The following is a 72,089-nucleotide window of genomic DNA, read 5'->3' as shown; positions in this document are numbered from 1 at the left end:
AAACGTTGCACCTCTGATTCCTATTAAATCTTTCCTCTCTCACTGTGATACAATTTTGCACTTTCATTTAGTCTCATAGCAGTGGCAGCCCATGTCTTACTGCACCGAGGACCTGGGTTCAATCCTGACCTTATGTGTTGTCTACATGGAATTTGCGACTGCATGGGATTCCTCTGGGAGCTCCATCTTCCTCCAACATCCCAAAGGCATGGAGGTTGGTAGATTGAATGGCCTCCTTAAATTGCTTCAAGTGAGCAGTAGAATCTTATGGGAGTCCATTAGAAAGTGACGAGAATTTTTTTTGATTAATATAGGATTGGTGCAGATTAGTTTGTTTTTGAGACTCGGTATGGAAACAGGCCATTCGATCCACTGAGTCTTGGTTCTTGGTTCTTGGTTCTTAGTCCTCCAAAATATTCCAAATGGAATTTAAACAGGAGGTGAGTCCATGCTGACCACACTGAATCACCCATTCATTCTAGTTCTATATTAACCCACTTTCTCATCCACTTCCTACACACCAAGGGAAATTTCACAGAGGCCAATAAACCTACAAACCCGCAAGTCTTTAGGATGTGGGAGGAAACCAGAGCACCCAGAGGAAACCCACGAGGTGACAGGGATAATGTATATAATCAGCCACTGAAAGTATTTTAATTTTGTTTATTTATGGATTGCAGCTGAAACATAACCATGGAGGGTAAAGTCAGTGGTAACTGTCCCAATGGCTCATCAAAGTGAATTCAGCTTCCTCTACCTTGTGTCATAATCCAATTTAGGATCCTTGTTCTTGCTCAGGGGCAGACCAGCTGCTACCCGAGTGAGGTCTACACAACCGAACTACAAATGCTTAAAGCATGAACACATTAGTGACACATCTGAAAAATGTAGCGACAGAAAATACAATGGAATAATTATTAATCAAGAACTGTAATTCAGTCATTGAATTCACCATAGATAATATCAAATGTTCTGGTCACAGATAAGAATTGTTACACTCTCCCTATCTAAGTGATAATCTTTTCAGCTTCTGTAGAATTAATTAGAAATTGTATCTTTGCGGAGATACTGATTTAGAGGAGGGTTCTTTACTCGACTTTGTGCGGTCGGGCTATTAATATTTGTTCAGCTTACTCACGTTTGGAAATGGTCTCTTTATTGTAGCTTTCCTTGGGGAATTGAAGGGGTAAAACTCCATTAAGTGCTTGTTATGGCTTTTAATTGATGAACCACAGTTTTCCTACATTAAATAAATGATGTGCTAGACTCATGGTGCAGTTTCAAGTGAGATCAAGGGATTTTTTTTTCTGTCCTACCAAAGGTCCATTTTTCAAATAATGCCAGTGAGCAAGCACAAAGCTGTTTATTTGTGAGATTTTGCTGTGCACAAATTGAATATTGCACTTCTTACGTTTTATCAGCAGCTACAATTCAAAAGTACCACCTTGTCAGTGCAGTAGTTTGAGGAATCAGTTTGAAGGAGCTTCAACAATGTGGTTGATTCCAGGATTTTGGCAAGATAGTATGGGAGAATATTATTTTATGCATGATATTATTTGCTATTATTTTATACATTAGACATTGTTACGGCATTATTTTATACATTGTTGTTTAAGGTTTGTAACTGCTTAGGCATTAGGCGCCTCTCTGTAACTAATTAAGGCACTCTAGACATTCCGTACCCTTGACACATCTCTGTAACACTCCTTTGTATAACACTCCTTTGCAGCTTGTACCTTTGCTTTAGCCTTGATGATAAGGGTAGCAGAATCCGAAGGGATGCGGACATTCATCAATGAGTAGGATTTAATGGTGGCAAGAGAAGAGATAAGGAAAAACATAGGCCTTGGGGGGATGGATGGATGTGAGGGATGAACTAGCAGGAAATAAGGGAGGCGAAATATGAAGGGATGTGAGCATTGAGATAAGGGTATATTACTAAATGGGATTTAATGGTGGCGGGACAAACAGGTACTACAAAGCAATGAAGGACTGAAGAAAGGGAGTGTGGGAGAAAGGGAGTGTGGGTATGAGGTAATGCAAAGGAGATAAGGTTTAGAATAACCCTATAAAAATAGGCTGCCCGGTGTACTAAGTGGGCAGTCAGATGGTTGACATCCTGATTGTTTCAGCCGTTGTTTGCAAATAAAGGCTTTTAACTTCTTGAAGAATTCTCCGTGTCATCTGCTTCATTTTGAACACCGGTAACCACGACAAAATCAATAAACAGTGGAGACACAAGGCCTGGATAGAGTGGATGTGGAGAACGTACAAACTTTGTACAGACAAGCACCCGTAGCCAGGATTGAACCCGGGTCTCTGGCGCTGTAAGCGCTGTAGGGCAGCAACTCTACCGCTGCGCCACTATGCCGTACCGTGGAGGGAGAATATATTGAGGGTCTGTATATGGAAACACTATGCTCAAATGCATTAGAAGTAGAGGGATAATGTACTGAGAGGTTGAAGATGGGTGCAAAATGCGTAAATTTATCAGAGAAAGATAACATGCTGAAGGATTTGGGACACTCCAAATTGAATATGCCTAATTTTCCCCCATCACTAACCTATTAATCTTTCTGTCTCTCATTGGGTCTAATTCTTCCTCTCTAATCTCTCAATGTATATTCTTAACCTGTTAATTAATTCTGTGATTTCAATCCTCCAATATATTATCTTCCCATTTCCGAATGTTAAATATTACTCCTTTCTCTCACTCTTTAATCTGTTTGTTTTTCCTCTCTAATTTATTTAATTCTCAGTTTCTCTACTTCATTTTGATATTCTGCGTCTCCCTCTGAACCGTCACTATTTTCTGTTCCCGGTCTCCTGTGTTCATTCATACTGTTTGGATTCCCTCTTTCATGATGCCTGCTCATCTGTCTTTGTTCCCTTCCTGTGGCACATCTTCAGATACAATCCTTCATCATCCCTTTCTTCAATGTTTTACCCTGCTGTATTTAAAATTATTACGGAGCACACACATAGCTCCAAGCAATGTCCAGTGCAATATTCCATCTAAATGTATTATTGATGTTTGTATATACAAAAGGTTGTACAACTGGTACATAACTTCTACTTCACTCTTCCAAAGTGATGAAAGCCTTTGAATTTCTACTGAAATGTCGACAGAAATTTCAGAACAGAGATGAAGAAAGTCAGGCAATATGTTTTCTGCCTGAAGAAGGGTTCTGACCAAAGATACTAGAGAAGCAAGATAGACCACTCGACCCTAAAAACCGTAGTATGTCATGGCGCCATTTTAGTAGGCAGAAACTTGCAGAAACATTTTAAAAGAAAACTTACAAAAATCTGTGAATTGATAGATGAGATATATTCTGCATTTTAATGGTATCATCATACTGTTCCCCCAAAAAACTGATTACACTGCGAGAGGCATAGCAAACAGCGGGTTTTGCCTACTAAAATGGCGGACGTTACGCTCCTTTGCGTACTACACTTCAGTATAGGCGATTTCAACGGAGTGGTCCATCTTGTTCCTCTAGTATCTTTGGTTCTGACCATTCTTGATTAGTACGGGTGTCAGAGGTTGTGGGGAGAAGGCAGGAGAATGAGGTTAGGAGGGAGAGATAGATCAGCTATGATTGAACCATGCCATTAGTTAAAGGGAACATGCCTGAACATGCCATGGACTATAGAAATTCAGAGGTTGTCAGAGGTTGTGGGGAGAAGGCAGGAGAATGGGGTTAGGAGGGAAAGATAGATCAGCTATGATTGAATGGCGGAGTAGACTTGATCGGTCCAAATGGCCTTATTCTATGACCTTGTGTTCCTTATGACCTATGACCCAAAACAGTGTCTGTCGATTCCCTCCGCAGATGCCAACTGACCTGCAGAGTTCCTCCTGCACTTTATGTTTTGTTCATGGTTCCAGCATCTGCAGTTTCTTGTGTGTCCAATATGTTTTCTGTGTTCTGATGTTCTGTGTGCATGCCATTTTACTGGAAATCCTGTAATTTCCTGCACACATTGGCAGGTTTGGCATCCTTGCAATTAACCCCACCAGACATACATCTGGGATGGGTGGGAGGTTTTGCTTCCAAATAGGCACGACAAGTTAGGGCACTATAACTGGAGCTGCTCGACAGCGAGCAGTCAGCTGTTGGTCTCAACACAGCTGTTGGTCTCTTTGCATCTTTCTCACTTTTTCCCTAAAAAAGCAAGGATCAAAATAGTCAGTCAGCTTATCTAGATCAGAATCCTGATCAATATAATTGGAAATAAAATCCTCAAGATACACAGTGGTGCAGCGGTAGAGTTGCTGCCTTACAGCATCAGAGACCCGTGTTTGATTCTGACTATGGGTGCTATCTGTGTGGAGTTTGTATGTTCCCCCTCTGACTGCATGGGCTTTCTCCCGGTGCTCCGGTTTCCTCCTACATTCCAAAGACGTGCAGGTTTGCAGGTTAATTGGCTTCTGTAAATTGTCCCTCGTGTGTACGACGAATGTATGGGTGATCATTGGTCAGTGTAGACTTGGTGGGCTGAAGGGCCTGTTTCCATGCTGTATCTCTGAAACGAAAAACTAAAAGACACATCAAATGGGCATTATATAGAGGGCTCAAGTGTTTATTTGAGCATCCACCACTTCAAGCTTCTGTTACGGATGAGATCCAATATAAAGAAAAGGTCTTCCAAGCTTTAAATATTGAATATCCAATCTGCATTGGATATTCCTTCATGCAGAGACCTAGTGCAGAAGAAGACAGAGGACAGTCTGGTTTGCAGACTGCAGGAGAGGAGTTATTACATGTCCATTGATGGGGTGCCTCATGGTTGTGATGCAGAATTGGGAGTTGCTGCAATAAGATAAATGGTGGGTTGGTTGACCTTGTGATTAGGTCATGGTGGTGGGAGAGTGTGAAGCCAACACTAGGGGCACATTCTAAGATAGAGGGATTTAAACACAATTTCTATAGTCCATGGCATGTTCAGGCATGTTCCCTTTAACTAATGGCATGGTACAAATACCTGCTTCCACAGGAGTGTCTCACATGGTCTCAGAGCTATGCATGCACCAATGAAAATCATTAAAATGGTGTACCAAGCTTGTAAAGCACTGAACACTGTAGAATTTGCAGTCTATATGTTAAGTCCGAGGTTTGCATTTTTCCCACTGAAATTCAGTCATCTAACACCCATAATCGTTATGTTGCGCAATAGAATTTCAATTTTTTAAATTGGAATGAATATGTGGAACTGACTTGAAGCAACTACTGCTTTGACCATTAACTCCTTTAATATATCGGATATCTACAGATCTACAATCCAGAATGTATTACGAATCCACAGTCGTGTGATTATCACAGGAAAAGTGCATAGACTGTAAAATATGTAGGACATTGTAGAAATGTATTTTGTAGCTTATAATACGTAAAATATGTTAATAGTCTAACGTGTATGTACCATATCTACAAGAATCAGACTTTACTTCCTGTCACATTTCACATGATGCACTTTACACAACACACTTATCATATTATTCACAAAATGCTGGAGTAACTCAGCAGGTCAGGCAGCATCTCGGGAGAGAAGGAATGGGTGACGTTTCGGGTCGAGACCCTTCTTCACACTTATCATATTGTCCAATTCATGGTGAGTAATGCCTTGGGCCATCTGCTTGTAATATATACCTACATTCTTTCTTGTAGTAGTTGCTTTTATAATTTTGTCGCAAGATATTGTGGAGCATTTCTTGTGATAATGATATGTCTTCTCGACTATTGAGAAGAATAGGGTCAGGAAATGCCTGAATGGACTAGATGCATCAAGGACGATGGAGCACATTATCGGTCCTGATAAATTTCTGGTCGCCAGAGTTGTTTGTGTCATTGGCCAGGCTGTTCCAGTGCAATTATATACTGGCATTCTCTCATAAATGTGCTAAATTGTTCACATCTAATCTGTCTAATTACAGTTCCACCAATGTGGGTGCTGTACTTGTATGTTCTCCCTGTGACCTGCGTGAGTTTTCTTTGGGTGTTGCGATTTCCTGCCACACTCTGAAGATGTAAAGGTTTGTAGGTTAATTAGCTTTGGTAAAATTATAAATTGCCCCTACTATGTGTAGGATAGTGTTAGTGTGTGGGGATCGCTGGTCAGCACGGACTCAGTGGGCCGAAGGGTCTGATTCCATGCTGCGTCTCTAAACTAAACCAAAATATATTGTCAATCATCATCATGATGGAAGTTGTTACTGACAGGGTTATCAGGTGGCACTTGGTCACCTGTAACCCACTCACTGAAACACAGTCAGGCTTTCACCAAAACTACTCATCTCCTCACCTCTCTACAACCTTGGTCTAAAAATAAGCTCCAAAGGCAAGGCAACCTTTCACCAAGTGAGGAATCAATGATACAGTAACATTTAAATCAATGGGAAATGAAGAGGAAATTGTTCTTTGTCTAAACTTCTTTCATACACAACGGAAGATGAATGTGGCTGTCAGGGGTTAATCATCCCAGCCCCAATTTTCATTGTGGGAGTTCGTCGAGTCATACAGCATGGAAACATTTATCAGCCCAATGTGTCCATGCTGCCCAAGATACCCATCTCACCTTTCCCCCTCTTCTGAATGCTTGTTTCCTCCCCCGAGTCCCATATTTCCTTTTTATCCCCCCCACTTACTCTATCCTTGACTGTGTCCACCTATCACTTGCCATGCTTTGCCCCGCCTTTACATCTATTTTCTAGCTATCTGTCATCTCCTCCCACCCCATCAGTCTGAAGAAAAGTCCTGACACAAAATGTTGTTGTCCTTCCACAGATCCTGTCTGACTCACTGATTTTCTGTTTTTTTTTGTTGCCTCACTGCCTTTTGTTTTTTTTGCTCATGATTCCAACATCTCCACTTTCTTTTCACCCTACAAACAGCTTACAATGGCCTGTTTCCTTTCTTATCGTTACTTTTTTGCATATCTTTCATTCATTGTTCTTTATCTCTCCACATCACCTCCATTAATGATTAATTATCTCTCCATATCTCTCATTTCCCGTATCCCTAACCAGTCTGAAGAAACGTTACCCATTCCTTCTCTCCAGAGATGCTGCCTGTCCCTCTGAGTTAATCCAGCTTTTTGTGACCACCATTTACAAGTTCTGTTCTGCACTGTGGAAACAAGGAACCACAGATGCCAGTTAATACATAAAAGGACACAAAGTGCTGGAATAACCCAGCAGGTTTCGGGTCGAGACCCTTCTTCAGACTGAGGAAGAGTTTCGACCCGAAACGTCACCTATCTATGTTCTCCAGATATGTTGCCTAACCTTCTGAGTTACTCCAGCTTTACATGTCCTTTTCTGTTCTACACTACTGACGTACAGATACATCACTCCATTGAATTTGGTCGAAATCCTGAAATATTCTGCTCAATAGCCCTTTGAAGTATCTTCACTAGAGGGACTGCATCAGTTCAACAAGCTGGCTTTTCCATTAAATTTCTGAAGAGTGTTAGCAGGCCAAAGGGAAATTAAAGTTAGAACAAGTGAATTGCTTGTTCAGAATTCATGAAAGCGAATTAATACTCAGAATGTTTGGAATTGGGGAATATAAATCATTGAGTTCTGAAAAGGCACAGAATGTTCAAGTATTGTATGCAGTGTCCCCAGAATGCAGTGTCCATGGAATGTGAACTTTGATGAGTAGGCAGGGATTTCATTTAAAACATTCTTTTTACTTAGCTTATTCTGTTACATTGCCCAAAGTTTGTAGCTTTAATTCGCAATGGGCAATGAGTAGTACAATGAAGTGTGGCATTAGACTGCCAGTTAATTATATATCTAGCTTGCGCGGCCTGCAACCACAACAACCTGACCGCGGGAGAGGACAGCAGAAGAAGGGAAAGACATTGTGGCCTTCCATCACAGTGAGGAGAGGACTGGAGGAGACTCACTGTGATGGATGTTTCTTTGATGGATGTTTCTTTTTTTGTGTGTTTTTGGGGTTGTGTAATTTTAATGCCTATTTAATGCTTTTATTGTTGGACTGTGGGTGACTGAATTTCATCCAATTTGGATGACAATAAAGCTATCTTGAATCTTGAGTCTTGAATTTGATTAATTGAAGTCAGCTGATAGAAAGAATGGGATGAGGGAATATGTCTTGACTCATCCAAGGGCTAGAATAATTGAGAACTGCAAGTCATGGTTGTTGACTTTTTGGCAAAATGTGGATACTGATGAGGAAAGAGAAAGGGCAAAGGTACAGATTTCTGTCTCTGAACTTTACTTAACTAAATTAATTAAGTTAAGAAAATCAAATTTCAATAATCGTGTAGAGGCGATTTCATGGAATATATCAGAGGTGGTTTTCTAGATCAGTTTGTTGATGAACTAATGAGGGAACAGATTTAGATCTAATATCAAGGAATTATAAGGATATCCAAGTCTCTCTGAACCACCAACACCTTTTAATCTTTTCACATGAACTATATTATCCTATTAAGTTACTGAACATGCTGTTTTCATAATTTTTCTTCGTTTCTTATTTAATTTTGTATGAATATTTGTACTTTTTAAAACATCTATTTGTGGAAACAAAATTCTTGCATTTTGAATTGTTTTACACCATTTGTTTTACACCATTAAAATTCGGTCTGCTTAAGCCTAGTTTTGAGGCTCAAAGGCAATCACAAAAAACTGGCGTAACACAGCAGGTCAGGCGGCATCTCTGGAGAAAATTAATAGGTGATGTTTCAGGTCGAGACCCTTCATCAGACCTCAGACTTGAGGGTCAATGTTCTGTAACATTGCGGTGCAAAACCACTTCTAAGAATAAATGGATTGGCACCTGATGTAGGATCTGGACTGGTTCTCCACTACTCATGATGATATGATCCAACAATTGGCAGTCATCAAAAAGAAAATCATCTCTTTAAGTTAAGGTGATATTGGGTGTAACCAGGGTTCTTGTCTCCCTTCAACATCATTCTTGTCAACATATGTTAGTTGTGTTAAAACTCCCCCTCCACATAGAACGGTACAGCTGAAGAACAGGCCATTTGGCCCGTAAAGTCTGGGCCGGATTAATGCCAAGACTATCACTACCTACATGCCTATAATGCCCAAGACTATCCACCTGCACATAACCTATATCCTCCCATTCCCTGCATATCTAGATGCCTATCTAAACGTATTTTAAATGCCACTAATGTACTTGCTTCAACCAGCACCCCAGGCATTCACCACAGTGTGTGTAAAAAAAATTGCCTCAGACATGTCCTTTAAACTTTGCCCATCTCACCGTCAAGATATGCACACTGGTATTTGATGTTTCCATCTGGGGAAAATATGTTGACTGTCTACCCTATCTGTGCCTCTACTTGCCTCTACTTGCCAGTGCTTTAGTGCTGTATTTTTGTTCCAATAAGCCCCATGGACGTAAGTCAAAGGAGCTCCGGGTTTGGTCTTTTGGCCGCAGGCCTTGATAATTCTGGCAGAAATTAATTTCTAATCCTTAATCATTTTCTGCTCACAATAAAATAAATCTGTCCTTTCTTATTTTTTTTAGCTGGGCAGTTGTAAATCACTTGCCTGATAATGGCTTGTGACGATTTATTTGTCATACCTTAATCTTCTGAGATCTACTTCCTTAAAACTCTCTTAAAAATAATAACCTAATTTTTGGAAGCTGCTTTTGAATTATGTAATTAAAATTTGCTGCATCTTGCTGCCAATCCCTTTTCCTGTCCATATGGGAATTCTAATCCTATGCTTTGGAACATCTTTTTTTGTGATTGCATTGTCCATAGTTTCTTAATTCAATAAAATAGACCCAGAATTCCCAATCATGACCTAATCGCTGGTAAGCTTTGTCCTTTGTCTTAAAACTTTGAATAATGTCATCATCCTTACAGAATGTTACGTCGTCTGCTTAATCATGAATAAGGAGCTAATTCCTCATGTGTTATGTTTTCCAAAATGTCTGTCATAGATAAGCTATCACACTGGCAAGTATTGAGACACACTTCAAAGACAATTTTATACTGGAATATTATTCTAACCTCTGACCTGAGGATTTTTATGAGAGTCGTACCATTAAACATAGATCTGGTGAATCAAAAGTGGCATTTGTTTTATAGCCACAGGATGTAAATTTATAGGGAGCTCTTTCAGAGCAGAATAAATGATCAGACATCACGTGGTATTTTGACCCTAACCTTACAAAACCGTGTACCCATGACTTATTATGAATAATGACATGAGAAATCTTCAACTTCTAAAAATATTTGTGCAACCCACTGCCTAAAAAGGGCCTTTCACTTAAGGTCAGGGAGATGGATGGACATATGCATGTTTCCAGCTCTGGGTACCACAGATCAGGGAGAATGTGTAGCTTGGGTGAGTAGAGTTGAGATTCAGATGGTTGAAGATAGACACAAAATGCTGGAGTAACTCAGCGGGACAGGCAGCATCTCTGGATAGAAGGAATGGGTGACGTTTCGGGTCGAGACCCTTCGAAGAAGATTCTCAACCCGAAACGTCACCCATTCCTTCTCTCCAGAGATGTTGCCTGTCCCACTGAGTTACTCCAGCATTTTGTGTCTGCCTTTGATTTAAACCAGCATCTGCAGTTCCTTCCTACACATTCAGACAGTTGAACATGTTTGTCTTCCAGTCTGCTAAGTAATCAAATAAAAAAGTTTCAGACTTGATAAAGAAAATAAATTTAAAAATCTGCCGGTGCATGAAGAATTTAAATAAAGAGAAGCCCATTTAGGGAGAGTTTTTATTTTATCACGTCTCTGTAGAGAATGTACAATTCTCCAACAAAAAATATTGTGGATGAAACTTTCAAGGCTGAGACTAGTAATTTTCATTGGGGCAAGATTATCAAAAAATATGGTGCAGGGACAAGCAAATAATGTCGATGTTTTGATCAGCCATGAACTAAATGAAAGATAGAACTGGCTTGAGCCTGCACCGCCATTCAATATGATCATGGCTGATCATCCAACTCAGTATCCTGTACCTGCCTTCTCTCCATACCCCCTCATCCCTTTAGCCACAAGGGCCTCATCTAACTCCCTCTTAAATATAACCAATGAACTGGCCTCGACTACCCTCTGTTGCAGAGAATTCCACAGATTCACCACTCTCTGTGTGAAAAAAAACTTTCTCATCTCGGTCCTAAAAGACTTCCCCCTTATCCTTAAACTGTGACCCCTTGTTCTGGAACTGTGACCCCTTGTTCTGGAGTTTCCCCCCTGGGATAAATAAAGCTCTATCGTATCGTAACGTATCGTATCGTACGTGAATGTTGCATTTCCTGCATTACAACAGTAACTACATTTCAAAAGTGCTTCATTGGCTGTGAACTGCTTTGAAACATCAAGTCTTGAGACGCTTTATATACATGGAAGTCCTTTTTTTTTCATCCTTATTCTATGTTTCAAGACTCATCAGTGAAAGGCAATTGCAGTGCAATGGAAATGTCTGCTTTGACTAACATGTGGTTTATAGAAGTAGACAGAGCTGATTCCAAGCAGGATATTTAATGGCTCTCCTTACTTCTGGGGAGAGAACTAAAGATATGTGAAAGAGATGTAATGCACATTATAAAACATTCAATTATATCCATGTTTTGTGTGCTGTCTGCTGGCCCTGATAACGTTTCACTGAAAGAGAATTTGGGCTGATTTTTTTCCTATCCGGGCCCAGGAGTATTGAAGTGCATTGCAGTATACCTTAACAATGCCCGAGCCACATTTGAGTGATTAAGGACAAAACTCGTATTGATGTTGTGCATTTTCTGGTCAGAATGGTTCCAAGATATAATGGGCCACATATTTTATCAGCTGGAGCCTTAAGCACCGTTTTCAACTTTTACTTGATGTTGTGACCCATTTTCATGCCAATTCCGATCCCAGCGAGGAAGGACTTTAGTTGTGTAGACAGTCTAGAGAACTCCATTTATACCAGTAGAAATAGATTTGCTTTTACCCTTACAGAAGGTGCGGAAGACATTTGATGGGGAACTGTTCAAAATCTTGGTTTATGTAAATTAAATGGAGGGAAATATTTTCAATATAAAGGTGCTGCCCTGGTTTGATTTCTCAAAATACAACATCTCGCACTTTTCCGAATTTAACTCCATTCGCCATTCCTAAGCCCATCTGCCCAATTGATCAAGATCCTGCTGTGATCTTGATAACCATCTTTACTGTCTACAAAACCACCTGTTTTAGTGTCATCTGCAACTTACTAATCATGCCTTGTACATTCTCATCCAAATAATTGGTATAGATGACAAATGATGGCTATGGGCCCAGCATTGATATGTGAAGTACACCATTGGTTAGGGATCTCCAGTCTGATGCAATAGTCTTCCTATAATGAAGCCAATCCTGTATCCAGTTAGCTAACTCTCCCCAGATCCCTTGCAATCTAACCTTCCAGCGCAGCCTACCATGCAGAACCTTATCAAAGACCTTGCTGAAGTCCATGTAAACTATATCAAAGGCCCTGCCCTTGCCAACATTAGTTACTTCTTCAAAAAACGTAACCAAATTTGTGAGAAATGATCTGCCACACTTAAAAACCATACTCACTATCCCCATTCAACCTTCACCTTTCAAAATGCATCTATATCTTATCCTCTGCAGTACCCTTCCTGCCACAGATGTTAGGTTAATTGGCTTATAATTTCCAGGATTTTCTTTGCAGCCTTCTTATATAAAGGCACAACATTATCATCCAGTGTCTAACTCATGTTCGTCGATGATCCAATATCTCAGCTAGGACTCCTGTAATTTCTTCTCCAGCTTCTCACAGTGTCCTTGAATATCGACTATAATATTTCCTCAAGACGTTGTCATTAACTATTCCAAGTTGACTCTTTTCCCAGGTGTGCCTAAGCTTCCACCAAAATGGCCACCCCTGAATGGCCGCCTCACTAGCACCTGTCTTCCTTTAATAAGCCATTAGCAGCGACCAATCCTGGACACTAACGGTGTTTTAAATCTCCTGCGCTGTCCTTCCTCCCAGCTACTCGCTCGCTTTTGAAATTCAAATCTGATGACAGAAACACATGGATGAATTTATTTATATATGGAGGAAAGTCCAAAAAACAAGCCATTTGCCAAAACAAAATCTGCTCCTGCTGTATTGTTTATAGACCTCGGATAAGATTGTTTAGTCACCTGGGAAATTGAAGTGAAAGCAAGTCCTCTCGAACCAAAGCGGCTGCCCAAGAGGAGGGAGTGGAAACAGATTCACTCAGGCTTTCTGAAAGGAATTGTGTAAGCAATTGAAGAAAAGAGATGCAGAGGCATGGTGGCGCAACGGTACATCTACTGCCTTAGAGCACCAGAGACCTGAGTTCGATCTTGACTACAGGTACTTGTCTGTATGGAGTTTGTACGTTCTCCCTGTGACCTGCGTGGGTTTTCCCTGAGATCTTCGGTTTCCTCCCACACTCCAAAGTCGTACAGGTTTGTAGTTTAATTGGCTTGGTATAAATGTAAATTGTCCCTAGTGTATGTAGGATAGTGTTGGTTTGTGGGGATCGCTGGTCGTTGAGGACTTGGTGGGCCGAAGGGCCTGTTTCCATGCTGTATCTCAAAACTAAGTTAGTGCGGAAGGTTCCTCCAAACGGCATTAAATGGATTGCTCTTTCATTTTGCCAAAGTAGGTTTATAAATATTGTTTGTGCTTGACAATGACTAACTGATTAGACGAGGCCAATTCCCTTTGCGTATAAAACATGTGGTGCAAGGCAGTCACTGCATCCCACGGGAGAGTTATGACAAGGCCAGTCTTGCGATCACCTTTACCAAGAACACATTGTACATTCTGTACAGAGAGAGCCATTAATCTGCATTCAGGATTTAACGCATTGCAGTACACTGGTGGGGGCTGGTGGATGAGTAATACAGTAAGGAAATTATTGCTAATTAAATCAAGAGGTAGGGTCAAAAAGCCTCATCCAGAAATGAATGACACAGCAGATATTAGTAGCGACTGCACTACTTAGTCAATAATGGCATGCTAGGAGTTTTTTGGCACCATTTTCATTCATAAAATGGACAATGTCTAGCCGTATTAAAATTCTGATTAAATGAGGTTAGCTTGCATAGCCAGGCTGCTTGGTAATGTGAGGCAATAAATATAAAAGCCTTTTAACTGATTAAGTTGATGTTCTTGAATCATGTCATGGGGTTTGGGTAAACAATATTACTTTATCCTTGGTCAAATTGCAAGAGCTTGTAGCTTGGCACTGACACACTCAATATTAATAATGTGATTGCATAAAAATATTAAACTGCCACTAAGAATGATGTCATATGTTCTCAGAAGAGGAGATTTCTTTTTATAGGGGTGACTCTGAACTTAGAATGTCCTTTAATGCATTCTACTTGATATACCGGGATTTACCTGCACTCGCTCTGACAGTGACCAGGCAAAGGCCTTTAGGCTAGGCCAAGGATTTATTTAATGATTCCACCATTCTCAAATTGTATTTTTTTCTTTGTTAAATGTGATAATGATTTTACTATTGGAAGGGTCTCGACCCGAAACGTCACCCATTCCTTCTATCCAGAGATGCTGCCTGTCCCGCTGAGTTACTCCAGCATTTTGTGTCTATCTTCGGTGTAAACCAGCCTTCTTACACATCGCAATTTTACCAATCGCCAATCTATTTAAATATATGTTTTTGAAAACAGGTAGAGTTTTTGCAACATAGACGCAGTTCCTTTGATGCACCCTATCTATGCTGACCCATTCGTTGCTGAATCTACACTGAATCTCTATTAATCTACCACTTGCCAACATGCTAGGGGCAATATACAGGGACCCACATATCTTTGGGAAGGAAATTAGGGGGCACCCAGAGGAAACCTATAAGTCGTTCAAAACAGAAAATGCTGGAGTCACCTAGCAAGTTATGAGGCATCTTTGGAGGACCTAAATTGGGAACGTTTTGGTTTAGGACACTTCATTAGGTTGATCATCATCATATCATATCATATATATACAGCCGGAAACAGGCCTTTTCGGCCCTCCAAGTCCGTGCCGCCCAGTGATCCCCGTACATTAACACTATCCTACACCCACTAGGGACAATTTTTACATTTACCCAGTCAATTAACCTGCATACCTGTACGTCTTTGGAGTGAGGGAGAGAAAGCTGGAAAAGTGTGAGTTGCTGGGGAAAAATGTGCAAGCTCCACACGGAGAGTGCTTAGGATTGAACCCAGGTCTCTAGCACGGTGAGACAACAGCTCCACTAGCTCCCCATACATTAAGGCATCCAATTGCTGGTCAGTGAGATCTGAAACCAATATCCTGGTAGCTGAACACAGAGGAAAACCAAAGACCACATGCTAAAAGAATACAAGGCAATAGTTCTTGTGCTGATATTTTTCCTCCGAGCACACAATTCATTCTTCTCATTGTTATTTGCAGGGTCTTGCTGTGTGCAGAATGAGAACTGTTGTGTACATAATAGCTGCCACGGTGCATCGAGCTATTTCAGTGTGTATGAAGTTGGTTGGAATAATTCAAAGGAATGTGATCGGGTGTTATGAAACATAAGTCGTTCCGTCTTGCATACACTGTTCCACATGTTTATTCAACAGGAGCAATTCAAACCTTGGAACAAATCACCATTCATCAAAAAAAAAGCATATAAAACACACAAAAATGAATTATAAAAACTTGAAAAGAGTAAAAATTGCAAGAACGTGCTACAGAATTTTGAAAACTGCATTGGAACAATCTAATTCTTTCCAACCAGAAATTTGAGATTAAAAGAATGTGATTTAGCATGAAATGCAGCTAATCGTGCATGAGCAACAGAATCTATTCAATCATGATCCACGCTGCACATAATAAGTTATGTTATCTTCCCCAAATGCTTAAAAGATTTTCAACTGTTAGATCTGGTTCCAATGGCCTTTCCTTGAAAGAACAGAGAGACGCAGAGTCTTGTGAATGACCCAATTCACTGAAGTCGCCATGAATGAACTGCACATAAATCAATGATAAAATGACTGCTGCCATTAGGATCACTGGTGGGAACCTGGTCAAAGATAAAGTTAATTGGACTATTAGAATCCGTCGCAGTTTCTTCTGCTATTCAACAGTACATCAGATCATGCTCTCACTAACAGGCCTAACTCTATCATGTAAATAGGAAGAGGATAACAATAGCTCACATATGTAGCTGAGAGGACTGTAATGAGAACAGCAATGTTTTACACTCAATCAGGGCTATTGAAATGTTACTGATAGGGAATGCTCTGTGCTATATGGAGAAATACTGTATGGCTTATGTGCACTTAATTAAGTGGTGATCTTGGCATCATGCCCAGTGGGCCGAAGGGCCTGTTCTTGCGCTGTATTGCTCTAAGTTCTATACAAAACTGTTCCTGTGCATATGTTGAATTATACATTTTTTGAAACATATAATGTGTGGAGGAGGAGCTTTTGTTCGAGGAGTCAAGCTGGTTGATAACAGGAAAAAAAAGTCTTCTGGGAGAATGGGCTGAAAGAGGAATCAGCTGGGTGAGGAAATTGGAGGTGGTTGAGTTAGGACAGTGATCAGGTGATGGAAAGGGCAGTCAGTGAGGGCACTTAGCTTTATCTTTCGAGCTAAAGGTGAGTGGGTTGTAGGATAGCTGGATAACTATGTATTTTATATGGACCCTTCCTAAGTGAGATTCCCAACAGCAGCTAACCCTTTTGGGTGATGAACAAGGAGATATCAAAAGCACGGATGGAGTATCACAGATGTAATAAATGTTAACTGTTTCTCTTTCCACAGATGCTGCCTGACTTGCTTAGTTTTCTCAGAATGTTCTGTTTTTTGTTGCAAATCTATTTTCGACTGTCATGAGTAAAACCTAGGGCACTGGCACCCAGAATTAGGTTTCACGTCATTGGACACCATGTGCCTTGTCCTCCCTGGTAGGATCCTAATTGTCAAAAGATTTAGTATTTCATGAAAAAAAGTAGGATAACATCACAGACAAAAACAAAGCACAAGTCAATAAAGTTTCCATTCACTCTACTGTGTTATTGCAGGAAAGTGCACTTACATAACGATCATTAGAGTCCTAATGGGCATGCAATTGTTTTAATGGCTCTCGCATTAATATAGACTTCAATTACATTGATGGAACCAAATGTTAGGAGATGGGTAGAACTAGCGTCCAATACACTTTAGCTTGCTTAGCGCAAGCAAATAAAGAAGGATTTCTCCTCCAGAATCTTTGATGCATCTTTGCATCCAATATCAGGTAGCGAGGCTTTCCTTATGTGAAAATTAGGACAAGGAAACGGGTGTTCATTGTTGAATGATGCCACATTGCATTCCACAAAATAGTTTAGTTGGTTTAGTTTATTATTCTCACATGTACCGAGATACAGAGTAAAGACTGTACATGATTACAATCCACAGTGTAGACAATAGACAATAGGTGCAGGAGTAGGCCATTCGGCCCTTCGAGCTCATTCGGCCCTTTGAGCTCAATGCTCACCGCCATTCACCGATCATGGCTGATCATCCACAATCAGTACCCCGTTCCTGCCTTCTCCCCATATCCCCTGACTCCGCTATCATCAAGAGCTTTATCTAACTCTTTCTTGAAAGCATCCAGGGAATTGGCCTCCACTGCCTTCTGAGGCAGAGTTCCACAGTTTCACAACTACAGATACAGGACAAAGGGTGTGACATTTAGTGCAAGGTAAAGTCCAATTAAAGGTGGTTCAAAGGTCTCCAATGAGATGGATGGGAGGTCAGGACCACTCTAGTTTATGAGAGGATGGTTCAGTTGCCTGATAACAGATGGGAAGAAACTGTCCCTGAATCTGGAAGTATTGTGTTTATACAAGCAGGTTATTTTACTGCTATTGCCACAAATCATTTGATTCAATATACTGAAGTGCAGTGTGCAATTAATAGTGATTGACTACAACTGAACACATTGGTGGACAATGAGGAATTATTAAACAAAGGGAGCAATAATTGCCATCCATCATTACAATTGCCAATATTCAATACCATCTTAAACTACTAATTAAAGATCAATATCAGCTCCTTCAGCAGAACTATGAGCTCGTAAACTGGCAGGCTAAATATGTTTTAGTTATAAAAGACGTTACTGGTGGGCCCCAATTTGAATGAAAACTATATTGCATTAAACATTTGAAAAAAAGAATGCAATTATTATTGTCCAAGATTATTATTTCTATATTATTAGAATGAACACATGACACATTGCTAAACCTCTGAAGCAAAAATAAAATCACTGCCACAGTTTACTCATCCCTCCATTATTATTCTTGCTTCAGTTTGCTTTCACCTGACGCTACTTGCAACAAAAACAAACGTAATATTTGCATTTCATCCTGGTGCTTTACTGTCTGCATTTACCCTCTCCATTCGGCCCCCTAGCCCAGGTGATCGATTTGATAATAGCTTTTAGGTGAGAAACCCCAGGGGCTTACTCGTTCAACTATCCTACAACCCGCTCACCTTTAGTTCGAAAGATAAAGCTAAGTGTGGGGATAAATGGGTCCCTTTCGGAATGGCAGGCAGTGACCAGTGGGGTACCGCAAGGTTCGGTGCTGGGACCCCAGCTATTCACGATATACATTAATGACTTAGACGAAGGGATTAAAAGTACCATTAGCAAATTTGCAGATGATACTAAGTTGGGGGGTAGTGTGAATTGTGAGGAAGATGCAATAAGGCTGCAGGGTGACTTGGACAGGTTGTGTGAGTGGGCGGATACATGGCAGATGCAGTTTAATGTAGATAAGTGTGAGGTTATTCACTTTGGAAGTAAGAATAGAAAGGCAGATTATTATCTGAATGGTGTCAAGTTAGGAGGAGGGGGAGTTCAACGAGATCTGGGTGTCCTAGTGCATCAGTCAATGAAAGGAAGCATGCAGGTTCAGCAGGCAGTGAAGAAAGCCAATGGAATGTTGGCCTTCGTAACAAGAGGAGTTGAGTATGGGAGCAAAGAGGTCCTTCTACAGTTGTACCGGGCCCTGGTGAGACCGCACCTGGAGTACTGTGTGCAGTTTTGGTCTCCAAATTTGAGGAAGGATATTCTTGCTATGGAGGGCGTGCAGCGTAGGTTCACTAGGTTAATTCCCGGAATGGCGGGACTGTCGTATGTTGAAAGGCTGGAGCGATTGGGCTTGTATACACTGGAATTTAGAAGGATGAGGGGGGATCTTATTGAAACATATAAGATAATTAGGGGATTGGACACATTAGAGGCAGATAACATGTTCCCAATGTTGGGGGAGTCCAGAACAAGGGGCCACAGTTTGAGAATAAGGGGTAGGCCATTTAGAACGGAGATGAGGAAGAACTTTTTCAGTCAGAGGGTGGTGAAGGTGTGGAATTCTCTGCCTCAGAAGGCAGTGGAGGCCAGTTCGTTGGATGCTTTCAAGAGAGAGCTGGATAGAGCTCTTAAGGATAGCGGAGTGAGGGGGTATGGGGAGAAGGCAGGAACGGGGTACTGATTGAGAGTGATCAGCCATGATCGCATTGAATGGCGGTGCTGGCTCGAAGGGCTGAATGGCCTACTCCTGCACCTATTGTCTATTGTCTATTGTCTATTGTCTATAAGTGCCCACATTTTTCCATCTCCTTCATCCCAACCACCGAATGGCCGTTCCATCGTTGATCACAGTCTTGACTCAATCACCTCATGCAAAACCTCATAATATGCACTATTAGGCTTTGAATGAGACAATAAATTGAGATATCATCAGCCCATTGAGTCCTACTCTGCCCACTCTGCTTCAGGTGCCAGATGAAGTCAATTCTCCGGGCATTCTGGAGAGTCATGAAGTCATAGAGTCGTACAGCAGGGAAACTGGCCCTTCTGATCAACTCGTCCATACCAAACAAGTTCCTTAACCAAGAGCTAATCAAACTTGCATCCGCCCGGTCCATAATCCTTCAATCCTTCAATCCTATCCTTATCCATTCACCTGTACAAATATCTTTTAAATGTCAAAATTCTATCCACTTCTACCATTTCCTCCTTCCATGTACTCACCGCCCTCTGTAGGTTATTTCCATCCGGCGAAAGCAATATGTTCGGTCAAAAGGTTTGTCAATTTATAGAAATAAGGAAAATGGATTGAAATTTACTGATGTGATTTTGTAATTCTAATTGATGTATAATAATGTTCCCACTAGAACAGACAACTGTGATCTTGATGTGATCCACTCTCAAGAATTGATCGCTTTGATGGAGGAGAAAGATGAGGGGGGGAGAATGGTGAAGAGAGAAAGGGGATGGGCTTAAGTCTGTGCAGATTCATCACCCTCTGACTAAAGAAATTCCTCCTCATCTCTTTCCTAAAGGAATGTCCTTTAATTCTGAGGCTGTGACCTCTGGTCCTTGACTCTCCCACTAGTGGAAACATCCTCTCCACATCCACTCTACCCAGGCCTTTCACTATTCGGTAAGTATTCGGTAACTCCTAGTCAGTGGGTCAGGCAGAATCTCTGGAGAAAAGATATAGGTGACGTTTCGGGTTGAGACCCTTCTTCAGACTGAAAGACTTTGAACTGACCCTTCTTTCAACCCGAAATGTCACCTATTCCTTTTCTCCAGAGATGCTGCTTGACGCGTTTATTTACTCCAGCTTTTTGCAACAATCTGTTCGTATTGGTTAACTGGGAGAAAAAAAAAGAAAATGTTGAAAATACTTACCTGGTCAGGCAGCATCTACGGAGAGAGGAACAGATTTAACATTTTAAGTTAAGAAGTCTTTCTTCGGAACTGGGAACACATGATATGCAGCGATATGCTGCATGATACACAGTGGGAGTGCAGCGTGGGTTCACCAGGTTTATTCCCAGGATGGTGGGGCTCACATATGATGAAAGAATGTATCGGCTGGGCTTATATTCACTGAAATTTAGGTTGAGAGGGGATCTTATAGAAACATATAAAATTCCAAATGGATTGGACAGGCTAGATGCAGGAAAAATGTTCCCCATGTTGGGGGAGTCGGGGGTCACAGTTTAAGAATAAGGGGGGAGGATATTTTGGACTGAGATGAGAAAAAAACATTTTCACCCAGAGAGTTATGAATCTGTGGAATTCTCTGCCACAGAAGGCAGTGGAGGCCAATTCACTGGATATTTTCAAGAGAGAGTTAGATGTAGATCTTAGGGCAAACGGAATCAAGGGAGATAGGGAGAAAGCAGGAATGGGGTACTGATTTTGGCAGTACCTCCCTGGTGCCCCGAGCAGCTGTGGCTTGCCTGCAGTCCATTTGTCTTTTGTGTTTTTTTATTGTTTTTTGTCTTAATTGTAGTGTTTAGATTCACAGAGCCCGCGGACCGGACTTACCATCTGCGGAGCTGGCTGCCTTCGGAGGCTGTGGTGGCGCTGCGGGAGCGGCTGCGACTCGTCTTCAGAGGCTTCTTCGGCCGCGGGCCGACATCGGGAGCTCCGGCAGCGGCAGCGTCTTCGCCCGCCCCGGATCGCGGGGCTTGGGTCAGCCCGCCACGGACCTTTCACCGTCCGGCACGGCCTGGAATAGGCAGCGGGATTTTCTTTGCCCGGCGGGGGCTTCAATGTCGGGAGCCCCGACCGCCCCGACGTGGCAAGTTCAACAGCCTGACCGCGGGAGAAGACGGCAGGGGAAGAGAAAAGACATTCTGGCCTTCCATCACAGTGAGGAGGTGACAGGAGGAGACTCACTGTGATGGATGTTTCTTTTTGTTTGGTGTTGGTTTATGATTGTGTGTGTTATTGCTTATTTTTATTGGTCTTCTTGTTGACCTGTGGGTAATCTTTCATTTCACTGCACATTTATGTGTACGTGACAAATAAATTGACTATTTATTTATTTACTGGGCGGCACGGTAGCGCAGTGGTAGAGTTGCTGCTTTACAGCGAATGCAGCGCCGGAGACTTAGGTTCGATCCTGACTACGGGTGCTGCACTGTAAGGAGTTTGTACGTTCTCCCCGTGACCTGCGAAGGTTTTCTCCGAGATCTTCGGTTTCCTCCCACATTCCAAAGACGTACAGGTATGTAGGTTAATTGGCTGGGTAAATGTAAAAATTGTCCCTAGTGGGTGTAGGATAGTGTTAATGTGCGGGGATCGCTGGGCGGCACGGACTTGGAGGGCCGAAAAGGCCTGTTTCCGGCTGTATACATATGATATGATATGATATGATATTGACTATTGATCCGCCATGATCATATTGAATGGCAGTGCTGGCTCGAAGGGCCGAATGGCCTACTCCTCCACCAATTTTCTATGTTGCTATATTGACAGAATATTATTTAATGTGCCTCAGACCCCGACAGAAGAAATGATTCAATGCTCCCCTGAGTGCTTGTGCAGTTAGTCAGTCAGCCACTTGGCTTGATTGTCCTCTCAGTAGCTCTGGCTTCTTTCTCAACACCATTATTATCTCTAACAAGCAGAGTTATTGAGCAGTCGATATTTGGAAAGACAGAAAAAGCAGAGGTGGTCCTTGACCTGTCGGACTATCTGCACCATTTTGTTGTAAGTGTCACGCTACAAAATGTGAATTCCCCTCTGCATCCCCCTCCCTGCTTTGTTTCATCAATGCCTCGTTCAATGCTTTACAGTTCATTGAATTTTTAAGAGTAACGTTGACAAGAACAGAATGTTTCAAACACTGAAAACAATGGATGTGATGTGAATCACCTCCCTTCGAAAGGAACAACACTGAATATTCATCGTGCTGACTGTGTTCTGAGGAAATTAGAAACTGCAGCTTAACACTGCCTCTTACACAGCATGTGTAGGAAGTCACATTTTGTCTGCTCCACTGCGAAATCTCGTCAAGGTATGCCTCCTTCCAAGAAGTTCTCCTCCTCTCTTCGACGAGAGTTCTGCAACACCCTCTCTCACTGATCCCCCTCTGTGATTCCTCTTGCTTTCCAGCTCTACGACCACGTTTTAACCCAGACGCACGTAACTTTCATTTATTTGGTCTATGCACCTTTTCATATATCTCGTTTCCCTCTCGGCTGACTCACTGTCCGAAAAAGGGCCTCGACCCGAAACATCACCTATTCCTTTTCTCCAGAGATGCTGCCTGACCCGCTGAGTTACTCCAGCTTTTGGTGCCTATTACATAGTTGTTTGAGTTCTCTTTACACATGCACCCATTATGGCTCACTGTAACAGCATGTTAGTTTGAAGAACTTGACCATCATCTTCAAATCTCTGCCCCACCCTATCTCATTGATCTCTGCTTTTCTCAATTATAGGACTTTGGTTTAACATCCATTCAGTCGGTCCCTGAGTTTTTACTCGAGACCATTCTTCAGACGCTAACTGAAGAGGGTCCCAACCTGAAACATCACCCATTCCTTTTCTCCAGAGATGCTGTCTGACCCGCTGAGTTACTCCAGCTTTTTGATACTATCTTCAGTTTAACTCCTGAATATCCATTTTCAGCAATATCCAAACGTCTATTTGTTTCGCCTGTGCGTTCGGTGTGGCCTCTGCCTGGGTAAACAAGGCAGACACATCTTTGGCACACAAGAAACACGGAGGTATAAGTTCCTTTCCTTCCACAACCCAATACAACAACTGTACAGGAAGTCCTGGTGTTCCTGTGTTTAGTTTAGTTTAGAGATACAGTGTGGAAACAGGCCTTTCGGCCCACCAGGTCCATGCCGACCAACAATCGCCCTGTACACTAGCTCTATCCTGCACTCTGGGGACAATTTACAGAAGCCAGTTAACCTACAAACTCGTACGCCTTTGGAATGTGTGAAAGTGCAAACTCCATATACACAGCACCCGTAATTAGGATTGAGCTTGGGTGTCTGGAGCTGTAAGGCAGCAACTCTACCGCTGAGCCACTGTGCTGCCCACAAACCTGTGCATCTGTGGGGTAGTAGGAGTGACCTAGCCCAGAGCCTATGTAACAATGAATTCAAAGATACTACAAAGCTGCTTCCACCACAATGCACGAAAGCCATTGGAATGACTCAAAGGCACCAGAAGAGGCAAGATTAACAAATATATAAATGGGGTAACTTTAAGAATCTGTGGAATTCTCTGCCTCAGAAGGCAGTGGAGGCCAATTCTCTGAATGCATTCAAGAGAGAGCTAGATAGAGCTCTTAAGGATAGTGGAGTCAGGGGGTATGGGGAGAAGGCAGGAACGGGGTACTGATTGAGAATGATCAGCCATGATCACATTGAATGGCGGTGCTGGCTCGAAGGGCCGAATGGCCTACTCCTGCACCTATTGTCTATTGTCTATTGTCTAAAACATCAGCCAAAACATTAAATGTAAAAAGCACATGATTAAACTACAACTACAAATAGTGCTTTCTATTTTAATTTCAGATTTCCAGCATTTGCAGTATTTTTTAACTTTCAAGCTGCAACTGGAACTTGTTTTGAGAATTAGGTTCAGGCTGCTGAAGACTGGAGAGTGGTACAACACACGGGGGAGGCCAGGTATTAGGGACGTTCTATACAAAATTGCAGCAACCATTGCAAACATAATTCAGCTGATGCTTACAGCACATTGTAAATGTTTAATAATCATAACAAACAATTCAATTCAATGATTCAATAATACTTTATTGTCTCAGGTATCTAGGTACTATGAAATGCTTTCTTTTGCATACAACCCAGTAAAATCATATATCAGACCTCACCTAAGCAGTACACTAATGTTCGGTGGTGCAGCGGTAGAGTTGGTGCATTACAGCGCCAGAGTCCCGGGTTCAATCCTGACTATGGGTGCTGTCTGTACGGAGTTTGTACGATCTCCCCGTGACCTGCGTGGGGATTTTCTCCGGGATCTCCACTTTCTTCCCACACTCCAAAAAAGTGGTATAATTGTAAATCGTCCCTAGTGTGTGTAGGATAGTGTAAGTGTGAGGGGATCACTGGTCAGCACGGGCTCGGTGGGCCGAAGGGCCTGTTTCTGCTCTATATCTCTAAACTAAATTAAACCAAAGTTTCGCCACGTTTCTGGCACTGACAAAGTTACAAAATGAATGGTCCAAGATGAAAGGGCACTGAAATTCCATAATCTACTTGGGATGAAGCTCTTGATAACTGCAGGGTGATGGACCCTGGTCCTTTAGGAGCTGATAAGGATGTGCGTCACAGAGCACCATGTGGTTCTGTGAAGGAATCTGGCATAAGGGGCCTTCCCTTCACCAGCAGGTTGTGTCATTCCCAGCCCCTCACTTTGAAACGGAAGGTGATAAAACACAGGCTAGTGACAAGTCGTTGTTAGGCTCCCATGGTTATTGTTGAAGGCTGCGTAGAATGACAATGCTGTTGTCAGAGCAGAAATGATTGAGAAATTTCCTTTCAATCATGATTCACAACCTTTCACACTCTTTAACAGCTGCCAAAGCCACCACTTGTGCCAGTTAATCTTTCCTGACCTCCTCTATCCGAAACATTTCCTTGTTCCCTCCACCCCTCCTCTTTTTAAGTAACTTAAAACAAATCTGATTGCTAACTGTATCCAAAGTCATCAAGCAGCAGTAATCATGCCTGACATCTCCAGTTTTTATTGCCGATTTTTGACGTCCATGTTTTATTTTTTCATTGCAAAGTCGATAACTGAATGATTTCATGGATCTTTCCTTGAAGAAATCAGTGGACTTTCCTTCACTGATTGCATTTTTCGGAAGAAATTGCCCTGCTTTTCCTGGAGGTTTCTTTCACTCTTTAAATGAACTCTTCTGCGTAATTTTGTTTTCTATACAATAGACGGCGTTATTATAATAAACATGCCTGCAGAATAGAGAGTATGATTGGCCAGTATTCTAGATCACCATTCCTTCATCAATCATACATCATGAAACAGAGAATCATTTGTCATTGATTTTGTTCCTGTGCGGGGATTTCATATTGTCCTGAATGTTTGCATGTCTGCATGACTGCGCTCAATAGATGGAATGGAATTTAGGTGAGTATTAAGAGGCAGCACAATGGCCCAACTAGTAGAGCTGCTGCCTCACAGCTCCAATGACCCAGGTTCAGTCTGTTGTTTTGAAGTTGGAGTTCAACTCCACAAATGGAAACTCCACAAATGGAGTTGTGTATGTCAAGTCTGCATAGTCTCTGTGTTTTCGTCTCCTCCAGCATCTCAAGTACCTGCTACCTGGTAGCTTCATTAGTTACTCTCAAGTAACCCTAATATCGGTGGTGGGTGTAGGTTTGTCACAGGGGAGAGAATGGGTTGGAGGCAGAAAAGAGGGTGTGATTGATAGTATGGTGCTGAGACCGGCATCGGCTCAATGGGCCAAATAGCCTCCTATATCATGTGAATAGCTAACATTGAGAATATGAGAAACATGAGGAATCGGAATGTGTTCATAAATACATTTGCCTCTATCCTGTCAGGAATTCATTCCATTAAAATGGGGTACATTTTCAGCACAATGTGTCAGAGCAGGTTAACAGTTCTGCACAGAGTTCTCATTTCATTCAGTGAAGTTGGAATCAGGAGGATCAAGAGTCAAGAATGTTCAATTGTCATATGAATTGCTAAATGGACAATGAAATTCTTACAGCAGCACATCAGGCCGGTAAAACACAATGTACATTTACAATATATAGTCAATAAATTAATTACTGCAATACTACTGCAAAACAAAATAAAGTCCTTTATGATGCTAGGTGACAGGGCACATGGTGCAGTGGGTGGCAAATGCTTTGATCTGATGCATCATCACCTAATGCTACAGTTGAAATTCCCACCTTGCATGCCACAAAATTCTAATGGTGACTGAAACACCACAGTGTTCTGTCTTCAGATAGGACAGCACGTAACCAAATGTGGCAATGAAGTCTTTAGGATGCTGGCTAATCACAAGTGTAATGGAGTCAGGCTATAACGGGATAATCCTGTAAGGAACAATTCTCTCAATCTGAAGCAGGCGACCCAAAACATCGCCTATCCATTTGCTCCACACTTGCTCCAAAACTTTGTGTTTTTAGCTCAAGATTCCAGCATTTGCAGTTCCTTGTGTCTCCCAATCTAAATGCCAGACTCATGTGAGTGATGAGACTTTGCATAGTCATGATGCAATGCTCATCGTGTCAATACAGAATCACGCTCATGATTTTTTCTGCGTTTCTTTGCTGGTGATTTGAATGATCTGATTCTGGGTAGTGTGGGCAGCAATCTCACATTCCAAAAAAGTAAAACCTCATTCTAAAAGTACATTCCCTCACAACCAATGGACAAGTTACCACAATTCTAGAAAGCCCACGGAGGTCACGGGGAGAACATAGAATCTCCATTCAGACACCACCTGTAGTCAGGATTGAACCTGGGTCCCTGTTGCTGTAAGGCAGCGACTCTACCACTGTGCCACTATGCCTGGTTGTGGAAGCAGATACAATAATGGTGTTTAAGAGGCTTTTAGTTAGGCGCATGAATATGCAGAGGATGAAAGGATTCGGATCACCTGCAGGCAGAGGTGAATTGCTAAACTTGGCATCATATTCGGCAAAGTCATTTTGGGCTGAAGGGACTGTTCCTATGCTCCAATGTTCGATGTTCTATGATTCTGCATCAATCTCACGTATCATATTTCCAAGGTGCAATGATAAAAATCTCTCTAAAGGGAACCTTGGGCATCCCTCGGTCTGCCAGTCACCAGCTCCTTCAGCATAAGTCAGGTGGAGGAGGGAAAATTCCCTCACATTTAGTTCTGCGGCTTTCCGTGTGTTAATCCTTGCATTCCAACAATTGTCCCAACTTTTGCAGCTACCTATGAAAATCATTCATTAAGCAGTAAGATAGATTTCAAGGTTGTTCTAGCCATTTCAATAGCTTTCTCATAAATCTATACTGCTGCATTTCTGCAATAAAGGCTATAAAGGCATCCTTCCAAAATGGATTAGCGATTATTCAAACATTATCCAGCTTCTCTTCCTGAGCAGGCATTTCAATTACATTGTTTCCTCTCTAGCAGGTTCCCTGCAGTGACCCTGACAACTGGTACAATCTGCTGCCAGTAGATTTAAAGGATTCTGCCTCATCTCAGAATGCCCCGATTTTAACTTTTCACCTTGACAGCCGAGACCAGAAAACAATGGTTCAATGGTACTTAATGGCATGCACGCACTGCACAGTGAAATTCTTTTTGCATGGCTTACACATGTAGGTCATCGTAGTTTAGCGTCATTTACGCAAAGAAAATGGCCAAAGTCCAAGGTCCACATGCTGGATGTACTGGAGTGCCCCCGATCCAGGTAAGCCCAAGTAAGCCCCAGGGTTGTTGAATATGGGTTAAGGGAAGGAAATGCATATCCTGGAACTCGTCTCACATCAATAGACAATAGACAATAGGTGCAGGAGTAGGCCATTCGGCCCTTCGAGCCACGTGCTTGACTCTTAAGGACCCTCTGAAATAGTTTAATATTTATTGGAAATATATAAGCAAGACACCCTTCCTCAGTGGTACTCAAGGACCCTTACCCATAGAGTTCTCTCTGCTCTTTTCCACTTCTACACTTCTTTTGGTTTGCCACCCGGTTCCTCTTTTGTTATTGATGCTTCCTGTCCTGCCTTCGCCGTCTGTACCTACACAGCTATTGCGCTTGTTAGCTCTCTCATTTTCCTCTGTGAATCTCTTTCAGTCTTCCTGGAGGCCATTTTAATACCTCTCTGCCAATCTGATTCAGCTCATTCAATGCTTTCATTTTGGGGTTAGTTTGGAGATCAACAATGTCCTTTTGTGAGCTCACCCCATTTACATTGTCGAAATTATTATTATTTGTTATAATGAAAATGATAATGAAAATGAATTTGTACAGCACAGAATGTAAAGGCACCTTCAATCTATCTGAGTAGGAAGGGTCTGAAGAAGGGTCTTGACCCAAAACGTCACCTGTTCCTTCTCTTCAGAGATGCTGCCTGGCCTGCTAAAGGTACTCCAGCATTTTCTGTCCATCAATCTATCTGATTTCGCTTTCTCTCTTCATGTTCTTTTCTCCCTAGCATGGCCTACAAAATCTAATAGGACCAGAATGAGTGCTTCCACCATAACATAATTTGCTGAGCAAATAACTGATGAAACCGTGAGGGATGCTGGTTTAACACACCCTGCAATACTTTCTTCAAAGGGGAATTAAACCATCTGATCCAATTAATTTATTAATGGGTGAGATGGTCTAAAATTCCAAACCCTCCATTCCAGATATTTGTTGGGCTCTTTGGGAGAGCTCTTGCCCCTGACAAAAAGTTCCAAACTTGTGCCTTGGTCTACGATCACTGGAAATTATCCAGATACACTCTGCAGTGAGGTACTGAGGGAAAGATGCCAAGTCTTAGCTATTAAATTAAATTCGTGACTGCAAACGTCGCTGACATAAGAGCTTCCAGGGCACCTTTTAAGATCTAGTTAATAATCCTGAACCAAGAGCACAATAAACAGATTCATTGCTGAATCGTGACGGGGATGATAACTACATGAACAGAATACAAAACAGATGATATGACGTGATTAAGCTTATTGCAGTGATTTTATTTTAAGAACAATTTTTCATTAATAGAAAACTTTATAGTTTCTAGTGACTCATAGAGTTTCTTTTTGAGCCAGGTATCATAGCAGCATTCAGTTTAGTTTAGTTTAGTTTATTGTCACATGTATCGAGGTACAGTGAAAAGCTTTTGTTGCGTGCTAACCAGTCAATGGAAAGTCGATACCTGATTACAGTCGAGCCATCCGCAGTGTACAGATACATTTAAACAACACTTGGACAGTTACATGGATAGGAAAGACGGTGGGACTTTGACCAAATGCGGGGAAATTGGACTGGCTTAGATGGGAAGGGTTGCTCCTAAGGGCCTGTTTCCCTCCTGTATGACATTAAATATAGGCAGCTGCTCAGAAATGATTGTGGCAATGTGCTTACAGAACATTGCTAAAAAAGATTGAATATTGGACTGAGTGTGTGCAATGCGGTAAATACAGATAGGTCTTTGAAATGATGAAAAACTCTAGATGCTGGATGTTGTGATAAAAACAGAAAATGTTGGAAACACCCAGCAGGCCAAAGAGAAACAGTGTCAATATTTTAGTTCTGTGACCCATCATCAGAGCAGAGGGAGGGAGGGAGGGAGGGAGGGAGGGAAGGAGGGAGGGAGGGAAGGAGGGAGGGAGGGAGGGAGGGAGGGAGGGAGGGAGGGAGGGAGGAGGGAGGGAGGGAGGGAGGGAGGGAGGGAGGGAGGGAGGGAGGGAGGGAGGGAGGGAGGGAGGGAGGGAGGGAGGGAGGGAGGGAGGGAGGGAGGGAGGGAGGGAGGGAGGAGGGAGGGAGGGAGGGAGGGAGGGAGGGAGGGAGGGAGGGAGGGAGGGATAGAACAAAGATATTATCTCTGATAGGGTGACACCAATTGAATAGTTTGGAGTTATGTTAGTTTAGTGTAATACTTCTGATCATTGGTTAGCATTTTGTTATTTTATAAAAATGCAATCCTTTTTTAAAATATTTTAGATATAAAATATAAATGAATAGATTTTCATGTCCAGGACTAGCTAGAGTATTTCGAAATAGGTGAAAGCCTCCAATAGTAGTAAGATATCAAAAGCTGTCAAGGCATTTTGGTCTGAAGAAGGGTCCTGACCCTAAACCTCCCCTATCCATGTTCTCCAGAGATGCCGCCTGACCTGCTGAGTTAAAGCTGCATTTTTTGTCTTGTTTGGTAAACCAGCATCTGCAGTTCCATGTATCTAAAGGCATTTTGGGGAGTGGGAACTAGTTGGTATGTTACCTGGGAACTGTGCACCTCTTGAATGCGTGCTCTGTTCTGTGCGACATGTCCTTGCTATGAAATATAGTGTATAGGTATGCTAGGTGCCTTAGAAAACCCAATTTGTTTTACATAGTATGACTCTTAATACATGGCCGTAACCAGACTCTGCAGTTTAATTGTAAGTTCCTGCTTTCAATGAAGGATGTTCTGCTTATTGCTCTTATGGAAACAGCAATACAAAGAAACACCCTGCAGTTATTACCCAAAGATTCAGCTTGTTTGGCCCTCTGCAAGGAATGAAAGCAACAGTCTCATTGTGAACACGGCCAATTTAACCAACTATATACTGAGTGCTTCTGCCACATCTTTAAGGTCTGCAGTGCATTATCTGCCCTCCACGTTCAGAAAAGGTAAACGTGCAAAACCGTACACTGCAGGGCCAAGTCAATGCGACGGATTAAATGCAGCACGATCCCATTCAATGGTACAAAATGTGGATTCTAAGTAAAGTTCCACAGAAGCAAAATTGTTGAAAAGGAGCTGAGACTGAACAGTTATGGGAACTAGGCAAGGACAAAGGTGAAGCCATGATACTGATTGGTCAGGCATGCCCGAAGAGTCCTATAACTCATTCCTGCTCTTCTTGCAATACTTATTTATTGGTTTATTGGTAGCAACTAGACCTGTGTCTCAAAACAGTACTTACGATAAAGGTAGTTTGCCCAACATACCAGTGCACCACAGGCCACAGAGTCCATGGGGCTTCTCAACATGTTAATGGTGTACTAAAGGTAATCATCAACTTGTCTATTGATTTTCAAAGAGGTTAAATATCATAACTGTCAGGGTGAAAAGCCACTTATTCAACTGTTGCTAGGAGACAATAGATGGTGCACTAAAAGCTGAAACGAGGTTCTTCAAGTAACATTATATTGGATCAAGACTGCACGCAGCATTGGTTTTCTACTTAAAAGATGGATGTTACTGGAATAGATGCAGTTCAAAGAAGGCTTCCTGGACTTATACCCATTTGACTAACGGAGAAAGGTACATAAGTCAGGCTGGTCTGCAGGTTTGAGAAATGCTGGGCAACTTGATTGAAAGATACAAGATCTTCGACATGGCAGATATGGACAGGACTTTCTTGGCAGAGATTCTAGAACTAGGGGCCATTGTTTAAAAATTAAAGACATAAGTGAGGCAAAGTTAGTTCTCTCAGAGGACTGCGAGCCTTTGGAATTCTCTTCCGCAGTGATCAGAGTTGGTGAATATTTTTAAGGTAGAAGCAGAGTCATACATACAGCCATGCAGCACAGAGCCAGGCCACTTGGCTCAACTCAAGTGGTGTACAAAATCATGGGAGGAATAGATTGGGTAAATGCACAATTTGGGTAAATGCAGATATAGTAAATGCCTCTGTGTGTCTTTTTTCCCAGAGTAAGGGAATCTAGAACCAGAGAACACATGTTTATGTGAGGGGAGAAAGATTTAATAGGAATTTTTTTACGCAAAGGGTGGTGGGTGAATAGAACAAGCTGCCGGAAGAGATAGTTGAGGCAGATACTCTTGCAAAGTTTAATAAACATTTAGACAGGTACATGGATAGGATAGGTTTAAAGGGATATGGGCCAAACACAGGCAGGTGGGACTAGTGTAGATGGGACATGTTGGTCATCGTGGGTAAGTTGGGCCGAAGGACCTGTTTTCACACTGTATGACTCTATGACATCCATGCCAACCAAGGTGCCCATCTATGCCAGTCCTGTTGCATGTATGGATAGAATTTTGACAGGCAAGTGGGGTCTATAATTATCGAATGTGGATGGGAATGCAGAGTTGAAGTCACAAACAGATCAGCTGCGATGTTATTAAAGGATGGAATAGGCTTGAAGGGCTGAGTGGCCTACATTTGTTTGTTTTCATATTAGATACGAAAGCTATGCCGCATATAACACCAAGGCATTGAATGGACTTAATGAGAAATGCTATCTATTCCTGCATTCAATGGATAGAAGTAGTAGGAAATTATAACTCTCGACTAGATCCAGATAGTTTAAAAATGATTATGAATGTACATTGGGAATGCTATACTTATTGTTAAAAGTGGAACAATCTATCATATAGAAAAATATCAATGAAAATTCTCCCTTTCCTTGTTCTTGCAAAAATAAGTCCAAAGCATAATATGAAAAATGAACATAATTCTGGTCAAAACATTACCATGACATTGCTTAACTATCCTATGGTTTCTGAAGAGTGAATTGAAAGGGTCTTTTTGCCTGTGAACCTGTGCTTCATGACCGTAGTTGAGTTTAAGGTTGAGCGTTTTATTTGAAGGATGCATGGAGGTTTTCAGGAGGAATGGAGGCAATGGAACATCACTTACAAAGTTGTGCCACCAATCTTACACCGAAGATGGACACAAAATGCTGGAGTAGCTTGGCGGGACAGGCAGCATGTCTGGAGAGAAGGAATGGGTGATGTTTTGGGTCGAGACCCTCTTTTTTGGGCTGAGAGTCAGGGGAGAGGGAAACGAGATATGGAAGGGTACAAAGAACATGCAAGGTGTGCAAAAAGAACAGATCAAAGCAGACAATGGTCAAGGAAGCGTATAATGCTTCATTGTTGGCTGAGGGGAAGGTGACAACGAGGCATGCAAACAGTAGTTAATCCGAAGGACAGTGAAATTAGTAGGAGACACAGAGAGAGGAAAGCAAGTGTTACTTGAAGTTAAGGAAATCAATATTCATACCACTGGGTTGTAAGCTGTCCAAGCCTCTAGAATTCACTTCTCAAACCCTCTTCCATTCTCTCCCTCTCCCTCTCCCTCTCCCTCTCCCTCTCCCTCTCCCTCTCCCTCTCCCTCTCCCTCTCCCTCTCCCTCTCCCTCTCCCTCTCCCTCTCCCTCTCCCTCTCCCTCTCCCTCTCCCTCTCCCTCTCCCTCTCCCTCTCCCTCTCCCTCTCCCTTTCCCTCTCCCTCTCCCTCTCCCTCTCCCTCTCCCTCTCCCTCTCCCTCTCCCTCTCCCTCTCCCTCTCCCCCTCCCCCTCCCTCTCCCTCTCCCTCTCCCTCTCCCACACACATACTCTCTCTCTCTCTCTCTCTCTCTCTCTCTCTCTCTCCCACTCTCCCTCTCTCCCTCTCTCTCTCTCTCTCTCTCTCTCTCTCTCTCTCTCTCTCTCTCTCTCTCTCTCTCTCTCTCTCACATACTGTCTCTCTCTCCCTCCCACTCTCTCCCTTTCTCGCTCTCTCTCTCTCCCCCCCCCCCCCTCTCTCTCTCTCTCTGCCTCGCCCTTTCTCTCTCTTCAACCACTGGATTTTTTGGTGTCCATCCTAATCTTTGATGCCAATTTGCAACCGATAAAACTCATGCCAAGTGCCTTGCGATGTTCTGCCATGTTAACAACACTGAATAAATAAAATGGGAATGAAGATTAATTGCAGTGGGGAACCATGTGTACCCCCTCTAGAGGCCTGTGTGGGCACAACTGTAAAAGGGACAGCAGTAATCCTGACCCACATTGTAAACCTTCAAGACTCTGATTTTCTAAGTTATCCAGCACCGAATCGATGTGTTGAACAAATATTAACACCATTGAAATGAACTGGGAAAAAAAACATGACAGATGGTACGAAAATCCTGATGTCTTTACGGGCCCATGCAGATGCAATGAAAGCACGGTTCGTCCCAAAGCTAATTATGTCCTCAGTATGATCCTCATATCCACAACAAACAGGGTTTCCAAAGGCAGGCCTCAAAACCACAACAGATTGTTCAGGAAAGGGAACAGAGGGCAATAATTAAAAATATAATCCAATGGTGCAGAAGACCAGGAGGTCTGCTCAACTCTAAGCCTCATTCTGTGTCTTTTCCAAGCTAAAGCCGTCCCGCATCTTAACACCCCTTATGCCCAAAAGAAATTCGCAATGGCACTTTGTGTCATCAGCAACCATCAAGAACACCTCATATTTCGCTTGGGCAGCTTACAACCCAGCGGTAGGATTTTTGATTTCTCTAATTTCATGTAACCTTTGCATTCCCTCTCTCTCTCTCCATCCCTCCCCCACCCTAGTCGACCTGCTTGTTTCACTGTTAGGATCCCTTTGTTATCACCTCCTCCACCGCCAAAAATGGACCATTGTGGGCTCCTTGGCCGGTTCTGATTTGTTCTGCGCCTTTTCGTACCTCTAGTTTCCCTCTCCACTGACTCTCAGTCTGAGGAAGGGTCTCGACCCGAAACACCACCTGTTCCTTTTCTCCAGAGATGCTGCCTGACCCGTTGAGTTGCTCCAGCATTTTGTGTCTATCTTCAGAAAATGCAGAATGGTAATAAATTAAACAAAGCTGGAGTACTTTGCTGGATAATATGGTTTTATAATATGTAATCCAAAAATTACAAACCTCAGGCAAAGATCTCTGATCTCCATGTAAAGCACTCACACATTTATTTTTTGATATTTTGCCCCTTTTCTAATTAAAGCCAGTGGATTTGTCACTAGCCACGGTGAAAAATCTGTCTCTGTTTTGACTTCGGTCCAGTCAGTAGTTCATAACACCCATGAAAATATGGGTTTAAAATGCTGATCGGGCATTTTATGTGAACGGTTGTGCTGATGCAGTGGGAATGCTGTGCGACTGCTATCAAAAGGACTGCTTCAATGCAAAATTAGCTTGAAAGGTTGATGAATGCTATGCATCCAACGACCATATATCTCGTGCACCTTATGTGCATCTGTCACAGTATCTGACGGAGGCATAACCGCTGATAACTGACAATGATTACATCACTGAAAGAGGAAATTTTGCATTTATCTAGCACCTTTCCCAACTCCAAAAGGGCACTCGCTACTGTAATGTACAGACCGTGGTTGCCAAATTAGACCCAGCAAGATTAGATGGCTCAGTGACACAGCTAATAGAGCTGCTCCCTTTACAACATTGGTGACCCGAGATCAATCCTGATCTGTGCTGCTGCTCGCAATGAACTTGCATGTTCTCCCTGTTAACATATGGGCTTCTTCCAGGTGCCCTGGTTTCCACCCACATCCCAAAGGTGTGGAGGTCGATTGGTGAATTGGTCACTGAACTGTCTCGAAAGGGCCGGCATAGTGGCACAGTGCTCTGCCAGCAGCTGGTAGAGCTGCTGCCTCATGTTGCCAGAGATCTGGGTTCGATCCTGCCCCTGCGTGCTGTCTGTGTGGAGTTAGCGCGCGACCGCGTGGGTTTCCTCCGGATGCTCCAGTTTCCTCCCACATCCTAAAGGCATGCGTAGCTTAATTGGCTTCTGTAAATTGCCCCTAGTGTGCAGGATGTGGATGAGAAAGTGGGATGACATCGAACTTGTGTGAATGGGTGATCAATGGTCAGCATGGACCCAGTGGGATAAACCTGTTTCTATGCTGTATCTTTCAACCAGTCAACGGTATAGAGGCTTGATATAATCTGGGGAGATTAAGTTACAGGGAATGTTTGTGGGCTTTTTCTGAGTGTCAGCATGGACTTGATGGGCTGAATATAAGAAAATATAAAAATTATCCACACACAGCAGGAAACAATGCAGGGGGAATTTATTATCGGTTGCATGTGGGAGTATCAGCCATGGGTTGCATTCACCTTTAGTTCCATTAATGTCTGAAGGCAGTAAGAGGGAAATACTTAAGATGGTGATTAACAGGGTCCAAGAGAACCACATCCATGAAAATAAAAGAATAAATTAGCCAGTAATATCATAACATGAACTTGAGATTGAAATTAAAGTGAAAGGTGGATTCTTGAAAGACAGCTTAGTGGGAAGAGTATATTAGAAAATAAGTTATATCAGATAATTTGGAAAACAAGGAGAAATTAGATTATAATTTAACAATAATATAATTTATTTAATATAACTTAAATAGAAATAAATTGTTTTCATCTGGTTGATTAATTGAATGCAGGGCCTGAATGGAGTAGAAACACACACACTGAACTTTTTTGTTGTTTATTATATTGTTTACAGTGTACTATGTTTACATATTCTGTTATGCTGCTGCAAGTAAGTATTTCATTGTTCTATCTGGGACATATGAGAATAAAACACTCGTGACTATCTTGACTCTCTTGACTCCCAACTCTCTAGCTTCTGTTCTGTTTTTTCTCACTCCAAGAACACATCGACAGTGCGTGCTTCACAAACTCTCCTCATGACAACTCCAGCCTCACCCTATCTGAGATATTTACTTTATCCTATCCACCCCCCCCATTCATCTTCTCTGCAACCAGCTTATAACCAACTTGTTCTCCCTCTTTCCCAGTTCTAACAAAGGGTCTTCGACCTGAAATGGTACCTCTATTTCTTTTCCACACAGCAAAGCTCGCTGAGTGTTTCCGTTATTTTCTGTTTTACTTCAGAGGTTTTCATTTTCATCAAAACACAGACCTGGGATGAACGTCAGCAGTGAGTGAAAGGTGATCGACCATAGTGAAAAACTTAAATAGCCCTCATTTGAAAGTTGCATTTTATGTCTTTGACCTCCCTCAGCCGGCAGAAGGATGACTCCTCCTCTGGAGAACAGGTAGTTCACTCTGTGTGTGTGTGTGCGTGTGAGTGTTCATGATGAAGGCATGTCCAATTGCCTGAGTCATCTCCTTAGTATGACAAGGTAAGTTGCTGACAAATCCTCTCTCTGAATGTTAATGGCACCATAATCTTAACAGTAGCAACTTAGGTTTCCTCTGTTCAAATATTTATGATAATACTTTCAAACAGCCGCATTGCCTTTCAAACAGAAATATTAGGCCTTTAAAAAGTCCAATGACAAATCTTCGTAAAATGCACTCAACAAACACTCAAAATGCATAATGAAGATCTTGTCAGGTTACGGTGCATAAAATATTCACCATGAAGTCCCAACAACACGCAATAAATGACTAGGATAATAGAGAGTCATTTACATCTGTCCACTTGAGTTAAATTGCTTTGCTCTTTCTTCAGCGCTCCAGGGTTGAGAGACAGACGGTGCAAAGAGAGAGAGAACAGCTCGGGGTTACAAGATAGTTAAGGATGACGATGATGGTTTGGCCCATCGTAGCCCCATCCGCCAGAAATAACCTGCAGACCCCTTCTCCACCAGCGTTGTAAAATCCCACTGGTTTTCCAAATGCTCCTTGGGATCCCCATGCAACAAATGGTATCAAAGAAAGGGGAGTGGTCACAATTGCATGACCCACACATGCAATTGGCATGGCTTCCCGATTCAGACAAGAGTCAGGCGAGAGAAGGGGTAATAAGATCTGGCACTGGATTTGAACTGCCAGCATCCAAAGATGGACAACATCAATATTGCAGCGCAGGGCGGCACGGTGGCGCAGCGGTAGAGGTGCTGCCTTACAGCGCTAGGGACCCAGTTTCGATCCAGACCGCGGGTTCTGTCTGTACGGAATTTGTACGTTCTCCCTGCGACCACGTGGATTTTCTCTTGGTGCTCTGGTTTCCTCCCACACTCCAAAGACGTATAGGTTTGTAGGTTAATTGGCTTCAGTAAAATTGTAAATTGTCCCCTTGTGTGTCGGACAGTACTGGGTGATCGCTGGTCGGTGCAGACATGGTGGGCCAAAGGGCCTGTTTCCATGCTGTATCTCTAACGTCTAAAGTCTAAATCAGTATCTAAAATTCACTCTGCCTCAAAAGGGAGAGGTCAGCCACTGCCATCCAACAGAGACTTCTCCCTCAACACGTACGCAAGGATACGACCCACTGTTTGAGAGTTTGTGCAAAGGTTAAGGGGCGAAGTCAGGAGAATGGGGTTGAGAGGGAAAAATAGATCAGACATGGTGAAGCAGACTCAATGAGCTGAATGGCCTAAATCTGCTCCTATGTCTTATGATCTTATGAACACTTCAATGTGAGTGCGGCATGGTGGCACAGCGGTAGAGTTACTGCTTTAAAGCGCCAGAGACCCGGGTTCGAATCTGACTAAGGGTGTTGGCTGTACAGATTTTGTACGTTCTCCCCCTGACTGCGTGGGTTTTCCCCAGGTGTTCTGGTTCCGGTTTCCTCCCACTCTCCAAGTAGGTTAATTGGTTTTTGGTAAAGATTGTAAATTGTTCCCAGAGTGTAGTATAGTGCTAGTGCACGGGGATTGCTGGTCAGCATGGACTCGGTGGGCCGAAGGGCCTGTTTCCGCGCTGTATCTCTTGAACTAAAATTAAAAACTAAATACAATGTAGGGACACCAAACTAAATCATTGACATGAGCCTCATGTAAGCAAATGTCATTCCTGCTCTGAGTCATGTTTATCACTCTTCATGTTTTATTAAATTATTGGTACCAGTTCTAAATTAGTTTCTTAACTCATTTGAAATTGCCTCTCTGTGCTTATTTGAAGTGGGAAGTCTAGATTTCTCTTGTCACATCCTATTTACCTCTACTCAGTTAGTCTTTAGTTAGACTACTTCAAGGGCAAGATTATCCCAAAACCCAGCTCCCTGAAGGAAGCAGCTTCTTGCACTTCAAATCCCACCACTGCCTCATCGTTCACTGGCTCTCAGAATGTCTCTGATCCCACAACTCTTCAAGATCTTCAAGTTCCTTCAATTCTGGCCCCTTGCATGTTCTTAATTATTTTAACATTCACTGCCATGCCTTCGGCTGTTAAAGGGCACCGAGAACACTGCAGAGCAATGCAATCCCACTTCTATCTCTCCCGCTTAGCATGGGTGAGCTGTCTGCAATGATGTGATCCTTTGAAGCTTTTATGTTTGTATTTGATATGGCCTAATTAGACATCAGTGATGCTCCAAGAGGGAACGGTGAAATGTGATGTGGACGGACGAATAACAACAGGCTAAAGGGGTGTGAAGGGGGAGGATTTAATATAAAATACAATGAGAAGAGAGGGGGTGTCAACTGGTTGACTTCAGGAGACGTTGCATAAGCCTAAGGAATCAAAGGGAAACTCCACAGCACTTTTCCAAGGGTGCAAACACTAGGAGTGCAGCTTCAACTTAAAGTAACACTGGAGCAGAAAAACAAGGTAAAGGAATAGCCGGCATTTCAGGTCCAGGCTGTGCATCGGGACTGAGAGTAGTAAGGCTTTACATTATGATGGAGAGCCATTTACATCAATTCACTTGAGTTAAATTGAGTTCACTGCCAGAAGGAACCTGAAAAGAACTGGAATTATACAGGTAGTTTAGTGAGGGAGTATAGAGTTGAAACTTATATTGTGGAGGATGTTTTGACACCTATCCTCATTGATAGTGGTCTATGAATTGGAAAGTCAGGGATCCAGTGGCAGAAGAGGTGCTGATTACTAGATCCAGCAGTGTTGTTCAAGACATCAATTTTTAAGATGCGGACATAAGTGTCTAGATGTTCCAAATAAGTCTGTGGGGCCAAGGAGATGGCTGTGCTCCACCTGGATGCGTAGAATAATGAACATAGAACATAGAACAGTACAGGACAAGAACACACCCTTCGCCCACCATGTCGAAGCCAAACATGATGCCAAGACCATCACTTATATATATGCGCACAAACCTAATCCCTTCATTCCCTGCACATTCATATGCCTATCCAAAAATCTCTTAAATGCCACTACCAAATCTGCTTCAACCACAACCCCCTGCAGCATGTCCCAGACACTCAACACCATCTCTTGAATAATGTAACAGCTTGTAATTGTTCTATGTAATGCAACTTACTGTCTACCCTATCTATGCCTCTCCTCATTTTATATACTTCGATCAAGTCTTCTCGCAGCCTCTGGCGTTCCAGAGACAACAATCCACGCATGTCTAAACTCTCCCTGTAGCTAATTCCCCTGCAGGAGTACGTGCTGAGGGACGCTCTGAAGCTTGGTGCAGCCAACGCCAAGGCCCTGTGGGGGAGGACCACAGTCTAGGGTCCTTCCGCTGCTGGACATGAGGGGGCAGGGTGTGGTGGAGAGTGACGCCCCTCCAAATAAGGGATACTGTGTAAATGTCTGTAAATTCGGAAGTGAATGCCTGTATCGAATGTGTAACCTCCGGAAATGTCGGATTGGGTTGTTAAAAAAGAAGATGTTTTGTAAATATTTATTACTTGAATAAAGTATTTTTTGATATAAAAAAATTCCCCTCTATAATCCAAGCCATCACTCTGGTAAATTTCCTCTGAACACTTTCTAAAGCCTTCACATCCTTCCTGTAATGGAGAGACTGAACCAGAACTGCACACTATAATCCAATCGCAGTTTCACGCAAGTCCTACAAAGCTGCTTCACGACTTCCTGATTCTGATACTCAATGCACCGACCAGTGAAAGCACGCATACCACATACCTTCCTTACCGCTCTATATACTTGCGATGCCACTTTCAGAGTTATGGACCTGGACACCAGATTCCTCTGTACATTAATACTGTTCAGGGTCATACCATTAATTGCATATTTTCCGCTCGCGTTTGATCACTTAAGGTGCAACACACACTTGCCCGAGTTAAACTCCATCGGCCGTTTCACTGCTCCCGCATCCATTGCATCCCCATTGCTCCCACAATCTCGTCCCCTTACCCGTTCCATCCATCCCTTACACTTAAGTCACTTCCTCCGGTTTCACATTTCATGCCTCTTATCTCCTTGTCTCCTCTCCCATCTCTGTTATACTCTGAGGGGGTCAGGCTAGAAACTGAGGTGAGGGATGTGTGATCAATCTGCCTTCAGTTTGTGGAATGCCACGTACAAAGTGGCTACAGTATTGACAGTGACTAGAAGTGATAATAATGGAGATTAAAGCAATCCATGCCATTGGGCACCGTAACTTCGATGCGGTGCAAGGAGATATTATCTTCCCTTGAACTCAGATGCACAATGATGGGGAAAGATAGGTTGCCAGGCCGACCCTCTAATGCCGCCAGGGCAGCTGGCCTTCTTGGCCAGGTTAAGACCTCTGATTTTACCACAACTGGGACTTGAAAATGGCACCAAAACCTGGTAACTTGTGTATATTGTCTCAGTGTACTATTCGTATCCAAGCACTGAATCTGAGATGTGCGTATGTATGGTAATACCTTTCCAGATCTATGCGCAAAAATAAAAATTCACTGTACCTCGGTACATGTGACCGTAAAAAAGTACCATTGACCATATTGAGTTTGAGAGATCAAACCAAATCAGCAGAGTCACTTCACAGAGCCATAGAACTACACAGCAAAGAAATAGGCCCTTTGGCCCAACTCATCCATACCACCAAGTCACAACCAAGCTGGGCCCACTTGCCTGTACCCGGCCCATATCCCTCCAAATCGTACCTATCCATGAACCTATTTAAATTGCAAATGTACCACTATTTGGAAACAATTTAAGTAAGGCCATGACATCTGCGGCAAACAGCAGATACTCCTTTTGAATAATGTAACAGCAAAATGTTAACTACATCTTTATTTTATCACTGAGGCTTTGGGAAATTTGTCAAGCAATGACTTTTAAATGTCTATTGATTTGAAAATGTGTGTTGGTGTTTAGTGCCCCAGAGATATGATGGTCTTACGTACTCTATCCAGTTAGGGATGGTTCTTTCTTCTTTTAGATCCGAGTTGGGAGAAATCAGAACATCTGGTTCATGAATTCTACCTAAACAGTTTGCTGGCAGACCTACCATGAATGTGCCTTGCTGGTTACCATCTGAACCTACTTCTGCACAGGTGTAGATGCAAATAAATACTGTGCTCCTCACAACCCACTGCACTATATTGGAAGATATACTGCTATATGCAGGCTTTATGCCTTGCCTGCAGGATGAGAAGCAGACAGGGACTATGAGAGTTCTATTAGACAACAAGTCACAGTCCAGGGTCATGGTGGTGCAGCAATAGAGCTGCTGCCTTACAGTGCCAGAGACCCGGGTTCAATCCAGACTACGGGTGCTGTCTGTACAGAGGGAGTTTGTACATTCCTCCCATGACCTTCGTGGGATTTCTCAGGGAAGCTCAGGTTTCCTCCCGCACTCCAAAGACATTGCAGGTTGGTAGGCTAATTGTCTTGGTGTAAATGTAAACTGTCCCTCGTGTGTGTAGGATAGTGTTAGTGTGCGGGGATCGCTGGTCGGCGTGGACTCGGTGGGCCGAAGGGCCTGTTTCTGCGCTGTATCTCTAAACCAAACTAAACTAAAAGTCAAGAGTTTTTAATTGTCACATACACCAGAAACGGAACGATCAAATTCCCATTTGCTGTGGCTTTACAGGCACATTAACGCAACAACAAAATGAATGTACAATAAATAATAATATAATAAATGATCACTTATACTAAGTAACCTGACCATAATAATGTAGTGTAACTGAAAACACTCCGTAGCAGTTGTGATTAAGGTTGTGCTTACCTCTTGAATCTGGAGGTAAAGGTTCTCAGGCTCTTGTAACTTCTTCCACAGATGCTTAGCAAAAAGCAATTGGAACTATTCATAACTTGCATCTTTGATCTAGCTTTCGGGTCCAAAGAATGCAAGATACCAGAAAAATAGGAGCTGGAGGAGGCCACTCAACCTCTCGATTATCCTCTGCTATTCAACATGATAATGGCCAGGCTTCAACCCATCTTCCACCTCAACTCCACATCATCTTCAATATCCCGATCGTTCATATCAGCATCAACCCAGTTTATGTCTCTGATGCTATATGTGTCAATAACATTCCACCTCATTCTTAGGCACAAAATGCTGGAGTTACTCAGCGGGCCAGGCCGCACCTTTGGGGAGAAGGAATGGGGGACGTTTCGGGTCGAGACCCTTCTTCAATCTGGCCCTTCTCTCCAGAGATGCTGCCTGTCCCGTTGAGTTACTCCAGCATTTTGTGTCTAGCTTCGATTTAAACCAGCATCTGCAGTTCTTTCCTTCACCTCATTTCACACAGTGAGGGGTGTTTGGAGTCACTGTGATGGATGTTTGTGTTGGGGTCGTGTGTCCTGTGTTCTTTTCTTTTTTGCTGTGTCTTGTGACTGCTGAAATTTCGTTCGGTATTTATACCGAATGACAATAAAGTTCTGTTATACTGTTATACTGTTATACTGTTATTCTCAGCTCCAACAGAACTATATTTTTTAGCAGTCTATATAGTTTAAATAGTTAGAATGACTATTTAATCTAAGTAATTAGCCCAAGAATCTCTTTTGGAGCATCTTTTTTGCTAATATATCTTTTCTGAACAAGGGGACCAAAACTGTGCATGGTACTCTTAGTGCAGCCTCACCAAAAGAAATAAACCTTGGATTGACACAAAATGTTAGAGTAACTCAATGGATATGGCAGCATGCCTGGAGAACATGGATCGAAGATATTTTGTGTTGGAACCTTTCCACAGACTGAAGAAGGATTCTGACTGAAGGGTTCCAAACCAAAACATCATCTATCTGTGTTCTCCAGGGGCATTCAGTTCAGTTCAGTTTAATTTATTGTCATGATTACCGAGGTACAGTGAATATCTTTTGTTGCATGCTAACCAGTCAGCGGACATTGCCTAACCCGCTGAGTTACTCCAGCATTTTGAATCTATTTGTTATATAAACCAGCATCTGCAATTCATTGTTATTACAATGAAACAATGCGTGTCTCTTAGTAAACTCCAACATTTTTGCAGCAAAGAAAGCAAAATGAGAAGGGATCTCATTTACATGGAGGGAACTTGTGGTGCAATGGTTGCACCTTGTTTGCATTCTTTTTTGTTCCACAGGAAACATTAGCATTTGAACAGCATTGGGACTGTGCTATACTAAGTCCTCATGTCCAAACCCCACTCACCCACTCCTAGTTGAACATCTTGTACAATTTTCTCTCTGAGCAAATCTTCAAAAATAAATGACTTCGTCGTGGGCACCCATGATTTTTGGGTGGCCAGGCTGCCTGTAGTTTCTGAACACCACAGCACACTTACCCGACTCTGTCACCAAACCCATCACTCAAAACACCCATCGGGTTCATTGGAGTAACACAGCAGATCAGGCAGCATCTCAGGGGATAAGGAATAGGTGACGTTTTGGGTCAAGACCATTCTTCAGTCTTGATCCGAAACATCACCCATCCCTTCTCTACATAGATGTTGCCTGACCCACTGAGTTACTCCGGCATTTTGTATCTATCTTCGGTGTAAACCACCATCGTCAATTTCTTCCTACACATTTGGTTCATTGTACTGGTTGAAGTTGAGTGAATTTCAAGTCGGAGGAGTGGGTTACTTATAGTGTGGGCATTCCTGGCCCTGGTTCCTAAACATGACTGTGGGCAGAGTAGAGCACCCTCAAACCTACCATCCACTTTAAATTGGCATAAAACTGGACAAGGCTCAAGAAACATCACAACTTGATGTTCTCTTTCATAGTTTGTTATACAGTATGTACAAGTGCCACATACATATATTTTTAATTTTTTTAGATTTAGAGATACAGCACAGAAACAGGCCCTTTGGCCCACCGGGTCCGCGCCGCCCAGCGATCCCCGCACATTAACACTATCCTACACACACTAGGGACAATTTTTACATTTGCCCAGCCAATTAACCTACATACCTGTATGTCTTTGGAGTGTGGGAGGAAACCGAAGATCTTGGAGAAAACCCACGCAGATCACGGGGAGAACGTACAAACTCCGTACAGACGGCGCCCGTAGTCAGGATCGAACCTGAGTCTCCGGCGCTGCATTCGCTGTAAGGCAGCAACTCTTCCGCTGCACCACTGTGCCGCCCTCTATTATTACAAACCAAACACTCTAAAACAAACACTGCAGTTGTTATATAAAAGGCCACGGATACAAAACAAACTTTACAAATATCATACAAAAGACGACAAAATACAGAGTGAAATTATGGTCGCTTAGTTTCACATGATAAACTGAGATAGAAAACTTGGTCAGTTTTGCGTGTCAAAGCCACAACTGTGTTCATGTGTTCATGTCACAGGCTTGGGTAGCTACTCTGCCCCTTTCAAAGCCAAGAGAAAAATCCCAATTCCATTGTAGGAGCCTCAGTATTTTCCCCAAAATACTTCCCCTGATATAAATAGGATAGAATGGAATATATTTATTGCTACATGTGACTCGGCACAGTGAAATTCTTTGCTTGCGTACCCAATATATACAAATAGCAGCCACCTACGGTGCTGACAAAGTTATAAAGCACGCTGGCTCCTCCTTTTGTTCTCCCCCCCCATCTCCCTTACGACGATTCCACCATGCTCTCATTGACTGTCGACCATTGCTCGACCCGCGAGGCTTCACCACTGCCGAGGCCTCACCGCTGTCGACGCCCCACTTCACGCCTCCAAGGTGTTGACCCGGGCCCCAGCCGCGGGCTCCATCGGCCGCTCCGCCGAGCTGGACTCTGACCCGTGAGGCCTGGCTCCTCGGTCCGACCCATGAGGCCCAGGCCGGGCCCTGACCTGGCCTTCTACGCGGCAATTCGGGAGGCAACGAGACTGTGGCGCCTCGATGAAGGACTCCGGACGCGTTTCCAAACCACAGCCGCGGCCCGTCGGGAAGCCTTCAGGACAACATAAGACCGGCCAAGAATGTCCCCAGAACAGCCAAGTTATCAGGAGACTTACAGCTACAAATGAAACGATGGAGGAAGAGCAAGCGCTTTAACAAACAGTCAGATATAATAAAGAATGAAGAATGCCAGTGAAATTTTCTTACCTGCTTTATTCATGATACATATCAGCATTACAAGTGATATAGCGGAATCGCCAATGGGCAAAGGAGATGGAATGCAGGAGCACATTGTATGACTGCTGGGCATATTTTAATGCCAACATCTATAATCATAAATTGCAGGGGTCAATGGGCACACCTGTCACGAGCTTGTGTTACGCTCTTGGAATAGATCAAAGTGATAGGCACATGCATTGTTCATTCTGATGAAACCGCAGAGGACATGAACAAATCATGAGTGATCAGAAATCAGTTGAAGACAGCTACAGTGTGCATTCGCCAGGGACAAAAGGGTAATAGAAAAATCGATTATTGATAAGCAAGTTCAATTCAAATACATCTCGTGGTGGTGGTCAGACCGTTAAAAGAACCTATGGAATTCTAAAAACATGTAATGGAACATATTTATAATAATATTCCTAAACCTGCATCATTATTCCCCCTATGTTAAGGCATGAGGCATGGTAAATTTGAGTCTCAAATTTTACTTTGAGATGAAATTGGCCGTGTATTTGGGAGAATCTGTTCAGAGAATAGGCCAGAGAAAAGACATTGTGGCCTTCCATCACAGTGAGGAGGTGACTGGAGGAGACTCACTGTGATGGATGTTTCTTTTTGTTTGGTGTTGGTTTATGATTGTGTGTTATTGCATATTTTCATTGCTTATTTTTTATTGGTCTTATTGTTGGACTGTGGGTAATCTTTCATTTCACTGCACATTTATGTGTATGTGACAAATAAATTGACTATTGATTATTGACTATTGAAGAAGCATTGATGAGATTTAGCATTCTTCTAAGTGACACACATGCAGGATAAGTGTCTCCCTGTCCACTTATTTTTACAGTGGATTGGGACTAAACTGTGACTGGCTGTGCTGGAGTCTGATTTAATAAATGTCGTCAGACTAGAATTTCTTATTCCGTGGTGGTCTACCTTTATGAAAATTTGAACGATTATAATAATGCCTGACATTACAATGTCTTTTCTACTCACCCTAATTTAAAGGTTAGTGCCATGCACTCAAGGCCTGTACGCTCCAATTAAAATTTCCAACTACTAAATGAGGCAAGCCATGCTGCTGATGTGGGAAGGATCTGCCACTGTATAGTGGAGGGTAATAATGCCCACAATTGAAATAGAGATGTCTGTAAGGAGCAACGAGGAATAGACCTTGTGATGATCAATGTTTCCCGTCCTCATCTGATATCTGAACTTTGTTATGCAGTGTCCCTGTTGTTTTGCCTTTTTTCAGGTCCCAGCTGTTAAATATGTCCTTGTTCTCTCGTAACATCTTTCATCTCTTTACAGCCCGCTGCCTGACTGAGTTGTGCGCCGAACAATCTTCAGTCTGTCTCCCGAGCAGATTGCAGGTTGCTCGCTCCATTAATTCTGTGCTCAAAGATTATCTCCCTCCCTTCTCACTGGTTCTATTAATCCAATTGCAGCAAAACGCTTTTGACTCCAGTTTGAAGATGGTGACCACACTATTCTGAGCCTCAAAGGTTTTGTGTCACTCTTTAGATTGCTAATGCTTGCCGTTTTCTCTTTGGTCTACATGAGATGTCTGGTGTGGGTGGCATGTGTCTTTTGGTTGTCCTTGGTTACAGGGCATGAGGCAAATGCTTTGTCAACTCAACACCGCCCTTCAGAATCTGGGGAATGACTTTAGTTTAGTTTAGTTTCGAGATATAGCGTGGAAACAGGCTCTTCGGCCCACCAAGTCCGTGCCGACCAGCAATCCTACCCTACCCTATGGACACTAGGGACAATCTTTGCAATTTTACCAAGCCAATTAACCTACAAACCCGTACTTGAAGTATAGGAGGAAACCGGAGCACCCGGAAAAAACTCACGCTGGTCACGGGGAGAACGTACAAACTCCATACAGACAGCACCAGTAGTCAGGATCGAACCTGGGTCACTGGCACTGTAAGGCAGAAACTCTACCGCTGTGCAAGACTATCCCCTTCACAAATAAGATTTAATTAGCATTTGGCCAGATTACCTGGCCATCTCCCTGCATGGTGGTGGTGGTGTTGTGTATAAAATATCGGGCTGGTTGCTCCGACATCATGCCTGTACTAATGCTGAACTATCCCTGAACTTCCCCATGGAAGCCCTTGTTTCTGGCTTTGACCTGGGTCTAAGATGGTTGTGGAATCAACCAACTTGCTTCCTGTATTCTGCACTAGAATCCAGTCTGTAGGCTTCCCAGACTGGGAAATCTGTTTGTTAAGTCTGAGCTGGATTAAAACCGGAGCTGGTACAATAGCCTGTTCAAAAGCCTAGGAGAAATCAACTGCATGAGGAAAGAGAAGAGAAGCTATTTTTACTTAATTAAGTTAATTTAAATGCCATTAATTGCTTTTAAGTGTGTGTTTGTCTTATTAGTGCTTTGATCTGAACAAAGCACTTCGATTGCTTTTACCTTTGAAAGTGTTACTTTTAAAAACACTATCTTCTTAAACATTCACAAACATTCGTTAATAGCAGCAGGTCCGACAGTCAACGAGGGAGGTATCTTGCCGGCAGCCAAAGCCGTTCTGTGAGTGCAGCCGATTGTCGACTCTGAGACAACTCCTGCAGTAAGCTATCTCAATGGTTCAATGGTTCAATGTATTTTTTTTAAATCGTCACGCGTGCCAGATACAGTGAAATACATTTTTTGCATACAGATCTGCAAGACTATCCCAGTGCATAAACACAATTGTCCCAGTTAGTGCAGTCCCACCCTGAAGTACTGAATGTTTGAGCTCTTCATGAAAGACTCTTCCAGGGCCATGCTGGAAGGAACTGCAAGCCCTAGGGGCAGGTGGGCAACAATTGTTGACCCCAGGCAATCTGGCCCATTGCTCAGAAATAAAATACATAGACAACATTTATCTTGGTCATATTCCAAATCCAGTTATAGTCTTCTACAAAGCTTTGTTGTGGTTCTGAAATACAGATAACCTCTTGAACCCACTCATTCAACTTGACTTGACTGCTCATGCCTTTTCCAGTGAGATGAAAGATTTCCCTCCAATTGTTGTAAAGATTGACTGGTTTGAGGAAGTTTTTACTGAAGTGTGTAAGAACTGTTCTCTTAGGGTCCTTCCCTAACTAGTCTGAAGAAGTGTCTCGACCCAAAATGTCACCCATTCCTTCTCTCCAGAGATGCTGCCTGTCCTGTTGAGTTACTTCAGCTTTTGGTGTTTGCCTTTTGGTTTAACCAGCATCTGCAGTTCCTTCCTACACACTCGTCTAATCTGCCCTGCTTCACCCTGGCCCACGCATTCCATTCCACCCTATCCCATCTTACTCAATCCCAGTCAACCTGCCCCATCTTGCTCTGTCTCCCTCTCCCCACCCACCCCGCCACATCCTGCCCTCTTGTCCTGTACCACTTTGCAAAACCTGCCACTCAGGGACAAATATAGTGTGGAGTTGCACAATTTGATGGATCACAGCCTTAAGAATTCATAGACAGCAAAGTCTGTGTGTGATTTTACTATTGTATGTTTTGCATAGTTAACCACCAAGGGCCCACGATTCCTGATACTATCATTCCATTTGTGCATCAAACTGAGATGTGATCCCATCGACTGCGACATTAACATAGAGTCACAAATGGTCTCCAACTTTCATTTGGCCCTTTGTTGCTGCCGTGTGTTATACCATCTGTTCATTGATTATGTTGTTGGTGGTATCCTTACACATTTTCTAAGTTCTCAATGAACCTAGAGAGGAGGCCAGGGATCTCACCTGGACTCTTTTGGTTGTAGTTAGAAGTGTGTGCGTGTGTGTGCGGGTGTGCGTGTGTGCGCGTGTGTGTGTGTGTGTGCGTGTGTGTGCGTGTGTGTGTGTGCGGGTGTGTGTGTGTGTGTGTGTGAGCACGTCTGCGTAGTGTGCATATATGCGTGCATGTGTAAGTATATGGAGGGAGGAGAGAGAGGAGATGGTGATTGGGAATGTGAAGAAACTTGATCATAAGCTCACTATGGGTGCTAACAAACTCCATGAGATTCAAACTGAGCTGCTGACTTGCTACCATCCATTTGTGCTCTGACCTTGATGGATTTCATCTACAATGCATCACAAACAGCAAGAGAAGGACACAAGTTTTAGTTTATTGGCAATCCGGTCCGCTTATATGACAGGGACCACAATTCTTCTTCGTGGAGCTAGACCAGGCCAGAACTGCTGATATTTTCTGCAACTGCATCAAATGTAAAAGGGATATCTCTTTAAAGCAACAGTATAGTTCTATTATAAATGCACGTATATAAACAAAACATAAGTACATTGAAATCTGGTCAATGTCTATCATTTGGAGTTTGAAAGAACACTTAACAAATCCAAAGATAGAGACAAAGTGCTGGAGTAACTCAATGGGCTACTTGAGAAAAAGGATGAGTGACGTTTTGGGTCGGGATCCTAATCCACTTTTGTTGGACTGTTCAATGTAAGAATTCCTTTGCAAATGTGTGGCACAGTGGCACAACTGGTAGAGCTGTTGTCTCAAAGTGCCAGAGACCTTGGTTCAATCCCCACCTCGGGTGCTGGCTTTGTGCAATTTGCACATTCTCCCTGTGGCAAGTCTCCATGAGTTTCCTCTGGATGCTCCCAGTTTCCTCCCACATCCCAAAGACGTGCAGGTTTATAGGTTTATTGGCCTCTTTAAATTGACCCCTGTGTGCGGGGAATGGGGGCAAAAGTGGGATAACAAGTGTATAGGTGATCGATGGTTGACATGGTCTCGGTGAGCCAAGGGGCCTGTTTCCATGTTGTATTTTTCTATCAAGCAATCAAATAAATTCTTCCACCTTTCAGAAAAAAAACATAGAAAGTTTTTTGTTTTAAACAAAGAAAAGGAGCTACAACGTCCATTCGACTACGTATAGCATGTAATGTAACATAAGCACACTACAACTATAGGTTTTACTTTTGTATAGATGTGTTGCAATATCATAATTATAAAATCTTCAATCTGTTAACTTACTGGAATATTTACTGCCCAAACCTAATAGTTGACAGTCACTGACTGTTGAGATGTTTGATTAGTGATGCTGTCAGGGGTTATGGGGCGAAGGCAGGAGAACGGGGTTGAGAGGGATAGACAGATCAGCCATGATTGAAGGACGGAGCTGACTTGATGGGCTGAATGGCCTTATCCAGCTACTAGAACTTCTGAGCTCATGAACTGATGAACAAACAATCGGAGAGATTCTCGCCATCTATTTGCACGTGGCGTTAATTTGTGATTGCAATGGTCCTTAAAGAATTAGGCTTTAATATTAGCTGGTGTCAGAGTGACCCAGTGAAGCTCTGAAGCACTTGGAGCAAAGTGAGAGGCACATGTTTGATCGAATAAGCCATCAATCGGTTTTTTTTTCACTTGCCTGCCCTATTGCTCAACAGATTTGGTCTCCTCGTTGTCCACTTCTTGTGTATTACAAACTGTCAGTTTTCAAGATGGTTTTACACTAAGAGTCTCCCACAGAAGCCAACCTCAGCTCAGTTGTGCAACACTTTTGCGCTGGGTTAATAGGTTATGGCTTCACATCTCATTCCAAATGACGAGCACACTTTATCACGTTGTCTCTGCAGATACTTCGGAGCGGCACTGAGGAACTGCTGCCGTTAAGACGATGAACCCATCTGCACTGTCACTTGGCCAGTACCCAAGGCACGGTTTCAAGTATGAATGGGCAATTTCTCTCTGGTGTGTTAGCCAATGTTTACCCTTCAACCAGTATCAAGACGGATTCTCTGGTCATTATCCCATTATCGTTTGGGGACTTCCCGATGCACTGAGTAGCTGTTGTGTGTTCTGCTCTATTATCATCACTGCATTTCAAAAATAATACTTTGACATTGGGCAGTGGGTATATGGAACAAGCTGCTAGAGGAGATAGTTGAGGCAGATACTAGAATAGAAGTTAAAATACACTTGGACAGGTACATAGATAGGAAAGGTTTAGAGGGATGTGGGCCAAACAGAGGTAAATGTAACTAGCTGAGATGGGGCACCAAAGTTGGTATGGACAAGTTGGGTTAAAGGGGCCTGTTTCCATGCTACATGACTCTGTAAAAAACACTTAGAGATAATCTAAAATCAAGAAAAGTGCATTACAAATATAAATCTCTCTTACTTCTTTCTTTGACATTCAGCGACAGTGCCATTCATCAATATAAAGGAGACCAAGACATTGCACCTGTAAATCCCATGAGTTGATACTGAGATATAATTGTACCTAAAAACATAGAAGGCATTTTCCTCTATCTTCTTGCTATGGGTTGTTGATGTAGAGGTGAGACTGATTTCAAATTCAAATCCCTCCAATCTCACAAATCTGTTCATTTGTACGCTGGGAAAAACAGTGGCCTTGACAGATTTTCGGCGGTCGTTCAGAGAAGGCGGTCCCAGTCTCAATCGTCCATCTCACAAGGGGAGTGAGTCTCATACCAAGTGACAACATTACGAGTGCTGTCTGAAGTGCTCTTGCAAGCCACTCAGTCATAACAACAAGCTGTACTTCATCTTCTTGGAACAATTAAGGATGATTAAAAGACGTATTTGTCAGCATTTTCCAGATGAAGAAAATAATGTGATAATCAGTTTCCCTACTGGCATTTATGCCAATGAGCAGACGGTACAGGGCTCAGAAGATCTTCATCTACTGGACTGTCACTACTCAGATGGTGTTGTCTCAGATCAATGATCTACCATTTGCGATCAGGTGGAGGAGAAATATTATCACCAAACCAACGGATTTCTTTGTCTACGATTATCTAGTTATTAACTATAGATTTGATTTGCCTTTAGACGAGCAATGAAAAATCAAGTAGTACAGCAGCATGTGTGCCTTTCCATTTACCTCAAAGAATCAGTGCCATTAAATTTCTAGGGGAACCTACTAGGTCTCCATTATATTTTTGGTAAGAAACCATTAACCGATCTGAAGAAAGCTTATGGATTCTTGACCTGCTTGCTATCTTTGGTAGGAAGGAACAGCGGATGCTGGTTTAAACCGAAGATAGACACAAAAAGCTGGAGTAACTCAGCGGGACAGGCAGCATCTCTGGAGAGAAGGAAAGGGGGACGTTTTGGGTTGAGTCCTTTCTTCAGACCAGTCTGAATCCGAAACATCACCCATTCCTTCTCTCCAGAGATGCTGCCTGTCCCGCTGAGTTACTCCAGCTTTTTGTGTCTATCTTCTCTCTTTGGTAGCTGCACAACTGTTGCCAAAATGACACCAGACAAGTGAATGGTTCCCTGAAGGAATTCAACTCAATAGTTTTCATCCACAGTTCAAACTATATTGATCCACAGTTCAAATTATTATTCTTTTAAGATTAAATTGTAATTGTAAAATTTGTATTTAACAATCATAGAGTGTTTTTTTTTTCAATGATTCTTTACAATAGTTTTCATTCTCCTTTCAGATCTTTTCCCTTTCCTTTTATACTTCTCCATAATTTTATTTTAACCTGGAAGACCTCCATGAATGTTAATTATGGGATGTTAAAATGTAACTAAATTACATGCAATTTCAAATGACTCATTATCGAGCATCGAGCCATGTCTGTTGGCATGGTGATACATTGGCCTTATTTACATAGCGCACGCCAGATAATGTGTGTGTTTTTTTTCCAGAGGCTTCGTTATTGTCATGTTGTTGCATTTTGTTGAGTAATTTTGTGCATTTTCATAATGCAAAGGCAATAAGGTAGTTCATCATAAATCAGGCAATAGGATTATCCAAGTAATTTGAGTTGACGTATCAGGAGGCAACTTTGTTCCAACAGAAGGCAATCCAATCAATGTTAAAAAAATTGTACATGAGCATTTGCATGTAGTTTTATAATGAAGTGGAGCTTGTTGGTATTCCTCATCATCAATACAGGACTAATGAGATTAGTTAGTTTGATAGATGATTTTACCTCTGCTCTAGCTTCCAGCCTCTCTAATATCACAGCCATTTTTGTCTACATTTTACCAACCACTGCAATCCTCACTACTTCTCTGAACTTTGCTCTACTTGTAAGTTGCAAACACAACCTCTCTCTTTCCAGCGCGTGAAAATCAAAACAAAAAATGCAGATGCTGGAAATCTGAAACAAAAAAACCCCAGAAAATGCTGGGAAAATTGGGTGGGTCAGGCAGCATCTGTGGAAAGTGAAACAATCGACGTTTCAGGTCAGAACCGAGAGAGAAAAAGCAAGATAGTCAATATGTCAGAGAGGGTGGGGGAAGGCAATAGGTGGAATAAAAAGAATGCCTGTAACAGGGTGAAATGATATCGTTGTTTGTGACACTTCACAGTCCAGTGACAGTCACAAAATCATGATTCATTGCCCTGCCTCTCGAACTCAACACTGAAAAAAGGTCAGCATAGGCTTTCCAATGTGCATTTCAGCCACATGAAGAGATGGTATTTTGGCAGAATTGTGCGTTGTGAATTCACTAAGGCCGATGAAGGAACTGGTGAGCAACATTTGCTCTGAAATGTGTTCACCAATTTTTGGCATAGCCAACAATCATTTCTTCAGTATCTAAACTACAAAGATGAGGTGCTTGGTAATTGCAAATAATGCCGAATGTAATTCCTTAGGTGGGAGGCGGCTGCAGTCGGAGGGGGTGGGCTCTGGGTGAGGAAAAGCCCCCGGTTTCTCACATGCTGCACATGAGGTGGAGAGGAGGCAAGGCAGAGGCAAGAAACGTCTCGAGTGGAATGGTTGCAGGGTGACGATAGCCATTTGGATGAGGGTCAAGCCAGACAAAGGTCAGAGGTCACGGGTCACTCCAGCCAGAGGTTCATATTAGTTGAAGTAGATCCATATAAGCAATTGCCTTACCCGAAGCAAGATATCAGTGCAGACTTGAGAAGCACGTGGACAGGTGCCTGTAAATGCAGATGCAAGAGTGACCAGCATTGCAACAGATGGCTTATGCAGGAGTGTCTCAGGTTGCACATTAGAAATCAGGGAATTGGTGTCCAGGTGTGCATTGCGGGTTCCTGGAAGCCCCTGTACATGTTCAAATCTTCTGCGAAACACAGTCAGTTGTGCAGAAGCCCCAGAATGAAAATTAAAGACTGCAACAAGCTTGATTTTAGATATTATTCCGTTTTCATTGAAATTGCGTTGCAGCCTAATTTGAGAGAGGTCACTCTCTATCAATTCCACTTGATCATCTGGTCCACTCACCATAGGTTGAGTGCAAACTTATTGGAAGAACATTAGAAGTAGAAGCAGGAGAAGGCTTTTAGACCATCGCAGCTGCTCCAACATTCAATAATTCATGACTGATCTTTTACTCAGCATAACCTGCCTACGCTCTTCCCACACATTCCTTTCTTAGTTTCATTTTTAATTTAACTTAGTTTAGTTTAGAGATACAGCGTGGAAACAGGCCCTTCGGCCCACCTTGACCAGCAATCACCTGTACACTACTTCTATCCTCCTAACTAGGGACTCTTTAACAGAGACTAATTCACCTATAAACCTGCACATCTTTGGAGAGTGGAAAGAACCGGAGTACCGGGAGAAAACTCATGCAGTCACAGGGAGAAGGTACAAACTCCGTACAGGCAGCACCCCATAGTTAGAATCAAACCCGGGTCTCTGGCGTTGTAAAGCAGCAACTTTCTCACTGCGCCGCTGAAGTAACTGAAACCATTCTGACTTGAATACACTCAGCGGGCGAGCCCCAGTGTCCTGTTGAATAGAGAATTTTAAAGATTCACCATCCTCCAGTGAAGGTACATTCCTCACCTTAGACCTCAGTGATTGACTTCTTCTTTGAGAATGTGACTGCTGATTCTAAACACCCCATCCAGTGGGAAACTTCATTCTTGCACCTCCCTTCTAAGCCATGTAAGAATCTTACATGTTTCTGTGAGACCACTTTTCTAATGTTTAAACTTCCAAGAGTATCATCCCGATCCATTTGTTCCTTCCCTTTGTGATCCGAGGGAATCAGAATGCTCAAATGCACAAGCAGGCTGTGGATTTTCTGCATTACAACACTGACTACTGAAGATGGACACAAAATGTTGGAGTAACTCAACGGGTCAGGCAGCATCTCTGGAGAAAAAGGGATAAGTGACGTTTTGGGTCAGAACCCTTCTTCAGACTGAAAGATAGAGGTAGCCAGGGGTGGGGGGGGGGGTGGAATTGGAAGCGAGAAAAGGCCACAACATAACAGGGCTGGCAACAGATGTCCTCAGGAAAGGTGGGGTCAATAATGCCCATTGATGGCTGAGGACTGACTACTGAAGAAAGGTCCCGACCCGAAACGTTACTTACTCCTGAGATGCTGCCTGACCTGTCGAGTTACTCCGACACCTTGTGTCTTTTTTTGTAAACCACTATCTGCAGTTCCTTGTGTCTCCATTTCAAAAGTCTTTCCTTGGCTGTTAAGGAATCCCCTGCCACGAAAGGCTACATATAAATGCAGATCATTTTTTTTGGACGTTCCTTTAGGAAGGAGATTTCTTTGGTTAGAGGGTGGTGAATCTGTGGAATTCTGATGATTATGGAGGCCAAGTCAATGGATATTTTTAAGGCAGAGACAGATAGACAGATAGACAGATAGACAGATAGACAGATAGACAGATAGACAGATAGACAGATAGACAGATAGACAGATAGACAGATAGACAGATAGACAGATAGACAGATAGACAGATAGACAGATAGACAGATAGACAGATAGATAGATAGATAGATAGATAGATAGATAGATAGATAGATAGATAGATAGATAGATAGATAGATAGATAGATAGATAGATAGATAGATAGATAGATAGATAGATAGATAGATAGATAGATAGATAGATAGATAGATAGATAGATAGATAGATAGATAGATAGATAGATAGATAGATAGATAGATAGATAGATAGATAGATAGATAGATAGATAGATAGATAGATAGATAGATAGATAGATAGATAGATGAGGGTGTCAGGGGTTATAGAGAGAAGGCAGGAGAATGGGGTTAGGAGGGTAAGATAGATCAGCGATGATTAAATGGCAGAATAGACTTGGGCCGAATGGCCTAATTCTGAACCTATAACTTATGAACAAAGATGGCTAAAAAGGAGCAGTATTTCTGAATCTGCCAGCAGCTGAGAGGCGTTGATAGTGAAATCTGCTCTTTAAAACTAATAATAATTCTTTGCAGTTCTTTGATCTGTGCTGACAGCAATCCTCCCTGTTCAAAATAATAAAATGTTAAATTTCCAGTCCGCAAGCTATAATATTCCACGTCCTGGCACGCAGAGCTTTGAGTTTCTAATTACTTTGGCTTTTTAGCAATCAGAACGCATTGAACATAAGTGGCATCAGAAGAGAATGAGGAACTGAGTGGGAATACAGCTTTGCAATATTGCTGAGCATGGATTTGCAGGTTTGATTTCTGCTTGAGCTTATATCGATGTTGACAAAAAAAATACCGAACGTGCAAAGATCTGTCATCTTCATAATCATTAAAAGTGCTGATCAGAACTGGAATTTGCATTTATATTTGTGTTACCAATCCCATTGTGGTAACTGTTCAAAGCCATACTTGCTGCACATACTTGCTGCACAGTCTCCGCTGCACATTTAAGCTGCCATTAGAGTGTAAGAAAGGAGGTTACCATGTGGTGTTATACCAGGCTGCCCAGTACATTAGACAAGTGCAAGTTGACTTGCATTCCACTTTACTTAAAAAACTCACACATTTGTTGCTCATCCTTTAAAATTCATCCGACTTCATAGCCTCACCTCAATCAATGCTAAACCTCCTTGCCTCCACAGTTAAAAATATCCTTCTAAGAAAGTGGTTATTACTAGTAGGGCCATCATTTATTGCCATTCCTTAGCTGCCCTTGTAAAGATACTGGCAGATCTTTCTCTCGAACAGTTAGCTCAGGAGTTCCACAAAGGAACAACAAAACTGATAAGAAATTAAAGCTTGATGAATAATGGTTAATTCTTCATCAAGAAGAATTGTTCTTGTTGCAGTATCATTGTTTGTACTGTGTTTCTGAAGTTCATTTCATTGACATCAGATGGAAAATAAAAGAACAGTATTGATGCAACGAAAAATGTTTCATGGTACCTACCAGGTATGCCTAAGTCAGAGTGCCGTGTGATTTTGGGGAACGTAGGAGGGGATGTTCCCTGGCATTTGATAAACGCAAAATGCTGGAGTCACTCAGTGGATCAGGTAGCATCTTTGGAGAAAAAGGATGGGTAATGTTTCGGGTCGGGACCCTTCTTCAGACCTCAGACTTCTTACATTTGCTGACCTTGTCCTTGAAGATAGCAGCGACTGGAGTGAATTAGGAGTTGATGCCAATGAAACTATTGCAGAGGTTCCTGTGGGTAGAACAATCTGCTTGACACTTTCCCGTCTGCTGGCCTTGTTCGTCACATCTTGTCTTCCCCCATCCCCTGACCTTCCTTTCAGGCTAAGAATCATAGAGTCATGGAGTCACACAGTGTGGAAACAGGCCCTTCGGCCCAACTTGCCCGCATCAACCAACATGACACATCTACACTAGTCCCACCTGGCTGCTCATTCCATACATCCACTGCCCTTTGTGTGAAAAGGTTACCTCTCGGGTTCCTAGTAAATCATTCCTCCCTCACCTTAAACCTATGTCCTCTGGTTCTCAATTCCACCACTCTGGGCACGTGACTGTGCATCTTCAAGATCACCTCTCATCCTCCTGTGTTCCAAGGAATAGCCTGCTCAACTTCAATAGTTCAATAGCGCTTTATTTGTCACATATACAACTGCACAGTGAAATTATTTTTGCATATATGACACATGCGGGTACCACCATTTTTGGTTGCAGTATTCAAAGTCCAAAGTCCGGTTGGCCCGGGCGTGCGATGTCCAGGAGCAGTTCCCGTGAACCAACGTCCCTCTCCTTTCCTCTCCTTGTCCGGCCAACTTCATGTCCCAGGGGTGCCTCCTGCAGACTACATTTCAGGCGCTGGAGGCATTACCCCAGTTCACCCTCCTACCGGCTCATGCACCTCACATCCTATGACTCAGGTCCTCCAGTCCTGGCAACTTTCTCGTAATTCCTCTCTGCTGACAACGCCAGCTTTTGCATGGTGTACAGATCCTCTCCTGGGCTGTTCAACCAGGCACCCTACTTCACCCTCATTTGTTGCGGGACAATTCACCCTTGGGTGCCACTGCCCACCTTGAATCTTCAGGATTCCCTTTCACCCGAAGTAGAGATTGTCATTAGAATGGCAACTTTGGCTGATTTTCCTCAGCTACCATGCCGACCCCCTTCCTATCCTGCACCCTATACTCTACAACCTGGCCCTTGTGATTGCTACTTCAGTACAACGCCTCAGGTGCAAATGAACTGCCTGAGCTATCGAAGAAAAGTAGTTCAATGGTTAAGGAAAATATCTGATAGGAGCAGATTCTTTGTTACAAATGAAACTGGAAGCAGCAAAGGCTTGACAAACACAACTGAAAACATGCCTGAATGATGCGAGGTCTTAACCCGAAGCATTGAACTATTCTTTTATATTGACAGATCTGAAGTGTTTTTCCATTTTGAGAGCCCTCTATTTCTATTTCAGATATATTTCTTCGTAATCTGCTCCTATCAGAAGACCTCATGCTTGAATCATTTTGGTCTTAATCTCCCGCACCAGCCACGCACTCAATGAAACCCGGTTCCTTCGAGTATTCGATCTGGCCCTCTAAGTGGAGGGGAAGCGAAAGGTGCTTGGTTTCATTTCTTGTGGTGATTGCGAGTTCTTACAGTTAACAAACTTATTGATCTAAACCACGAAAGTCCAAGTGGATAAACAATGGGACCCCACAAGTCACCACCAGGGCTACTTCTGCAACCTGGGGTAACTTTAAGGTGAACTCTGGCAAATTCCCCACTTAGTCCTGAAGGCAAGCAAGATCTGAGGGCTACACCTACTGAGATGCACCACTGAATGCCTTAAATTAGCCCAACCTCTCTCCCATATTTTCCATCTTCCTTAGCAACATGGCCCCAACTCTCTCTGCAGCTCCACCCAGGCCTATGAACTCCCAGCTCATGTCCACATCAACAGAGTGTTTGGGAGACTGGTGGGATGGATTTGCCAGGGTGCTGCAGGATTGTCGGCGTATTCTGCCACATGGGAACTCATTACGGCCCCATTTCCAGCTTGGGGTTACGGACAATTCACGAGAGAGGAATCCTGCTGTAACCAGAGGAGTGCAATTCTGCCATAGCTGGCGGGTCCATCAGTGCACAGAATTCATTTCACCCGTCTTATCTTCTGCTTCCCTCATCATCTTAATTTGTAACGTTCTCTCCTGGCACGGTGGCACAGCGGTAGAGTTGCCGCCTTACAGCGCCGGAGTCAATCCTGACCATGGGCGTTGTCTGTACAGACTTTGTATGTTCACCCCCTGACCTGCATGGGTTTTCCCCGGATGCTCCCAGTTTCCTCCAACACTCCAAAGATGTACGGGTTTGTGGGCGAATTGGCTTCTTTAAAATTGTAAAATCTCCCAAGTATATGTAGGACAGTGTTAGCGTGCGGGGATCGCTGGTCGGCATGGATTTCGGTGGGCCGAAGGGCCTGTTTCCGCGCTGTATCTCCAAACTAAACTAAACTAAACTCTCCTCGTCTCGGTTCACTCTCTCTCTTTGGATTGTCGATGCCACTTGGGCTGTGGATTTTGTTCATGGAAACCCAGTGGAAGGCTTCGGGCTTCCTTGAAAGCATGAAGGGGGACAAATGCGAGTGTCACCTGAGGCGACGTCAGGCCCTCCTCTACAGTAAGTGATCACCAGTAAGACTCTCAACATGCCTTGACATTTTCAACTGGCTCGCCATTAAACACGCCATCTGCCAGCGCCGTTACTGAGCTCCACGGAGCCAGCAGGCTGGCGAGTGGTGTCATTACCACAGCTTGGCGGCTCAGCCAGTGATGTGCTGAATAAGTTGAACGAGTTCTTTCACAGCCTGGAGATATGGGCTGCATATCGGTGGACAAAGCCAATCAAAACCCAAGCCCGTGTCATAAGATTATGCATTATATTGCGCTGCACCTGGTAAGCAAAGAGCATGTCAGGACACATGAGACGATAGAGCTGTTTCTGGGCACGGATCCAGAGTACTTGATTAGTAAATAACATTATTTATCCAAGACGCAGATAGTGCCGGCTCCTCTCTTCTCAACAGTGTCTGCTCCCCCTTGTAAGGAGGCCGGGCTGCTTGTTTTAGCTCGGGCTGTTTCTGTTTGCTGCTGGTATTGTTCGACAATCACAATATGAACAGGATTTGACGAATTGACTGAACTCGTCACCTTCAATCGTCTCTGTCAGCATGAATAGAGCCTGGTGATAGCACCTGTCAGAAATGAATGATTCGGTATTCTGCCAAAGCAAATAATCTGATTACAGGCTGGATAGGTATGGTTTAGTACCCATATACATATTAAGGTTGGCCTTGGCATATAGTGCAGTCAGTCTCTCAGCCTCACTGCCAAGAGCCCTTATGCATTTTGTACTATTGCTTATAGATAGACATAGACATAGATGCTGGAGTAAGTCAGCTGGACAGGCAGCATCTCTGGAGAGAAGGAATGGGTGACGTTTCGGGTCGAGGCCCTTCTTCAGACTGATGTCAGGGGAGAGGGAGATACATAGATAAGGAAGTGTAAGGTGTGAGGATAGGACAAAGGGAGATGAAGAAAAATGTAGAATAGATCATTGTTAGTTGGGAGAAGGTAACAACAAAGCAAACAGATAACATTTAGTCAGAGACAGTAAGACTGGTCGGTGAACTGGGAAGGGGGAGGGATGGAGAGAAAGGGAAAGCAAGGGTTACTTGAAGTTAGAGAAGTCTAGACAAGTTAGACAATGTTCATATCGCTGGGTTGCAAGCTGCCCAAACGAAATATGAGGTGCTGTTCCTCCAATTTGCGCTGGGCCTCACTCTGACAATGGAGGAGGCCCAGGACAGAAAGGTCAGTGTGGGAATGGGAGGGGGAGTTAAAGTGTTCATGTACTATTGTACATACCTTATACTATTGCTTCATGTCCTCCATGCAAGGATCTGATATAGGAGAGGCACTCTGATATTAAAGCACAGAACTTAGCCCGTTGAACTTTAGACAGATCTTTGAGAATAGACAATAGACAAAGGAGGAGGCCATTCGGCCCTTCGTGCCAGCACCGCCATTCAATGTGATTATGGCTGATCATTCTCAATCAGTACCCCGTTCCTGCCTTCTCCCCATACCCCCTGACTCCGCTATCCTTAAGAGCTCTATCTAGCTCTCTCTTGAACGCATTCAGAGAATTGGCCTCCACTGCCTTCTGAGGCAGAGAATTCCACAGATTCACTACTCTCTGACTGAAAAAGTCTTTCCTCATCTCAGTTCAAAATGGCCTACCCCTTATTCTTAAACTGTGGCCCCTGGTTCTGGACTCCCCCAACATTGGGAACATGTTTCCTGCCTCTAACTTGTCCAACCCCTTAATAATCTTATACGTTTCGATAAGATTTAACAGATATATTCATTCAAGGGGACAGTGGCACAATAGTTAATTGGTTGGATGAGTAATCCAATGGCCTGCACGAACAATCTGGAACCCATCACAGCAGATGAGGAATTTAAACACAATTAATTAAATAACTGAAAATTAAATTTAAAAATGGCTAATATTAGTCACAGTGACTGCGAAACTGGATTATTGTAAAAACCTGGCTGGTTTGCCTATATCTTTCAGGGAAGCAAATCCACTGCACGTAATTGCCCCTCAGGAATGAACTGGGATGTTAAAACATCCCAAAAACAAAATGGAATGGACCACCATAACCTTGCAACAGTTCAAAGAGGTGGTTCACTATCACTTTCACAAGGACAATCGGGAATGGACAATAAATGCTGACCTTACATATCCCATATAATCAAACCATTCACTGGCACTTTGCTCCTCTCCACCCACCTGGTTATTCTTTTTCTAAGTCTCTTTGTACTCCTTGTGCCTGTGTTCGAAAATCATTTTAGGCTGGTGGTGTTGTATGTGATTAGTGCCAAAACACGTGTTCTCTCCAGAGATTATGGTGGGTCTCTCCCCATCAGTTTTGAATGATGCCTGATTTCAGAAGTCCTGTACGGTGGAGACTAGACTATAAGGTGCGGATTAGTATGGGTGTCAGGGGTTATGGGGAGAAAGCAGGAGAATGACAATAGACAATAGGTGCAGGAGGAGGCCATTCGGCCCTTCGAGCCAGCACCGCCACTCAATGTGATCATGGCTGATCATTCTCAATCAGTACCCCGTTCCTGCCTTCTCCCCATACCCCCTGACTCCGCTATCCTTAAGAGCTCTATCCAGCTCTCTCTTTAATGCATTCAGAGAATTGGCCTCCACTGCCTTCTGAGGCAGAGAATTCCACAGATTCACAACTCTCTGACTGAAAAAGTTTTTCCTCATCTCAGTTCTAAATGGGGTTAGGGGGGAAAGATAGATCAGTCGTAATTGAATGGCGGAATAGACTTGACCTCAGAGTAGAATGGCCTAATTCTGCTCCTATCACTTATGAACTTATGAACTTATGAAGGTAAGGATTGAGTTGTTGGTGGGGAAAGGGGCAGAGTTGGGGTGTTGTGTTGTTGCTTGTCTTCACACAGAGAGTGGTGAGTCTGTGGAATTCTCTGCCACAGAAGGTAGTTGAGGCCAGTTCATTGGCTATATTTAAGAGGGAGTTAGATGTGGCCCTTTTTGCTGAAGGGATTAGGGGGTATGGAGAGAAGGCAGGTACAGGTTACTGAGCTGGATGATCAACCATGATCATATTGAATGGCGGTGCAGGCTCGAAGGGCCGAATGGCCTACTCCTGCACCCTATTTTCTATGTTTCTATGTTTCTATTAGCAACACTACCTCTAATCATCATGACCGCCAAATCTGTGGGAATTCTGTGCAGACACAGTGACCAAAGTGCAGAGCAGAGTTTTAAACCCAGCTGCCAAGTAGACAAATATAAATTAATGATGGCTAAACTCCCTGTTTAAACAATGGAAAATATACTTAGCCTCCTTCCTTCACAGGTTTCTAAGAAAGAAAACAAATGGCATTTGTCATTTGCCAGAGCAGAAATTGATAAATAAAGCAGTACAACGTCAATAATGCATTAGTCCAGTCTGTCAGTGCTGGATGACAACTTCCTAATGCAGACTGGGCGGGAGATCGTTGTGGGCTGGTTCTCTGATCTCACACTACAGATACAGAGCACCATGGAGTGGTAATAATAGACACAAAGTGATGGAGTAATTCAGTGGGACAGGCACCATCTCTGGAGAGAAGGAATGGGTGACGTTTCGGATCGAGACCCTTCTTCAGATTGAAACGTCACCCATTCCCTCTCTCCAGAGATGCTGCCTGTCCCGCTGAGTTACTCCAGCATTTTGTGTCTTTCTTTAGTTTAAACCAGCATCTGCAGTTCCTTCATACTGACAAAGATAAATTGCAAAGCTTCAAGAAGACAGAATGGGATAGGGGATAGGTAGAGTGCTTAAAATGGTTAAAGTCCTCTTCATGCATTCTAATAATTCTGTGCTTCAAGGAAGGTTGAAATGGAGCATGCATAGCTGACAGTCACTGCAGTCTACTTCAGTCAGATTCTGTTCTCTGTTGTCAAAGGACAAATGAAAATCGTAAAACAATAAAGTAAGGTTGAAAGGGTAACAGGACATTTGCTTATCTGTAATGGTGTGGAATTGGGCTTGTCTTTCGGAGGAGCGCGATGTATATTTGATCTAAGACCATTTGGAAGAAGGAAAAACCCCTAAAGTGCTTGCTATGGCAAACAGAACCTCAAAAGGAAAGTCGGAATATAAGGAGCAGATGAATGTTTGTTCGTTGAGCAATCCCTTAAGATTGCTCCCAGTGATCACTGTATTTGGCACTCTTGAATAAAGTCTTGATTGTTTTCGCAGATCTTTGTGTTGTGTTTTAAAGTTTTCTTTAACAATACACAATGGACTCGTACTTTGCCAGTGGTGGACACTTGCAGCAGAATTTGAAGAGCTGTGTACTACTCGTGCTCCCTTCTTTCTACAATTTGCAGGGTAACAAATCTCTGCTATTTCACAATGCTTCTTCATTTATCTCATCTTTAGTTTTAGTTTTAGTTTTAGAGATACAGCGCAGAAACAGGCCCATCGGCCCACCGAGTCCACACCGACCAGCGATCCACGCATATTAACGCTATAACAGGTATAACAGGTATAACAGAGCTTTATTTGTCGTTCGGTACCGAAGTACCGAACAAAACTACATAGCAGTCATAGAAAAAAAAAAAGTTTAAAAAAAAAATTAAAAAAAAAAAAAAATGCAAATGTGAGTGCTTACAATCATGATGCTCGAGACAATCTAGAGAAACAAGTATAGTTTATTTGCAAGTCTGCAGAGTTGGGTGCCTCCCCTGTCGAGACGCACCGAGGTCGGGAAAATCCCTTCTTTTTATTCACTTCAATTTACAATTGTCACACCTTTAATTCCATGTCACACCTTTAATTCCTCCCCTTCGGGCTCCTTCCAATCGGAGCACTGAGGTGCACAATCTACTGTCACCGCCCCTGTTGCCTCCCACATCATACATCGCATGTGCATTTAAATGAGACATCTTGTCATGATGGGCGTTTTTGTAACATTCATTTATCTCATTAGGCAAGCGCAGTACAGAGTAGTTCATGCCCTTTCCCCCAGTTCTCTGGCTATTTTGCCCTCTCCCCTAGTTCTCTGATTATCTTGCCCTTTCTCCTAGTAGTCTGATTATCTTCTAACACTTGTCCTTGGAATGTCACTATTTGTTCTTGCGGTTTTTTTTCTAGCCGTGCACGGTCGAGTCAGTTATTTCTCAGGGTCCCTTTTTTTTCTAAATCAATTATCCCTTTTTTACCCCTCGCTCACAATCCACCCTTTTTCTTATGCCACGCTACTTTGATTTATACTATTTCCTCCTTTTCTAGTGCTAGCAGCAGAGTCTTTGCCTCTCTATATTCCTCCTGCTGGTCATGCTGTGTTCTAAAGGCCATCATGGCGATGTCGTTCTTTGTCAGAGCTGCCTCTATCAATCGCTGAGACAACCCCCGTATGCAGGGAATGATACAACATCCGAATAGACATAGCAACCCCATCATAACTATCACTGATGTTAGGGCTGATGTAAAGATGTGCTTCCATTTCCCAAACCAGGAGTCTAGAAACTTGGTCCAGGAGGTGTCTACTCCTGAGTTCTCGGCCAATTCGATAGACAGGGAGGTGAGACTCGCTAGGGCCCTTGACACGGACCCATCAGGAGCAGTGTTGTTGGGGATGAAGGTGCAACATTGTTCCCCAAACATTACGCACACTCCCCCTTTTTCAGCCAGCAGCATGTCCAAGGCCATGCGATTTTGCCAGGCCATTAGGCTGGTAGCTGTCAGTTGTTCCGCTAATCCTTCAACCGCATCTCGAGTGTAATTTATAAAGCGTTGTTGATTGTAGTATAGGTAGTTGATCCAGTCCACATTTTTATTAATTGTGGACCACCAGAAGAGTATGGACTCAAAGCCAGCAGCTATCTGGTTTCTGGCTTTGAATTCATCGGGTACCCCTCTTGGCACCCCTATTGCATCTATATAGATGTGTGTGTCGAATGATCCTCTCACCTCTCTCCTTTGCCGTCGGCCTCCTTCATTGAGTTTGACCGCATGCTCTACTGCTATGGTGAAGGGCATCATCAGTTGTGTAAGGTTACAGGTTCCCGTCTATGACCCTGGTAGCCGGGGCCACAGGGTATCCTCTCCGCACCACCACCAGACATCGGCTCTACTGACTATCTGCTTTATCAGCCAGGAGCTACTGAACAGTGACCCCTGTTCCTCAGCTGTTATGTTATAGGTCTGATTGCAGTTTAGCACCTCCCCCATTTCCTGTCCATCTGGGTTATTTCTTGTATAGCACTCAAATCCCTCCTCCCCGAGGGGAATGGTGAATGGGGGAGGTCGAGGGTCTTTCCTTTGGCCCTTCGTGTTGTTGTTGCTAGCCGGGAATAGGTAATGGTAGCTCTGGCAGGTCTCATTCTTTGGTAGTATGGGATTCGTGAATAGTTGTAGTATACATGACATAGCCCCAGGTGTCCTTCTCCAATTCAGGGGAAATGGGTACTGGGACCAGCTGAGGCTTAGCTCCGGTGCAGGCGTAGCAATTGGTTTGTTGCATACTTCTGACCATGTACATCATCCAGGTAAGCCAGGTGTTGGTTCCCTTTTCCCCTGTTGGTATTCCCTCCTCATATAATTGCATTAATTCTATTTCTCCTGTTACTATCATTATCTTCAAATCCTTAGGCTCACATTCCGTGGTGACATTGCTGACTACCGGTGGTGCTGGGGTTGCCCAGGGATCCCTACTCTGACTGTCTTCTATCTGGAACATTCCCCCCTTATCCTCATATTTTACTATATATCCGTCCCGTTCTACCTCTATTTCAAACCTCAGGCATGCGTCCTTCCCTGTTCTATCTGCACATATCCAATACCTACCACTTTCCTTTATTTGAACCCTCTGTATGCTTACATATACACGTCCTGGCAATCCCTTGTTTGGGTTTTGATATACTCTCCACCTATCAGTTTGATAGGTGGACTTATGCCACCCTTCTCTGGATAAAGTGAATACCTCGCGCTAATTTTTACAGGGATGTGTGCATACATACATTCTATAACCACACCACCATTTTCCTTTACATACATGGTGGTGGCCCTTCTATTCTGTGGTATAGTAATTTTTATACATGCTACATTACTCACAAGCTGGATAACCACCCAGCACCCGATCCACCAGCACGAAGTCTTCATTTTCCGTGCGGGGTTTTGGTGAGTACCAAAGTCAATGGCTCCTTTCCTCCACGTACCGTGGCAGTTGCTGTAGGGAATGCTTCTACCCATCTAGTGAAATGGTCCACTACCACTAACAAGTATTTCCATCTCTGTATTTGGGGAGGGGGAGGGGGAGGGGGAGGGGGAGGGGGAGGGGGAGGGGGAGGGGGAGGGGGAGGGGGAGGGGGAGGGGGAGAGGGAGGGGCAGGGGGAGGGGCAGGGGGAGGGGGAGGGGGAGGGGGAGGGGGAGGGGGAGGGGGAGGGGGAGGGGGAGGGGGAGGGGGAGGGGGAGGGGGAGGGGGAGGGGGAGGGGGAGGGGGAGGGGGAGGGGGAGGGGGAGGGGGAGGGGGAGGGGGAGAGGGAGGGGCAGGGGGAGGGGGAGGGGGAGAGGGAGGGGCAGGGGCAGGGGCAGGGGGAGGGGGAGGGGGAGGGGGAGAGGGAGGGGCAGGGGGAGGGGCAGGGGGAGGGGGAGGGGGAGGGGGAGGGGGAGGGGGGGAGGGGGAGGGGGAGAGGGAGGGGCAGGGGCAGGGGCAGGGGCAGGGGGAGGGGGAGGGGCAGGGGGAGGGGGAGGGGGAGGGGCAGGGGCAGGGGCAGGGGCAAGGGGAGGGGCAGGGGCAGGGAGAGGGGCAGGGGCAGGGGCAGGGGCAGGGGCAGGGGCAAGGGGAGGGGGAGGGGGAGGGGGAGAGGGAGGGGGAGTGGGAGGGGGAGGGGGAGGGGGAGGGGGAGGGGGAGGGGGAGGGGGAGGGGGAGGGGGAGGGGGAGGGGGAGGGGGAGGGGGAGGGGGAGGGGGAGGGGGAGGGGGAGGGGGAGGGGGAGGGGCAGGGGCAAGGGGAGGGGCAGGGGCAGGGGCAGGGGCAGGGGCAAGGGGAGGGGGAGGGGAGGGGGAGGGGGAGGGGGAGGGGGAGGGGGAGGGGGAGGGGGAGGGGGAGGGGCAGGGGCAGAGGGAGGGGGAGGGGGAGGGGGAGGGGGGAGGGGGAGGGGGAGGGGGAGGGGGAGGGGGAGGGGGAGGGGGAGGGGGAGGGGGAGGGGGAGGGGGAGGGGGAGGGGGAGGGGGAGGGGGAGGGGGAGGGGGAGGGGGAGGGGTGTGCTGTTGTACACTGACTTGTAACAGATTTGTAACTTAACGGCCGAGCGTGCCTTTTTTTCCTGTTCTACTAGTCAGATCCTTGAACCTGTTCCCTTGCAACACCTACTTCATCACATCCTATGTTAATCTCACCCACTATTGTCCCCACATTCCCACGAAATTCCCTCAGATTCTACCACTCACCTGCCCACTAGGTGACATTTATAGTGGGCACTTAATCTACTAATCCGTCATTGGGATATGGGAAGAAAATGAAGCAACTGGGGAGAAAGAACATGGTCACAGGGAGAAAGTGCCAATCCCACACAGATAACACCCAAGGTCAAGATTACACCCAGATCTCTGGCACTGTGAAACAGCGGCACTTCTGGTGTGCACTGTGCCACCTTAGCTGTGCCACTGTGCTGTGTGTAGATATTTTAAATGCCCGGATTAGATTTACACAGATTGACCCTTCTTGTGGTGTAACTGATTGTAAGGAGATCATGACCAATTTAATGTGACGTGATACTTTGATGCATTGGCACGTTGTTGAACTGGACACCGCTATTTAGTAATGTAGGAAGGAACTGCAGATGCGGGTTTAAACCAAAGATAGACACAAAAAGCTGGATGAATCAGCGGATCAGACGGCATATCTGGAGAAAGGGAATCGGTGACATTTCGGGTTGAGACCCCCCCTTCTTCAGAAGAAGGATCTCCACCGGATACGTCACCCATTCCCTTTTCTCCAGAGATGCTGTCTGACCCGCTGAGTTACTCCAGCTTGTTGCGTCTATCACCGTTATTCAGTTGGCAGTCAATAAAAGATATTCCGTTTAAAACCTTACCCTTGTTTAGTTGCTTATTCAGCAACATAAAGGAGTACACAGACGCTACCTTGGTGTTAAATTTGGCATTCACTACACAACAGGATGGCGACCCAGGGTGCAGAGAGGATAAGACATGTTTCCTCAGGTTTATCAGTGACTGTTGAAGGTGGTGGACATGTCAGGCACATCAGGAAGCCCAAGAGGTATGAGGAAACCTAAACATTTTCACGGTATGTGGTCTGCATAGAAATGTTCCCGGGGACAATGATATGGGCAGTGGTGCCGGCGAGAACAGGAGCTAAGAAAGCGGAAACAAAGCCAAGTGATGTACAATCAAAGGCTTTTGTGAAGCAACGTGACAGTGAAAGGGAACGTGATATCACTAAATGTTGGTCTGCAATGACAATGGATGGATATGACTACTGAAGCAGAAGGAGCAAATTGAAGGCATTCTTTGAGACTCGTGGTTTTGAAGTGCTGACTGTTTTGGTAGCAGAACGTCCATTGCAAGTGAAGCAGGTAGTGCATCATGAAGGCAACGAGATACCTGGAGAGAAAATCTGCGGAAACAGCCAGGCGGCTGCGAAATAGAACTGCATTGCAAAGTACCAAAACACAAGGTGCTGGAGGAACTCAGCTGGTCAGGCAGCAGCTGTGGAAGGAAAGCACCAGCCTGTCCCGGGTTTTGCTCATGATTTTAGCATCTGCAGTTCCAACTGGTCAGAGATTTGGACCAGGGCAAAGGAAAGAGGCTCTAAGCCTGAGAGCGGTGGAAATCAGGCCGGCATGAATAGGTGGGGTGAAAATGCACTATTTTGACAGTGACATTGGTTTAAGGTGAAGGGGAAAAGATTTCATAGGAATCTGGGGGGGTAACATTTTTACATAAAGGTTAGTGGATGTATTGAATGAGCTGCCAGAGGTGGTAGTTGAGGAAGGGACTATCTCAACGTTTAAGAAAGAGTTAAGACGGGTACATGGATAGGACAGGTTTGGAGGGGTATGAACCAAAGTTAAGACAGATACAGAGTTAACCAGAGTTAAGACAGGTACATGGATAGGACAGGTTTGGAGGGATATGAACCAAACACAGGCAGGAAGGACTAGTGTAGCTGGGACTCGTTGGCTAGTGTTGGCAAGTTGTGCTTAAGGGCCTGTTTTCACGCTATATATGACTCTATGACTTAGTAAATCCTGTACAATTAAACTATGTATTCATAAATCAGGCATTCCAGTGGAGGAGAAATCTGATCAGCATTAGAGAGGCAGATCATAAACCTTTTAGGGCAACAGCTGTATTATAACAAGAGTCCACAAACAAGGTGAGAAGCGATGGGTTCAGCACAAATTAAAATCGATTGCGTCTGACCATACAAATGGAGATAAGACTGCGAGTTGTGGGGAAGAGCTTAATATGTATAAGGTTCTTGCTATTTGTAGGATTGTTGATTGGAGTGCAGCGGGATCGGATGCTTTGAGAGAGGACTGCATTCCAATGTGGAGGCAGATTGAAAACATTCACATCAAAAATAAAATCCTTGGAGACGATCCAAAAGGGTGACCTTGTAACTTCCCAATTGACGGACTTCAGGAAAGGGGGAAAGGTCCAGAGACCATGGTGATTAAGAATTGGAGTCAGAATGCAAGGTGGAATGATAGCAAAGGCCCAGAGATGAACAGTTTTAACAAGTCGCCAAAGTAGAATTAGCTGCAACCGAGTTTGAGTTTATGTGTGGGAAGGAACTGCAGATGCTGATTTAAATCGAAGATAGACACAAAATGCTGGAGTAACTCAGCAGACGGGCAACATCTCTGGAGAGAAGGAATGGGTGACGTTTTGGGTTGAGAATCTCGACCCGAAACGTGACCCGATCTTTCTCTCCAGAGATGCTGCCTGTCCCACTG

Source organism: Rhinoraja longicauda, chromosome 28 (assembly GCF_053455715.1).
Source record: "Rhinoraja longicauda isolate Sanriku21f chromosome 28, sRhiLon1.1, whole genome shotgun sequence".
Classification (NCBI taxonomy): Eukaryota; Metazoa; Chordata; class Chondrichthyes; order Rajiformes; family Arhynchobatidae; genus Rhinoraja; species Rhinoraja longicauda.
The sequence above is the reverse complement of the archived record's forward strand: the minus strand, read 5'-3'. Positions refer to the sequence as shown.